We start from the raw sequence: 72,089 nt of genomic DNA on the forward strand, positions 1-72,089 counted from the left end.
CACTTGGGCTACATTAGCAATTATTTGAAAAATGTTTCGTCTTGAACATAATTGCAATACCTTACATCTTAAACAAATCAGAAGGATGATTAACTTTTCATCGTTTTCGAAAGAATCGTACTTTACATAATTATTCATAGGCTGAAAATATTTGAAAAAGGTCAAAATCTCTTCTTATTCTATATGTGACAAAACGAGCGCCGCCCTTTTTTGCTATTGTGTTATGATTTAACATACAAATTGATCTATGTATCATATGTAAATAATTCTAATCCGCAGGGGGTTTCTATTTGCGTTAGCCTACTTGATATCTATCAGTTACCAATCTTATATTTATGTTTATGACTGACTAATAACATTTGTAACTTCAAGTTTTATATTTATAGGCAATTGGCAGAATAGGTGGACAGCATATGAAACAGGAGTGTGATAATTTAAAAAGCAAAACCTTAGACCAAAGTAGCCAAGAGATCATGTTAGACATCAAGAATTCAAACGATGAAATAAAGGAGTTGAAAATGTCAGTTGAGAGCTTGAAAGAAGTCAGTGAAGATACACTACCTTGGAATGTTAGAGGTAAATCTGTTTATGCCGTTTATAGATAGGCATTTGGTCTTTTTTCATTTCATGTGTCTGTTCGTTCATTTATTGGGTAAATGTTGTAGTTCAAGATTAGTTGATACTTGAGTTATGAAAATTGTGTCGTTGCATTGAGTTTGAAACTTAGTACACATATATGAGTTTTGGTATGATTGTCCAGGGGGTAACTTTTTCCTAGGGTTAATAAGATGAATATATTGTATAAATATTACATAGCTGAAGAGTGATAGAGTAGATTGTTACTTCGGGAAAACGTTGTCGACCAAATCAGGAGCCAAAGTTGAACAAACAAATTTCAGGGATAACAATCTGCTCTATCAACTTTTCATTTGTGTTTCATCTTATTCATTATACAATATATTCTGTCATTATTATCTTCTAAATCTTTAAAAGTTATTAGCGTCTTATACGTTCTAGAAATTAACATACTTTATTTATCTTTTATCTGCTTGTATAGATACAGTAAAAAATACATTTCAAAGGCATTACAATTATCTTTAACTTGTCACCATAATATGTAACAATGAATATGTATTTAGTCTGTTTCTAAGCTAAGTTTTTATAATGTTTTGTCTACTGTACCCCCGTTCACACTCCACAGATGATATGGGAACAGTTAATAATTTCTCTGCTGCTTTGTTTACAAATGGGTAAACTTCTTTATGCTTAAGAGCTACAGTACCCTTCAAAAGGATCGATTCGATACGTTTTTCTCCGATTTCTGTGTTTCTCGGAATCACACCGAGTACCGCGGATTTCACTCGCAAAGTCGTCAAAAGATTCTCTCCCAACATCGCGTGGCTGTTAATTGGTCTATTGTCCATCGGATGTACTAAAAATTAACGACGCGTGACAACATAATGTTATCGAGATAATTTACCTATGAACATTTAATCGATCTTGATTGCACAGGTGTGGTTTAAAATCACGGTATTTAAAATTGAACAAATGTTTTCCTTTCTTTGATCAGGACCATATATATAGATATACTGTTCACAGCTATGACATATACATGATATAAAGATACGACAATATAATTAAAAATAAGATAATTATTATGATTTTGTCCTATGCCATTATATTCGAAATAAAACGTACATACCAAAAAATATGAAGAAAATACTTGTTATTTTGAGTTTCTAGTACAGTCCAGTCAGGTCATAATTGTGTGTTTTCAACAAAGACGATTTTGCCACAATTAGAATATGTTATGACTTACTCCATACGCAATATCCGGTGCATGAACTGTTCATTATCTAAAAATCAACTGGCTAATAAAATCATGTTGCTTTGACGGTAACACGATTCATCGGATCAACAAGTAGAATTATTTATTGAGCAATGTAAAATATTATGTTTCACCACCTCGGTATATTTATACAGACTTGAATAATTTAAATTACGAGCAGAAACTGTAAAGTGACAACTCTGTTGAACAAAGGAAATAACTTCAAGTGATATTGATAGCGCTCGTCATTTTCGTATTTTACGAAACGGTTTTCAAATTGACGAAAGTATTTTTATCAATTTCTTCAGTTACATTTGAAAAGTGTAAAAATATTTTCACATTAAATTACTATAATTCTAACTGTATTCATATTGTAGACAAGTTTATGACGCTCAATCATTTAACGTTTACAAAATATTTTAAAAGTTGTGATGTTAAATAATCCGCTTATCGCTATCCGATAGGTCACTAATCCTTTAATTAATATCAAACCTCATAATTGCCCATCAAACTATTCTATTCCAGTTAAGGTAGATAGGGTGTCTACCTCCATTTTGGATTTTGAAATACCAGAAAACAAAGTCTAGATGTTTGATAAAACGTGCAAATTTTGATATTAGTGGGTAATTCATGAGTAAGATTTTTCATTATGATTTAGAATATGCCATGTTTAATCATATTTATAGTTGTATTTTACCGAAAAACAAATACTTTTGTATGATAATTTTTTTTAAATTTTGACAGATAAGGAGAGACAACTCAAATGCAAGTGCAGATAATTCAGATAGTGTTACTTTTACAAAAGAATGTGTTAGGAATTTATCCATTTTATTAAGTAGCAAGAAAACGAGTCCGGTGACCCCATTTTTTCTTCTTATCATCTGGACGAATAATATTTGATCTATCTTCTCATATTTTATCTCAAAATTCCATGGTGTAGTTTTCGTTTTATGACCGAAATTTGGGTTTTCCATGCATAAACTATACAAAATTTGACAATTTTGCGCAACCTGTAGTGTGAAAAATAAGTCCGGTGACCCATTAGTTTATTAATGTTCGTAAACAAGCAGGATATAAACTACATTTTGGCAAATTATTATGAAATTCTATAGATTATAATTTAGAAACCCTATCTACCTTAAATCAGTCATCATTTTATTTTTAAAATTTCCCAACCGCCTACAATTGGCAGTTCTTTATCTCATTATTGTCATTTGAACATTTTTACAATTTACATTCATTGTGAGAAAATGAATATTATACAAGACAAAATTATTGCATCTGTGGAAGTACTCCTGTTGCTGAGTCCTATGGTAACCGAAATGTATTATTATCCTACAGTACTGCCAACAAATCGCAAAACGAAAATGCCGTAATTATTAAGCATACCGAATGATGAATGATATTTTCCTTTTAATTGAATATACTAGTACACAACTTTCAGACACGTAATTTTTATGATTTTCTTTAAACTTTTCACATTAATTTACCGAAGGTCTCCAGTTATTTTAACACAAGTATGTTCATTTCGTACCGTAAATAAAATATTTATTTACTGGTGAAGACATCGAGGTCGAAATTAAGTACTTTTTATTTTTTATAAAACTTAAATGCAATTGAAAGAATTAACAACAACATTTTGCTTTTAAATCTTTTATTCATTCCAGCAATTAAATAATCATAAACAGAAAATGCCGTAGACTTACACAATTATTACGGGGCCATTATTATGCTTAATGAATAGTGAATAAATTTTCGTTTTTACTTGCATATATATACAAAACTTTTAGACACATAATTTTCAAATAAAAACTTCAACTTTGAAGTAGACTATTTGGGTTTTCATATGGAACGCCACAGCTGTCTTATGTGGAACTCTGATATTACTTTATGATGTTTTGTCATTACTTAATAATAGTTTGTCTTTATTTGTTATGGTTATTTTGTCATTACTTAATAATAGTTTGTCTTTATTTGTTATGGTTTTGACATTACGCAATGATGTTTTAATATAACTTAATATGGAATAGTCATTACTAAATGATATTTCGATATTACACAATATGGTTTAGTATTGACTTGATATAGTTTTGTCATTACTCAATATGCTTTTGTCTTTACTCATTGTGGTTTTGTCAATACTCGATGTGGTTTCACCATTATTTAATATGGTTTTGTCATTAATCAATGTGGTTTTAACATTACTTGATGTGTATGGGACTTAACGTAATGTAGTTGTTTCATTACATGATGTGATTTTGTTATTTCGTAATGATGATTTGTCTATTCTTTATATGGTTTTATCATAACGTAATGATGTTTCAAAATTTGACCATTTTACACTACTTGATTTGTTTGTTTCATTATTTGATGTAGGTTTTTCATTCTTTGATGTGGTCCTGTCATTCTTTGATGTGGTTATCCCATTACTTGATGAGATAAAACCACGTGACCAATTCGGAAAAACCTGTTCTATTTTTAGATAGATTTCCATATTGTATGTGCCTCTAATGCGTTTGGCCATTCATCTAATTAGTGTTTAAATTAAAGTACGGGTTACTGTTTAAGATAAACGTTGAGTTAGTTTTCGAAAGAAAGTCATATTTATAATCAAAATTCTATTTAGAATTGATTTTCGAGTTTGACTTCGAGTTTGAGTCACATTTAAAGGCAGAGTTTAGTTACAACTTTGAATTTGAGTCACTTCTTTAGGTAGAGTTTGAGCTAGATTCGAATTTTAGTCGTATTTAGATTTATTATGATTTCAAGTTGAAATTCGAGCTTTTTTATATGTCTTTTTGAGTTCGTAAAAAAAATTCTATCGCGGAACAAGGGCTTTTGCTCGGGCTTCAGAAAAGAGGGATCCAGGATATGCGTACCAAATAAACAATGTTGCAGTGTATACAAAACGGAACATAAGAGTTGACATAAAGTAAGATGTGATGTGATTGTCAATAAGACAACTATTCTCCAGAGTTTAAATGCCCCCTCCTCCGATTTTCCGGTGAATTAAGTGCGAGTTGATTTGAAGTGTCTCAGTTTTTAACAAAACAGCATTAGTTTTTAATTTGTGTCGAGCCTGCGACATAAATGTAGCGGCAAGTAGACACAATAACGTCATCGACAGTGGCGTCATTTCGGGACCTTTGATAGCTCAATATGGGGTATGGGTGTTGCTCATTGTTGAAAACCAAACAGTTTTGTGTCAGTTAAATAAAACCAAATTAAACTGTTTTGACATGATAAATTTATTACCTCCATGAAGTGTTTTAAAACTTGTATAGGAGTTTTCCCTCAATATCAAGAAAAATTATCTACATAAAAACTTTTTTTTGTTTGTTTTTTTTACCGATGAATGTACAGCCGAACAACACTACGATTTTACACTGAAAGCAACAATATCAGATGAGACACATGGTTCCGTGTCCTTTTTTTTACAAATTTATTATAATACTGCTTCTATTTGAAAACGGATCAGATAACAGGACCAAGTGGTTTGGGGATATCCCAGTTATGTCCGACATACTGTAACTTTTTAAGGATTTTATCTTTTTTATTAATGTCTGCCATTCCCCTTTTTTATACCAAAGAACTCTGAACAACCACTCGAACTTTATAATTTGATTTTTAACTTTGGCGTTACCCATCTATGCACATTAAACAAACGACAAATTGAAATAGTGCATGGTGGCCTTTTGTAGCGGACTACAGTCTTAGATGCATGTTTTTTTTTATTAGTTTTAAGTGGCCTTGAACTAGCTGTCAGATAGCTGTCAGATAACTGCGCGTACTCTCAGATCTGTTTATTGTGTCTTTTTGTGTCGGGATGTATACTGACCGACTTTAGAAACGCAACACTAGATTATTTTTGTGTTCCTTTTGAATAAATGTGTCCCCGTCAAAAGCAATGACTGCATGTGGCAAACGCCTAAATAATTGTCCGAAAGGTCAGCGAATTTTGTCTGACATGTTTTGGGTTCTGTTTTACACCTTCTGGTTTTGCATTTGTTTAACCCATTAATTGGTTTTGGCAATTATGCGGTTGGAACTTGAGGGCTTTTAAGGGTATCATTCAGTCAATTCTTTGGCAATTCAGTGGATGGGAAACATTTATGGCATTAATCTGTACTAAATGGCACTCGGCAATTTGATAAGCAGTTGACGTTGCGGCCGTAAACATGTCTTGCAAATGATGTTGCGTAATCAAATTCTGTTGACGTTTCATTGTCACTAAACGTTTATCTGTTTATTGATGGCCAGCAACAAATCTTGTCCACTTGTATCGTTGTCGGAAGGACAGAAAGATGAGTTTCTGAAGTCATACAGTATGGTTGCAGCACGTTTATATTTTAATGTTTGCAGGGTTCTTAAGGGTTAATTCAGTTTCTTGTTTCTCTGTCTTGGCAAAATGGAGATGCAACAATTTCAAACTGGTTAAAGTGAGGCAAATGATTGAAAGAACTGTTTCACAAAGCAAAACAAGTGAAACAATCTTTCATGGGTCCAAAATTTTGCTTTAAGAAATTCGTGCGAAAAAAATCGGTATGTTCAATAACCACAGGTAAGTCAGATTTTGATTTTTTGTACGGAGAAAGAAGAATGATAAACATGCAAAGTAGTTGTAGGAAAATCAAACAAGATTTGGTAAAAAAAAAATCACCAAAACAAGTGTTGCGTTTCGAAAGTCGTTCAGTATATAAGTCCCCGGTCACGTTCACTTGTATTTTTGTCCATCTGATGAGTTAAGCATTTTCAACTGATGTTAATAGTTCGTTCTTTTGTTGTACTGTTATACCACTGTTCCAGGTTAGGGAGAGGGTTGGGATCCCGCTAACATGTTTAATCCCGCCACATTATTTATGAATGTCCCTGTGCCAAGTCAGGAGCCTGTAATTCAGTGTTTGTCGTTAGTTTATGTGTTACTTATTTGTTTTTCGTTCATTTTTTACTAAGGCCTTTAGTTTTCTCGTTTGAATTGTTTTACATTGTCATATCGGGGCCTTTTATAGCCGACTTTGCGATATGGGCTTTGTTCATTGTTGAAGGCCGTACGGTGACCTGTAGTTGTTAATGTTTGTGTCATTTTGGTCTTTTGTGGATAGTTGTTTCATTGGCAATCATACCACATCTCCTTTTTTTTATATACGGAAGGCTGTACGGTTGCTTTTATATGATTTCTTACATCCACTGCATTTAAAATCTGGTAGATATTTGTCTCATTGGCAATCACACCACATCTTACTTTATTCCAACTCCTATGTTCCGTTTTGTATACTTCAACGTTGTTTATTAAGTACGCATATCCTGGATCTTTCGGAAGCCCGAGCAAAAGCCCTAGTTCCACGATAGAAAAACTTAGTTACGACTCAAAAAAACATATAAAATAACTCGAATTTCAACTTGAAATCTTAATAAATCTAAATACGACTAAAATTCGAATCTAACTCAAACTCTACCTCAAGAGGTGACTCAAATTCAAAGTTGTAACTAGTACTATGTCTTTAAATGTGACTCAAACTCGAAGTCCAACTCGAAAATCAATTCTAACTAGAACTTTAATTGTAAGTATGACTTTCATTCGAAAACTAACTCAAAGTTTAACTTAAACAGTAACCCGGACTTTAATTTGAACACTGATAAGATGGATGGCCAAACGCATTAGAGGCACATACAATATGGAAATCTATCTAAAAATAGAACAGGTTTTTCCGAATTGGTCACGTGGTTTTACCTCATCAAGTAATGGGATAACCACATCAAAGAATGACAGGACCACATCAAAGAATTACAAGCCACATCAAATAATGAAACAAACACATCAAGTAGTGTAAAATTTTCAAATTTTGAATTATCTTTACGCAATGTTAAAACCATATAAAGAATAGACAAATCATCATTACGAAATAACAAAATCACATCAAGTAATGTTAAAACCACATTGACTAATGACACAACCATATTGAATAATGATGAAACCACATCGAGTAATGACAAAAGCACATTGAGTAATGACAAAACTATATCAAGTCAATATGAAACCATATCGTGTAATATCGAAATATCATCAAGTAATGACTATTCCATATTGAGTTATATTAAAACATCATTGCGTAATGTCAAAACCATATCAAATAAAGACACACTATTGTAAAGTTATGATAAAAAATCATAAAGTAATATCAGAGTTTCAAATAAGACAGCTGTGGCGTTCCATATTTTCACATATTCAACTATATTTTATAATCCTTTTTTTTTTAAAGCAAGTTCATTAAGGTAAAGATATTTTTAGATGAACTAACAAAAAATACGAAAATATTTTGACTTATTATTAACACAAATTAAACTTAATTAATTTAAAAGACATTTAAAATTATACACCTGCTTGACACTAAAACTAATACAGTAGACCGGAAATATAACTTTTACTTCAACCTTTACCTGTCAGATAATCCAATGACCCTATCAGTCGTGTGCCAGTAGAGATTAAAGTAGAATAAGGGCAATTAATTCCTCGGTGTGGAGAGCGAGCTCGCTATCACAATAAATATTTACCTGATTTTAGGAGAGATTACTCCCAAATTCCTCCCAACATCTTGACAGGAATATCGGAGTTTTTCGGAGTGACTCCGACATTTTCCTTGGTGTAGGGTGTAGGAGAGTTGAGCCTTCTGAAATGTACTGTATTTGACATACATCTTTAATACTGTGTGACACTATCCCTTCTATCAGGCCCTTTAAATGAAACTTTTCATAGTCAAAAACACTTGGTACATCATATAAAAACTTTGTAAACATAAAACCATCTTCATTCTCAAAATGTCCGTTATATTTTGTCAACAGTAACAGACAATTAAGGATGAACAACTGTATATACTAAAGTTGAAGACTAAAAGCTTTACATAATATACTTTCCAAAATATCAGACATAAAAAATCAACAATGTTAAAATTTATAATTTGACACACGTTTCAAGATACATTTTTGATATTGTGAAAAAATCTGAATTTGAAACATATGCTACAAGATTTAAACAGGTGTTCCATACATGATGGTTGAAGTTTGATGGAAGTATCTCTGCTATTTGTGAGAATTATTCATCTCTATTTTGTATTGTGTCTCAATATAAAAAATGTTATCTTACCTGCTCATATTTTAAGGAGAATAAGAAACATATTTATCAATAGAAGTAAAATTTCTTGGAGCTTGACCAAGTAATGGACATAATCTTCAGATGCAGCTAAAGACAGTATTCCTGGAACAGTTTATGCTATTCTAGTAACTACACCACTGTGCCTCCCTACCATAACTGCAGCTTCTTCTTTTGCTATTCCACACATATTTGACACATTTATATTGAAATCATTTAAGGAATCAAATATGTCTTGTGTTATTTTGACAGCAGTGGCTCCATCTTGTAAATTTTTTACACCAAGTAAGCGCGACTTTGGTTAAATTTACCTAAATGTTGATTTAGGAATCGCATATAAATTAACAAGTTGTGATCAACACTAATATCCGTTGATCCATCAATCATGATGCTATAATATTTATTGTTTAAACTTTTAATAATGTCTTTAATAACGACTGTGGATATGGTCTGTTGGAAGTCATGAATACTGTTGCTGTGTTCATTAGTTGTGTTTGTCCACCTTCAAGACTATGAGGTCACTACAGCCCTACAAATAACTTAACATTTTAGTTAATTTGTTTCAAATGATTTTATTGTTAGTTAACATTGTTGAAAGATAAAAATTATTATTTCTGTGTAATTCTGATTTCCGGTGCATTTTTTATAATTCATCTGAATATTTACAAATATTGAAAAATTGAACTAGCAATGTTAACTACGTTAATGATAAATACAATGTTTATTGAAATCAGCAAATATGTGGTTGCATAAGTTGAATTGTGCAATGCAGTAATTATTACACATAGCTGCTGTTACTGATGCCTCATACTTTTCTAAGAGCTTTCTCTGTGAAGTCTTGAATTGTTGACCTGTATTTAGAATTTTCCTGAAGCAGCAAGGCTGTTTTTACCTGAAATAAAATAAAATATCACAGTCTTTGTATAGCTATCTCTAAGGTATAAGATTTAGTCATTGTTGAAGACCGAACAGTGACCAATAACTATATCCACACTATTTTATCTCTGGAGGATAGTTGTCTCATTAGCAATCATTCCTGATTACCACATCTATTTTGGTATGTTTATAAATCATGTCCCAAAGGAGGAAAAACACATATTTGGACAAGTTAATTCAGATCATCTTAATTAAAATAAATATTGAACATGTACCTTTTCCTGCTTCGTGCTTGGTAATATTTTCCAATTTGAAGACAGTACATCCTGGTGCGACAGACAACAGATTTTTGACCTGGGCACGTTGGCAAATAGTACAGTACATGCTCTTCTTTTCCGGATGGTCTGTTATGTCACCACTGTTCCTTAAAACCTCTAACTTCAACCTTTTGTGATGATTTCGGGTCCTAATAATTTCGTCTTTCAACAGTTGTACATGTTCTGGTATAGAATTTCGTTTAGACAAACTGGAAGGGATCTGAATGAATCCGAAATTTTAGTTATATTTATAGATGTTTCTTCAAAACAAAAGTCTCCTGTTTCGGACCACCGCTAAAATGTAAAGATAAAACGTAAGAATTATCTTAAAACAGGAATGTTTGAACGATAGTGAAATCACAAAAATACTGAATTAGAGAAAAATCAGTTCGGAAAGTCCATACTTACTTGGCAAAATCAAATAACAAAACGCATCAAAAACGGATGTAACACACACAGTAACGCACTGTAATATAGCCATGGCCATTTTCCTGACTTGGTACTGGACATTTTAAGAAAACAATGGTGGCTTGAACCTGTACTAATATAACATACAGATCATCAATCAATCTCTTTACAAATAAGACCTAACATTTACCATTTCTTACCCAATGGTGCAAAATGCATCTACCTTTTCGTATCATATTTTTGTATAGTTTTTCATTATTTTAAAGTTATTTTTCAATATAACATATTGAATCAAATTATGCATTTAGACTTAACAATTTTATAAAGACCGATGATTGGTTTGATTTAGCAGCATTGTTTGCAGGATTTGATTTTAATTAATTGTTAAACCCTTTAAGTATGGGAGTTAATGACCAATAAAGACATAATTATCAGCAAAAGTGTGGTACATGGATTTAACTTTCAACATCATTAGGAAAACAATATATCTTCCTCATATTTTTCAATATTAGTTACATAATCGTTGATACAAAAGGTTCAAATGGTATTACATATAAATCTTCTATGAGGTACGAAATGATATTACGTATAAATCTTCTATGAGGTACGAAATGGTATTACATATAAATCGTCTATGAGGTACGAAATGGTATTACGTATAAATCTTCTATGAGATACGAAATGGCATACATATTAATCTTTCATGAGGTACGAAATTGTATTTCATATAAATCTTCTATGAGGTAAAAAATGGTATTACATATAAATCTTCTATGAGGTACGTAAAGGCATACATATAAATCCTCCATGGGGTACGAAATGGTATTACATATAAATCTTCCATGAGGTATGAAATGGTATTATATATAAATCTTCTATGAGGTGCGAAATGGCATACATATTAATCTTCCATGAGATATAAAATCGTATTACATATTAACCTTCCATGAGGTACGAAACTGCATACATGTTAATCATATATGGTATGAAATGTAAAAAAGACGATGTGGTATGATTGCCAATGAGACAACTATCCACAAAAGATCAAAATGACACAAACATTAACAATTATAGGTCAACGTACGGCCTTCAACGATGAGCAAAGTCCATACCGCATAAAGTCAGCTACAAAAGGCCCCAATAAGACAATGTAAAACAATCCAAGCGAGAAAACTAACGGCCTTATTTATGTAAAAAAATGAACGAAAAAAAATATGTAACACATAAACAAACGACAACCACTGAATTACAGGCTCCTGAGTTGGGACACGCACATACATAAATAATGTGACGGAGTTAAACATGTTAGCGGGATCCCCCTAACCTGGGACAGTGGTATAACAGTACAACATAAGAACAAAATGGCATACATATAGAATAATAGGTAGTTTCGTAAACTGACTATATCATGTGGAAGATCTAGACGAGCTCGTTAGGGTTGGTTAAGATATCCCTCATGATATAGTCAGTATCAAAAACGAAACTACCTATTATTCTGTTTATCAGTAATGTATTGCCTAATATTTTCAGTGATACAGCCAGTACGTTGATATTCAAAAATATTAGGTAGTAAGATCAAAGGTAAAATATACGAATAACCGATAAATATTAATCTTCCATGAGGTACGATAAAAAAAAAGTAATATCACAAAAATGCTGAACTCAGAGGAAAATTAAATCGGAAAGTCCATATTCACATATGATTTAAATTACTTTAGAATGGCCCTTCATATATACTAAAAATAACTCCCTATTTACATTTGGAGTACCACATTCATTCTTGAAATGGGTACACACTTTGTATAATGATTATAAAGGATGCCGATATAATTACGGCTGTATCTCAGGAATAAAACTAAGGATGTCTATGATTTTTGTCGAGTCTGCAACTTTTGTTGCAGAAGGCTCGACATAGGGATAGTGATCCGGCACTTCTTTTTTTTCAAACTAATGATACAATATAGGTCTGTGCGGCATATTTTCAACGTTAATATGCAAGAAACTTCTAAGAGTTTTAACTAACACTAAATTTCTAAACTACCCCTATCTCGACTGAAGGGTTACCACAGATTTCTATATAAACAATTTTAACATGTTTATTTACTTGTATAATTACACCTTATGTAAGAATCTTGGATTTTGATTTGTTGATAACCAGTGTATTTTTCACCAATTTACTGTTATCAAATGAATATCGTTCATATTTTAACGCCGCCGGCGTATTTGCCAAAAGAATACGTCTTGTTTACCCTCTCTCCCTTGGTATTTGCCCAAAACGACTCTATCCGACTGGACGCTTGTAACGTCACGATCATCAATTCGTTGAAAAATGATATATCTGTTTAATTTCCCCAAGTTATGTCTCAATGAGTTGCAACTTACATTGGGAACCAGTATGTAAACAAAATTAATTATCTATGAATATTATATATCTACCACAAAGAGGGGTGGTTTGAGAAATAGACGATTTACAAAGTGTTACCGAGACACACATTTGTTCAAATAGAAAAAAAAAATTCTCACATAAATACTCACTCACACTCACTTCATATACTCTGAGGTTTGTTTTACTGTAAATTTTATAACACCTCCTCTCTTTTAATGTTTTCGAGAAATTGAAAACAAGTCTTTAATTATTGTCCGATTACCATATTTTCATGTTTTCTGACATAAAATGCCTACACAGGTACTTTTGAATAGGTGCTATTTCTGTACTAAAAATATGTAGTACTGGAAATTTACTTTTAATAATTAGCACTATTTTTTTACTTTAAAATTTTGTAATATATAGGTACTTATATAATTGAGAATATAAATTGGGAATATGTCAAAGAGACAACAACCCAACCATATTTTTGTATTTTACAGTACTTAAATTGTACTGAATATTTTGGTACAGAAATAATACAATATTCCATGTTTGAAAATCATAATTTTAAGAGATTTGAAATAGAAAAACTTTCAAAATGTTGAAAATATAATGGTTGTAACCAAAATTCTGTAGTACCTAAATTTCAAGTACAAATTAAGTACTGTAAAATACAGGTACCTAAATACTACAATAATTTTAATGTAACAAAATAGTACTGAATATTAAAAGTAAATTTTCAGTAATTCAGATTTTTAGTACAGAAATACTACCGATGCAAAAGTAGCTGTGTAAAACCAGTTTAATACTGTTCTGATATCATTGAAAGATTTTAGAATAAGAAAAAAGAAAAAAATAAGTAAAAGAGGAGCGAAAGATACCAGAGGGACAGTCAAACTAAAAAATCGAAAATAAACTGATAACACCAAGCTAAAATGAAAAGACAAACAGACAAACATTAGTACACATGACAAAAAAATAAATAATTAAAAGCAACGCAAACCCCATCAAAAACTAGGGTGAGACCAGGTGCTCCGGAAGGGAAGAAGATTCTGCTCCAAATGCGGCACAAGTTATCTTATTCATGTTATAAGGAATCCGCTAAATCTCACTTCACCATTTGAAACTCTTGGTTTCACAGCTTCCTTTAAGCAGCAATCGTCTATCAAGGAAATCTATGTAATGTGTAGCAATCAATCATTCGAACATTTAAGGTTGTATAAATTATCCAATCCCGCCTCAGTCTCCAGTCCCAATCTTACTTTGCCGCGGTGAAAGGAATACAGATTTAGGTGGAACGGCTTACGTTTAGGATATCGCCAGGACAAAAACACCCTTCTAATAATTTTCAGGATGTATCTATGAGTTTCAATGACTGCGAAGAGTAAATATAAGCACTTCTTCACAATTTAAATTACAAATATTCATACATTAATAATTTATTTTGCATTCAGGCCTCTAAGTAAATTATGCATACTTAAAACTCAAAATGTTTGCTGCGACATCATATTTAAGGCCAAGGATTTTATCAATCTTCATGAAATATTTATAAACCTTAAAATAAAAGTATATATTCATTAGAATCTGTGAGATAATGTTCTGTATGTTCTCATGTTTCACCCAATATAATTATCGAACAAGTATGTTAACACAATTAATTACCTATGAATATTCAAAATCTCCGCACCAGAGACGTGGTTTACGTCGTTTGTTTTCTCTTATTTTTTTAGAGTTGATTCGCATTGCGTTAAGACGTGTCACGGTACTTGTCTATCCCAAATTCATGTGTTTGGTTTTGATGTTATATTTGTTGTTCTCGTGGGATTTTGTCTGATGCTTGGTCCGTTTCTGTGTGTGTTACTTTTCAGTGTTGTGTCGTTGTTCTCCTCTTATATTTAATGCGTTTCCCTCGGCTTAGGTTTGTTACGCCGATTTTGTTTTTTGTCCATGGATTTATGAGTTTTGAACAGCGGTATACTACTGTTGCCTTTATTTGAGCTACACTCGTATTTACAAAGTGAAATCTAAAAGAATGAAAAAAAATACAAACTCAATAAATCCTATATTAAAAAGGACTTTGACAAGGAACTTTCAAGAGTTTATTCCTAGATTTTCCTAAGTTATTGTATATGAATAACAATATATCCAAACGCACTGACTTTATAATTCAAACTTCTGTTCTAAAACGAGGGAGAAGTAGTATATTTAATTTGGTTAAATTGGTTTCTGCTGCAGGTAATAGACATGTCAATCATTATGTTCCACATAGCATACATCTAATAATCATTTTAGTTTTTACAGTTGTAGCCTTAGATAAATTACGCTTTTGGTTTTCGGTCCCTTTTGGTAATTGATCTCCTAAAATTTTACATATTCATACATTCGTGGCTTTAATTTGTTAGGCTTGGTCGTTGTTAATAATGTAACCCATAAAAGCGCTTCTGACACACGCAATTTATAAAATGTTTTCCTAATCATGTGTCATTTAAAATTAAAAAAAAACAAATATTTAATTAGATATGTCAGAGATAATGCCCCAAAACACAAGGAAATATTTGATATGAGTTATACAAATGTCTGAACTTAATATTATATAATTATTTTATAAAAAAATTTCAGAACAAAACAACCAGATACTTGAAGACTGGAAAACCAATGATCATATGTTTATAAACACTAGAGCTGCAAAACATATTCTGCAATGTGTAAAAAAGAACAATTGTGTGACAATTACTGCTAGTTCTGGTGCGGGCAAGACGGCTACGCTCCGACATGTAGCTTTACAAATGGCATGTGAAGGATATGATGTTCTGATGGTAACAGATCCGAGTGACGTTTTCAGGTTTTACAATCCAAAGAAAAAAACATTGTTTGTTATTGATGATTTATGTGGGAACTATTCTTTAAACCATACTGACACTAGAGTTTGGGAAACTGTAATAAAACGATTAAAAGGAATACTTCATAAACAAATGACAAAAGTTATTGTAGCATGTCGGTTACAGGTATACCAGGATGCAAAATTTGAATCTTTATCTGTTTTTAAGTCGTGTGTCTGTAACATGTTATTTGATAGTTTGCGTTTGTCAAAACCTGAAAAACAATTAATAGCTGAGTTATATCTTAAAACAAAAGCCAATGAAATAGCTGATTTCCACGATTTATACGATTGTTTCCCACTTATATGCAAACTTTACTGTGATAATCCAAGCAGTTGCATCACAGATTTTTTTCAGAATCCATTTTCAGTTTATGAAGCAGAGATAAACAAACTGCGTTCAAAAGGATATTATGCCAAGTACGTTGCGTTGGCTTTATGTGTCATTTTTAACAACAGACTGAAAGAAGAATATTTGACAGATGAAGTTGATGACGACACACGGACTATCATTGCAAACACTTGTGAGGCATGTAGGCTGGACAGCGGAACATCCAGACTCATTCTAAAAGATGAACTAGATTCACTTTTATATACATTCATAAAGAAGGAACAACAAGTATATAAAATTATACACGATAAAATATTTGACTTTCTCACCTTTCATTTTGGACAGGAGATAATCCAGTGCTTAATTAAAAATGCACATAGCAGTTTGATAATGGAACGATTTTTATTAGAAAGTCAGATAAATGCAGACCAGTTTATAACAACTGTGCCTCGTAAGTATCATCAAATGTATATTAAAAGAATGATTGATGACTGGTTCAAAGGTAATGTAAAGGACGTATTTTCAAATATTAATATGAAAATTCCACAGTTCAGGCAAAGATTTTTATGGTGCTTAGAGGAACTTGACATACCTTACCAGAAACAGTTAGCTCACACGAATGACATAAACAACAATGATACTATACTGTTAATATGTTGCTTAGTTGGTGATATTGCCATGGTTAAGTGGTGTTTGAATCACGATGTTGATGTTAATCAATCAAGGGATGATGAAACAACTCCAGCCCATGTAGCTGCCACGGAAGGTCAAACAGAAATAATACGATTGTTGTTAGACAGAGGAGTAGATTATAATAAATGTAACAATGAAGGTTGGTCACCTGTTATTTGTGCATGTAACAGAGGTCATACTGAAATTTTAAAGATGTTCGTGGATAAGGGAGTAGAATACAATAAATGTGAGAATGATGGTAGGTCGCCTATCATATTTGCTTGCATCGGCGGTCATACAGAAACAGCAAATATATTGCTGGACGTTGGGGCAGATTATAGGACATGTGATAATTTTGGTAACTCACCGTTGATGTATGCTTGTAAGAAAGGATCTACAAAAATAGTTAAAGATTTGTTAGACAGAGAAGTAAATTATGATATATGCAACAACGAAGGTTGGTCTCCTGTTATGTTTGCTTGTTCTGAAGGACATACAGAAATAGTAAGGATTTTGTTAGAGAGAGGAGCAAATTGTAACAACTTTATAAACACCGGTTTCTCACCTCTTATGGATGCCAGTAAGAATGGACGTAAAGAAATAGTTAGAATGTTGTTAAACAAAGGGGCAGATCACAATAAATGTAACAATAAGGGTTGGTCCCCTGTAATGTTTGCTTGTTCTGAGGGGTATATAGAAATAGTTCGAATTTTATTAGAGAAAGGGGCAGATTATGATAAATGTAACACTAACGGTTGGTCACCTGTGATGTTAACTTGTTCTAAAGGGTACACAGAACTAACAAAAATGTTGTTAAAAAGAGGGGTAGATTATAATAATTGTAACATCGATGGTTTGTCAGTTATAATGTGTGCTTGTAAAAATGGAGGTATAGAAATAGTCAGAATGCTTTTAGATATAAATGCAAGTTTCGATAATTATGACATAGATGGTTGGTCACCTGTAATAGTTGCTTGTACCAGTGGACATACAGATATAGTTTCTATACTATTAGACAGAGGAGCAGATTTTAATAGATGTGACAACGATGGTAGGTCACTTTTTATGTTTGCATGCTCTCATGGGCACACAGAATTAGTACGTGGTCTATTAGACAGAGAAGTAGATTATAATGCATGTGACAATGATGGTTGGTCTCCTGTTATGTTTGCTTGTTCTACAGGGCACAAAGACATAGTGCGGATGCTATTAGAGAAAGGTGCAATAATTAATAATATTGTAAATAAAGGGTTATCACCTTTGATATCTGCTAGTAAGAACGGACATACAGAAATAGTAAGAATGTTATTAGAAAACGGAGTAGATTATAATAAATGTAATAATAAGGGTATGTCACCTATTATGGTTGCATCTTTTGAAGGACGAATTGAAACAGTACAGCTATTAATAGAGAGAGGGGCAGAATATAATAGACGTGACAATGACGGTAGGTCACCTGTAATGTTTGCAAGTAGCATGGGACATATTGAAATATTGAAAATATTATTAGACAAGGGAGGATATTATAATAATTGTAACAATGATGGTAAGACCCCATTACAATTAGCTTGTGTAAATGGACATACAGAAATAGTTCGGACATTATTAGCGATAGGCGCAGAAAATAAATGCGACTTCAATGGTTGGTCACCATTAATGTCTGCAAGTGAGAATGGTCACCTGGAAATAGTTAACATTTTAATAGAAAAGGGAAATAGTTGTAATGATGTTGACTGGGAAAACATATATCGTGCAAGGTTTTTTTATATGCACTCAAGAGATTCAATAGGTTTTAATCGTTTCATGCATAGAAGACAGAGGAATATATTTTCAATAACAAATCATTGGTCACCTTTATTACTTGCATGTGTCAATGGACATACCGAAATAGTAAATATATTGTTAAACAATGGAGCATCATGGGTTTATGAATGTACCCTTGATGGTTCATCACCTTTAATGTTTGCTTCTACTGCGGGACATACACAAATAGTTAGGATGTTGTTAGAAAAAGGAGCAGATTATAATATGTGCAAAAATGATGGTTGGTCACCTATAATGGCTGCGTGCAGATTTGGACATGCTGAAATAGTAAACATGTTGTTAGACAAAGGGGTTGATTATAACAAATGTGCCAGTGATGGTTGGTCTCCTATATTGTACGCATTTAGATATGGACATACACAAATTGTAAAATTCCTGATAGACAAAGGTGTTGATTATGAGAAAATTGACAGTTATGGTTGGCTTCCTGTGAAGTATGCTTATAAATATGGACATGTAGAAATAGTAAGAATGTTGTTAGACAAAGAAATATATTATAATGAATGTGATAATGATGGTTGGTTACCGGTAACGTTTGCAAGTAGACATGGACATACAGAAATAGTCAGGATGTTGGTATCCAAAGGAATTGATGTTAATAGATGCGACAAGAATGGGGTTTCACCGTTAATTGCTGCTAGCAGATATGGACATACTGTTGTCGTAAGAATGTTGATAAACAACGGAGTTAACTATAACCAACTTGACCATGAAGGCTGGTCGTCTTTAATGCATGCTTGTAGATTTGGGCATGCACAAATAGTAAGGATGTTGTTAAACTACGTAGTAGATTATAATCAATTTGAACATGAAGGTTGGTCGTCTTTAATGAACGCTTGTAGATATGGTCATGTCAAAATAGTAAGGATGTTATTGGACATAGGAACAGATTATAATAAATGTAACAATGATGGTTGGTCACCATTAATTCATGCTTGTAAAAAGGGATATATAGATATAGTGAGAATGTTGTTAGACAAAGGAGCTAATTATGATAAATGTGACAATGATGGTATGTCTCCCTTAATGTTTGCTTGTAGCAATGGATACATAGATATAGCAACGGTGTTGGTAAACAGAGGAGCTGATTATAATCATGTTGACAATGATGGATGGTCACCTTTATTATGTGGTTGTGACAATGGACATTTAGAAATAGTAAAAATGTTGCTAGAAAGAGAAATAGATGATTTGGATTATTCTTTATTGTTTGCATGTGAGAAAGGGTATACGGAAATAGCAAGGATGTTGGTCGACAAAGGCGTTGATTATGATAACTATGACGATGATGGCTGGTCACCTTTAACGTATGCATGCGACAACGGACAGACAGAAATAGTGAGGATGTTATTAGACAGAGGAGTAAATTGCAACACTCATGAATCTGAGGAAGCGTCACCTTTGATATGTGCATGTAAGTTAGGTCAAACAGATATTGTAGAGATGTTGTTAGACAAAGGAGTCGATCTCAAAGTGTGCAGCGTTGATATTTGTTCATCCATAATGATTGCTTGTTTCTTTGGACATACAGATATTGTAAGGAAATTTCTAGAAAAGGGAGTAGATTTTGAAATATGTGACAGTGATGGTTACTCACCATTTATGTTTGCTTGTAGAAATGGACATACAGAAATAGTAAGAATGTTAATTTTACAAACAGATATTAATAAATGTAATGATAATGATGGGTGGTCACCTTTAATGTATGCTTGTGACAATGATCATACAGATATAGTCGTGATATTGATTAACAATGGAGTTGATTGTAATGCATGTGACAAGAGTGGGTGGACACCAATTATGTCAGCTAGTATTTATGGATATGCAGATCTAGTAATTATGTTGTTACACAAAGGAGCGCAATGTGATAAACGTACCAATGATGGTTGGTCACCTTTAATGTATGCTTGTGTGTATGGATACAAAAACGTAGTAGAGGTATTGCTAGACAGCGGAGCTGATTGTCATAAATGTAACCCTGATGGTGAATCACCAATTGTGTTTGTATGTATGTATGGTTATATGGACCTAGCAATGATGTTAATAGACAGAAAAGTAGATTATAATAAATGTGACAATGATGGTTGGTCACCTTTGCTTTATGCCTGTAAAAACGGACATTATTATATCGTAATGATATTGCTATTGAAAGGAGCAAATTATTATAAATGCAATAATGACGGTGAGTCACCAATTATGTGTGCCTGTGAGTATGGACATACAGAAATAATAAAGATGCTGATTGATAAAGGAGCAGATTATACTAAATTTGATAATAATGGTCGGTCACCAATAATGGTTGCTTGTCAAAATAGACATTCAACAATAGTAAAGATGTTTATATTAAAAGGAGTAAATTATAAAATATGTGACAATGATGGTATGTCACTGGAACAAATTGCCTATGAAATGGGTCTCATGGACGTAGTTGAGCTTATAAATGACATGCCGGGAAGAAAAAAAGAAGAAGACAGAATGATAAAAAAAAAGGGGAAAAAAAGAAAAACATGATCTTACACAGAATTGCTTTCAAGTTAAGCGTTTGGTTAACCCTTGATTACATTTTAACATATCAAAACCAAATAATTTGTTACGTCGCATTCCATTGCCCGAAAGATTAAAAAACAGCAACAATCGTAGCATGCATGTGAATTGACACCGGTGACCGACAATGACATGTACGAACGTTAAAGTAATTGGATAATTATTTTTGATGTTGCATCGCCTAATTTACAAATAGAGGGTTAGAAATATCATAGTAATCAGTCTGTGATTGTTTTTGTCTAGTAATGTTTTTTTTTAAAAAACAGTGAAATAATCATGTACCAGATAATGTAAACTACCATGATAAAGCATGTATCACTGTTTTACGGATTACACATGATTCCCATATTTCATTCAACATGCTTATGAAAAAAGAAGTACACGCGTTGTATGCTAACATTGTCTGTGTTAATTTTTGAATTGTTTGTATTCACATTGAACGACAAATCTATGTGACGTATACAAATTTTCTGACGTCAGGCACACAAATAAATGAGTGTGTTTGAAGATAAATGATTTGTGTTCTGTTAAATTGTTCCTTTTAAAATTGTTATACGATGATGACTGCTGTATCCATATTTTTACTATCTTATGTATTGTGTCTGTTTAGTTAACGCATCAATGTAAACATAACGGAATTTGATGAGACTGTCATCAAAGTGAGAGGGTTAGTGCTACAAAACCAGGTTTAATCCACCATTTTCTACATTTGAAATATGACAGTTCTTGTCGATTTGTTTTTGATGCGTTTTGTTATTTGATTTTGTCATAAGATTATGAACTTTCCGAATTGTTTTTCTTCTAATTTCAGTATTTTTGTGATTTTACTTTTTACATATATTGTTAACTGTTAAACAAAATATGAAGAAATTATGGATGAGAAAATACATGTACAAGTTTAGACTCACTTTTATTAATACACTTAGTTAAAATAAGCACACTTCTTGAACTGGTTGGTGTTTTTAAATACAGTGAGTCAATGGACATATTATTCGTTCTTTTGTGTACATATGTACAATATAGCCTTGAGGTAGGTATAGTTGTTTATCATCCTAATTGCGTGGTGTAGTGTTCTTTTTATGTTTTGTAAATTGTTTACCTTACTTTTTTCCAGATATTTGGTAATATCCTTTTGGCGTGGCTCGGTACTGTTTTATTGTGATTAAGATTATAATACAAAGTAGACTGCTGTTCCCTAATTTATGACATTTTTAATTAAATGTGTCTGTTTGTTTTTGTTCACACATTGTTGTATATATGTAACACTCCCAAACGTGTCCTCCCCTCAAACGTGTCCGATTCTCCCAAACGTGTCTTTTTCCCCTAAACTCGTCCGAAATGTACAATATTCCCCAAATGTGTCCGACTTCATAACCCTCAAACGTGTCCGATAATTGTTATTCGCCAAAACGTGTCCAATATTTAACGCCAAAACGTCACACGTTTTTTAGCGCTAATACATGTATCTCCAAAATAAACTCGCTGATAACGTGTACGGCAATTCTATTATGGGAGACACAAGTGATGAAGTTGTCATTTATCACATTAAGTTAGTTCAATGTCGGTTTTTCATGATTATAGTAATTGCAAAATTAATCTTTTATTATTAAGTAACTTTGACTGCAGTTGCTCATTGTCCAGTTGCAAGTATTTCATATTTATTTAGAGCGAACATAAATATAGTTCTGGAGTTGAATTAATCGATAACTTTGTAAATTATTTTGTACTGATAAACTCCGATGATGCCTTTTATATTTATCCGAATATTGCATGGCGGGCTTTTAACAGCGTTTTTTCCACACTTTTGTCGATAGTTTGTGTGTATTTCAAAAGCTCAACAAATCATGAAATGGTTATCCTGTATTTTAATTAATTTTAGGTTTCCACCATGACTAAAGACACACGATAAGAAACATAACGTGCAGTGGCAAATATTTCATGCATAAGTTTTAGAGATTCTTTTTTTATGAATATGACTGTTATGTGATCAGCACCGGTTTAATTGCAAATGTATTTTGTAGTGTATAAATAATCTTTAGACTGTTGATAACGTATTGTTCAGTTGCAAGTACTTTATGCATATTTAGAGCGCAAAATAGTTATGCAAGTTTTAATATTTTTACAGTTATACTGAACAATTTTTTTTTATTTTTTTTTAAATATAAAACATATTTTATTAACAATCCCCTGTTACATCAACCCTCAGTTGCCCAGGGGAGCAACTAAGGGGGCCCCAATTGTTACAGTCTCATTTGTCGGTGAAAAATCAAATGAGAAAAAAAAACTCCCACCATAAACAATTAACATCAACCTTTAAAAATATTATCTGTCCTTGTACAAATGTACATGTACATGCAATCATTATCGATCTATATATCTTTACCTCTCACCATATATATATTTTTTTTAAATAAAATATGTTTTGTATCTTTATTTATTTCTCACAAAAGCTACCTGTATTTATTAAGCAGTTTCAAAGTTACCGTACATCAAATCTTTTGTTATGTTAATTTCAATTACATTTAAATTCTGGTCATGTGATCATTTACCACGTGCGATTTGTTAAAGGGATGTGTTACCGTAGTTCATTCATAAAAAAAAATGGATTATTTAATGATTTTTGATTTCCAAGAAGATTTTATTTCAAAGATATGGTTAGTAAATATTTGTTTATAAAATTAACCTGTTGATACAACATGTCTTGTTACGATTAGACGGTAAACCTGAATTACATACACAATAGAAATTACATGTAGGGAGCTGAGAGCAGTATACAACATATTATTATTCAAGTAGTATCAAAGAGGTCATTGCACTGACCTGACCACACAAAATGTATATTTATATACAAAAAATGTCATACATAATAGAAAAGGCTTCGTTTTTTGTATTCGGTTTAAAATATTTGAGCAAAAACTGCATTTCTTGTTTTATCATATTTAAAATCAACGATTTACTTATCCCTTTATTTTGATATTTTGCGATATTTCTAGTTTTCCAGATAACCCATTTTGTGATTAGAAGTACCGTATCTAAAATTTGGGTATAAGATGCATCTGCATTAATGACCCCAAATATTATACTTGTTTCCGATTTTTGTAATTTTTCGATATTTAATTGTGAACAAAATTCCCATATTTTCTCAAAAATTCCCGCCAAACGTCTTCCACCAGTTTACAATAAATAAAAAGATGAAAAAGTGATTCTTTTTCATTGCAAAAGTGACACTTCCCGTTTGAGCGATTCATTTTTTGTAATTTTTCTTCAGTGTAAATTATATTATGTAGTAACTTACATTGAAGTTGTTTAGTTTTCCTATTAGCTAAATTCTTATTCAAGGTTTCCCAAATGTATTCCCATGGTAGCTCATTCCCAAAATGTAAATTCCACTTTTTCCCCAAACCCAAATTTTAATAAACAAAAATCGATCCATTCCCATTCCACCCTATCAAATGCTTTTTGTTGATCCAAAAATAATATTGCACCCTCCTCATCTTCTAATTCACAAAAATCTATAACATCTTGTAGTAATCTATTGCCTTGAAAAATGCTGCACCCTTTGACAAACCCTTTTTGATCGAAATCAATTATTTGCGGTAATACATTTTTTAAATTTTCCGCGAGTACTTTGGAAATAATTTTATAGTCCGTGTTCAAGAGCGTTATAGGACGCCAATTTTTTATGTCTTCTCTCTCCCCAAACTGACGTGGAAAGGTAAACATAAGCGTAATCATACCTCTATATTGAGATTCACAGAGCAAATTGTTGTCAAAGATATCCTTAATAACCGCCACGAAGTCTTCCTTTATCAAATACCAATATATTTTGTAAAATTCATTTACAATTCCGTCTTCCCCAGGGGATTTTATCAGGTTTCAAGATTGTAATGGCCTTACTTATTTCATCCAAAGTTATTTCCATTTCACACATTTTTTTATTTTCTTCGGTTAGTTTATGATCTATATTCTGTAATAGATTTTCTGCCGCCTCCCTATCCCACCCCTCAGACGTAAATAAATTTTTGCAGAAAGATACTTGTTCTTCTAAAATAGATTCTATATAATCTTTATACTTTCCGTCTGCACCTTTTATTCTAGACCATAATTTTTCCGCGCCCCTCTTTTTTTCTAGATTAAAGAAGTACCCTGTAGATTTTTCGCCTTTCTCGTACCAATTAACCTTCGACCTAATTCTGACTGCCTCTTTTTTGTCATAATAGTCTTTTATTTTAACTTTTAAATCATTCAATTCGTTTTCATTATTTGTAAGATCGGATCCCGTAATTTTATCCAATTTTTTCCCCCACTCCCTTATTTGTTTTTCTGTAACGTTTAATTGTTTTGCCACTTCTATAGTAAGACTTTTGATTTTTATCTTAGTGTCCTCCCACCATTCAAGACTATTTGCGAACTTATTTTTTTTTTTAATTTCCAGTTTTCCAAAAAGCTTTCGAAAGTATTTCTAAATAAGTCTGATTGAATAACTGATGAGTTCATTTTCCACGTTCCGGGACCGCGTTCTGGTTCATTTGTTTTTAATTCCATGAATACACCGTCGTGGTCACTGAACGGGAAATAAACTATTTTTGCCTGTTGCGATTTATATTGAAGCTCACTACTTATAAAGATGTAGTCAATTCGTGACCTTGAGTTACCTCGACAAAAAGTATATTGTTTTTCTTTAGGAAATCGTTTTCTCCACACGTCTATTAATTCGTTATGCTCGACAAATGTTTTTAATTCCATCGATCCAATGTCTTCTCGAAAAGGCTCCGGTTTTCGATCTAAGTTTTTTTATAAGAGCACAGTTAAAATCCCCAAGAACAATATTTCTATTACCGTTATCAATGAGAATATTTTTTTCAAAAAATAATTTTCTGTCACCAGCCAAATTGGGAGCATAAATATTGTAAATAAAAAACCTGTTATTCCCTGGTGTTTTATCATGTACAGAAATTGTTCTTCCATTATTATCTTGGCCGTTTTTTGAAATTTGAAATTTATTTTTTTCTGAAAAAAGAATTGCTACCCCTTTTGAATTACTTGATCCATGATTCCAAAAACTGCCCCCCTTCCATTCCTTTTTCCATTTTGTTTCGACCTCACTAGAGCTATGTGTTTCTTGCAAGTATATTACGTCAATATTTTTCTTTTTACACCAGTAAAAAACGGCATTTCGTTTTTTGTTATCTACCATACCATTGACATTCAAACTAACAATCGAAATTGACATAATACAAAGTTATGGCAAAATAATGCTTTGTTTTGTTCATAATCATAAGTGCTACAGATATGTAACAAGAATTTACACACAATGTATAGATAGTTTCTCACAATAACAAACGTATCATTTTCCTCGTGCATACTTATGACATCGTCACAGTTCGCTGGGATGAGCATACACCCGTAATTGCCTTTTAAATTTTATTAAATAAACACCTTCATTCATTTTATGAATTTGTGATCTAGGCCGAAACTCACATTGGTAACTACAAATAAAGATGGAAACTTGTTTTCGTTGGTCAACATAATAATTAAACATATTATATATTTTACTATCTGATAATGTATTGGTAATTTCATAGTGTACGTTGGTGAACACACTTAAGTTACAACAACTCTTTAAAATATTTGTCAATTTTACAATGATTATAGGGTCACAATTCAGGACATAGTCCACGTGTTTATATGTAAATAAAAATAAACAAAAAATTTTTACAAGCTGTTTAAAAAATGCATTGATTTTAAATATTGTTGACAAAGTTGAATTAAACAGATGCATTATAGCAATTTAGATTTCGACTACAATAAAAAATCATGTATTATATATATTGTAAATAATTAGTTAGTATGGTTTGGGCATCTTGGTTGCTTGTTTCTCGCTTGAGCCAGGAGTGGAACCTGAACTTCGATTACGTTTTTTACTCGGGGTTTGATATTCACATTCACACTCTGAATTGATAAAGTCCTCAAATATATTTTCTACCAGTTCTGTACCGGACATGCTGATATGTACTCCACTCGGGTCGTTCAAATCGAACAGTGCTCGGTATGGTGTTTTGTTGGGAGCGAATTCGTCCCATAGGTCAATGTATTTCAGCACTTGACTTTTTGCACAGAGTTTTTGTGTAAAACTATTGACAGATCTTGCTGCTGTATTCAATGCTTGTATAGAGGCACTCTTACCTCTTCTGGGTAGAAAACTGCTTATGCAATTCGTGCCTTTGGATATTTGGTTTTAACTGTATCTATGCATGTCGTAAGATTTGCCGTTATTTGCTCGGTGTCACTCCTATGCTTACTGATGTCATTTGTCCCTAATGATAAAATCACATTAGTTACAAGTTCAGAATTAAATATATAGTCAGATTGACAAACAAGTTTGTCAATTTGATCAAGAGTGGTGCCTGATACCGCTATAACATTTACACTTGTGTCCTCAATTCTAAGGCGACTGCAATTGGATGCGCCAAATATAATTGATTGAGCAATTGGGAATGTAGCGTTCTTTTTTTCAAACACACTTTCAGTGGTTTTATTCAGATCAATCACATTTTCGGTGGTTTTGTTTAGCTCGATAATAACTTCCTCTGTGTTATTATCCTCGGTACACGAGTCATCTTTATTTGCGTCTCTGCCTTCCTGAATATCATGTACATAGTCACCATACATTTCTTGGTCATCAGTCTGACAATCTCTTTGTATGTGACCTTCTTTTCCGCACCGATAGCATAACTTTTCGGAGTGGGGACAATCTTTTATTGTATGTGAAGAACTGTTGCATCGATAACATTTGCGTGCCGCTTGATTTTGACGGGTGGGTTTGTTTGTGCATCGATAGGATGAATGGTCTGTTTTCGTACAGTACGGACACTCTGTCCTATTATTGTCTGCGAATACCCTGACACTGAACCTCCCGAATTTGGTTGCGGTCGGAATTATTGGGACACAGTTTGTTAGTTGCACATAACGTGTACCGGTCTCAATGTTGGTATCTTTAATTAGACCCTTGCGTAGGGACCCATTCACAACACTACCAAATTTTGAAATATGGCCACATATTGTAATGTCACTCATTTCACACGGGGCATCTTTTATAGTCACATTTGTAACTTGTTGTTCTACATCTACCATTTTGATGAAACGGTTTTTCAAGTTTATTCCTCGTGTGAGTAAAGTATGTTTTGTGTTCTGGTCGTTTACTGTAACTATACAATCTTTCTCTGTAATTTGTATGGTTTTTATTTCGTTTTGATCAACTAGAGTTTTTAGTTCATTTAATACATCAGTATGTGTAATACCCTTGGTGAAACTAATACCGATACTGAACAAATTAACTTTAACTAAACTTTAAACTAATGATCGCGTATTGTCTAGTTGCAAGTATGTAATGCATATTTAGAGAGAACATACAAGTTTTAATGTTTTTGCAGTTCGTTTTAGAGAGAACATTGGCTACCTGTTTTTATTTATTTTTTTACATTTGAACATACATGTTTTAGTGTTTTTACTTTTCAATTGTTAAGATAAACTTTAGGTTGCATATTGTCCAGTCGCAAGTATTTTATGCAAATAGGAGAAAACATACAAGTTTATTTCAGTTCTACTGAATGAATTAACTTTAGGCTGTTGATTGCGAATTGTCAAGTTGTCAGTATTTTGTGCATAAATAGAGAGAATTTTAAAGTTTTAACGCACAAAGAAAAGGACACTTTGACCCGTTAACTGTACAGTTTAACTCAACATTTTTGCTTACAATTTACGTACGATATAGCCGAAATAACGCCCCCACTTTAATTAAGGTCAAGGAACAGTAAATGGGCTATGTCGCAGATTTTGCTAAAAATTTGCATACAACCTTGGCTTGTTGAACTACAACTGAAAATCGAAAAATAATACATTTATCTCTTTTATTATCTGAAAAAAAAACGGATAATTAATGAAAGGAAATGAAAAATCATCCCTTTTATCATAAATTTTAGTATTCAGCTTTCCGTTAGTGATATAGATATCAAGATGTTGTTTTGATGGGTCTTTGCTTATTTTTGTCATCAATTGTAACTCATTACAATACAAAAAGAGGTCCGCAATAAGTGGTGCACAGTTAGTCCCCATTGGAATTCCGATAATCTGACGATATACGGAATCCCCAAAGCGAACAAAAATGTTATCTAGTAAAAATTCAAGGGCATATATAGTATCAAAGCATGTCCAATTAACATAGTTTTTTTGTTTATTGCTACTAAAAAATGACCTAAAAGAGTTTGAACATATATATTCACATTCTGATTTTTTGAATGCCCATTTGATTACTAGGTGTGTGGATTTTTTCTTAATGAGAATGTGAGGCAATTGTGGTATACAGGGTAGAAAAATCAAAACTTTGAACAGATTCAAAATCACCAATATAAGCATGCAATTTATCAAGTACTTCCAACGAGTTCTTGACACTCCAAAAGTAATTTATTCCACTATTTTCGAAGCCTTATTTGAACAATTTATTATAAGGTTTTTAATTGTACCAAGTGTGCTGGTAAGAAGAATAGACAATTTAGTAGTTGAACAATGGCTTGAAGACGAAATAAATCTATATTTGTAAGGGATTTTGTGTAGCTTCGGAAGCCAATACATAGTTGGGACTTTCATTGTATTTAGCTCTGCTTGTAAAGCGGTGGCTAAAAGTTTATGTTTGTCACAGATTTCGTTTTCTGAAAATGGAGTCAGTTGGAATGTTGGTGAATTGGTGATTTCCTTTTTCAGAACTGCAATGTAAAATTTACGTCAAACAATAATAATATTATTAGCAGCTTTATCGGCCGGGGCAAAAACAAATTTCTAGGCTAGTTCTTTTAGTTTATGTTTGATACGAGAAATAGGTTTATTGTGGTTATTGTTAGTAGTAAAATGTTCTTTAACATGTTGAATAGGTCACCGACTTCGTTTTTTGTCTAATAATTAATTTGTTACCTTGTTGGTAGTGAAAAACGTCAAATATCAACGTTTTACGGCATGCAACGCGATATCGCTACGATTATTTCGACGTTTTGTCGGTGACCCTTTCTTTATTTTGCATCATTATAACGGAAATTTATGTATCAACAACATATATTTTTTTCCTAAAAATATATGGAGTAGAATTAGAGATTTAGCGATTTTAAGACAAATTTTAGAAGGGTTTTCGCCGATTTTATGTGCTTTCTATACAAATGATTACCCATTTTGTAAGAATTCAATCAGTAATATTTCAAATGATAAATGAGATAAATGCAATATATTTTCGATTTTCAGTTGAAGTTCATCGAGCCAGAGTTGTATGCCAAATTTTACTGAAATCTGTGACATAGCCCATTTACTGTAACTTGACCTTAACCCAGTTTAATTCTTCAGGTTTGAAAAAGTACTTACGTGCCTTATGTATATTTCTAATGTAATTGTAAAATTGATATACGTTAACGAAACAGCAATAACCAAAACACGCTTGATATGGACACTTTTGTGGGTTAGTTGAGAAATGAACGAGTTTGGGCGTTTATACAAATGACACGCTTTGGTGCAGTTTTCAACTAGACATGTTTGGGGAATCGGACACGTTTTAGGGGAAGGACACGTTTCTGAGTGTTACATATATAATGGAATTTCGTGCGACTTTCCAATTCGAATTTTCCTCTGAATTCGGTAATTTTTTATTTTACTTTTTAATATAAAAAAGAAGATTTGGTATGATTGCCAATGAGACAACTCTCCGATAAATACCAAATGACACAAATATAAACAACTAGCGGTTACAGTACGATCTTTAACAAAGATCAAAGCCCATACAGCACAGTCAGCTATAAGAGCCCCGAAATGACAAATGGAAAACAATACAAACGACAAAATCTAATACATACTAATTAAATGAAAAACCATTATATAACACATCAGTAAACGACATCCACTAAAATACAGGCGCTTGAACTGGCAAAGACACGTGCATACTAAATGTTGCGACGTTAAACATCAGAGCGGGATTTAAACCCTCCCCTAACCCTGGGACAGTTGTGCTACAGTACAATGTCAGAAATAAGTGATTAAAATCAGTTGAAAAGGGCGTTACTTGTCAGATTGATACAAATAGAATTGCATGTACATCTAACAAAAACACTAGCATATTTGTATATTCCAACTTTTAATAGACACTAATTACTGATCTGAGAGTATTTGCAGTTACTGGCAGCTAAGTCAAAACCACTAAATAGTCAATCAGTACACATCCAACATCAAATGTATTTAGTGTATAGACGTCAGAGAAAAACATGACCTTGTGCAATGCCAAGATATTGTATGCAGGTATTGACAGATTGTAGATCTATAAATGTGTATATGTATAAAACAATAATATTTAGTGTGCTTTTAATTTACTGAGGATAACGAAATCAATAATTATAGTAATTAATGCAATATTCTATTATATAATTACAGTGTTGAATTTGTAACCTTTTAGAACAGGTTTATTCAAAGGATCGATAAGATTACCAGGTACGTTTATAAATTTCCGGGCACGGTAAACAACATTTCCGTAAAAATTTTGATGTGCTATTCCGTTTGAAAAAAGTTTACAGGTACAACCAAACATCAAACCAAATTTTTATATTTATGGAAGAATTAAATAAAGGTTTTAAGTAATTTGTGTAAAACAGAAATATCTAAATCAAAGAACGGACAGTTATCACCGTTTACATTTGATTTATTCAAAGTTAATTCCTTTTAGGAAATTTCGGAAGTATATTTAGATAATTCTTGATTATTTAACGAAAAATATCATCAAGATAACAGTAAGTGTTGTTGAATTTATCAATTAAATGCAATTTGACGGGTGTTTACTGAGTTTGGTCATAAACTGTAATTTATTGTTCAAAAATATATCTGCTATAAAAAGGGCGCAATTAGTGTCCATTGGAATACCAACAAACTCTCGATAAACTTTGTTGCAGAAAAGTTCATAAATAACATCAAGGAGAATAAGCAGCTCATCACAGCACCAGTAAGTAATTTCAGCATACCTTTCTCATTTGAAAAGAAGGCTTTCAATGAATTACATTTATATTTAATAAACGATCATTTAATTGAATAGGATAACTTGCGTTTGATAATATTGTGTGGATGTGTAGTGATATATAGTAGAAAGGTCAAACCAGTCAACAGAATCAAAAGGACCATTAAAAGCACTTAATTTATCTAAAACATCCAAAAAATCATTTACACCCATTGTCATAGCTATTTACACTATTGGGAAGATACCACTGCTGACGGATGTTTCGTCCTCGCGGGTATCACCAGCCAAGTAGTCAGCACTTCGGTGTTGACATGAAAATCAATTATATGGTTATTTTAGCAAATTTTGGTTCATATGGTTTCGAAAACTAGACATTTTCTTATCCTAGGAATAGAACATCTTAGTCGTTTTTGCACATTTTGTTTTAAATCGGTCCAGAGTAATATTTAACTTTGTACATGTTTGGCTTTATAACTATTTTTATTTGACGTCACTGTTGAGTCTTATGTAGACAAAACGCACATCTGGCGTATTCAATTTTAATCCTGGTACCTTTCATCCATTCACAATACTGGGTCGATCCACTGCTGGTGGACATTTCGTCTCCGAGGGTACCAAAAAGCCCAGTATTCAGCACTTCGGTGTTGACATGAATATCAATAGACAACCTTCGAGTTTATCTGATCCATCAATAATTCTTTGGATCGTTTGATATGAACCTGTTGATACAACATGTCTTGTTGCAATTAGATGATAAACATGAATACATACACAATAGAAATTACATGTAGGGAGTTGAAGCAGTGTACATATTATTATTCAATCATTTTCAGAGGTCAGTGCACTGACCTGACCACGCAAAATATATATTTATATAAAAAAATGTCACACATAGTAGAAAGGCTTCGATTTTCGTATTGGATTTGAGATATTTGAGCAAAAATTGCATTTCATGTTTTATTATATTTAAAATCACCGATTTACTTATCCCTTTCTTTTGATATTTTGCGCTATTTCTAGTTTTCCAGATAACCAATTTCATGATTAAAAGCACCATATCTAAAATTTTGGCATAAGATGCATCTGCATTTATGACCCCCAAAATTATAATTGTTTCCGATTTTTGTAGGTTTTGGGTATTTAATTTTGAGCAAAATTCCCTTATTTTCTCAAAAATGTCCCGCCAAACGTCTTCCACCAGTTTACAATTAATAACAAGATGAAATAGTGATTCTTTTTCATTGCAAAAGTGACACTTCCCGTTAGAGCGATTCACTTTTTGTAATTTTTCTTCAGAGTAAATTATATTATATAGTAATTTCCATTGAAATTGTTTAAATTTCCTGTTAGCTAAATTCTTATTCAAAGTTTCTCAAATGTAATCTCATTGTAGTTCATTCCCAAAATGTAAATTCCACTTCAACTGACTAATTGGAGCTGTTTTATTTTCATAAAAGTATCTAATATCTTTAAGGTATAATTTTTTTGCATCAACGACAACTCCATTTTTTTATAAATTGAGAAGAATTTATTATTTTTATAGGTCTATCAGAATGACTTTGTATGCTACAGTCTGTTTTTAAAACGTCAATTTGTTGGGGTGTTAACGAAGATTTAATGCGGCTATATTGTGCAATCCAAGTCCTTTTATCTTTAAGATGGTAAAAAATATCAAAGGGAGTTTTGAAGGATTTATTGTTTAAGTACCATATATCGTTAATTTTTTTTATTCCACTGGAGGCAAAATTTGTATAATATAATGCATGTCCCTTGAACATAAAATTTACAATTCCCGAAAATATTTTCTTCTAAAAGGTCCTCTTTTGTGACCGATTTTTGAATTTGCTGTAAGTCAGACCAGGAAATTAAAAGTTAATATTTGGACATTTGTATTTGCCTAAAACATGTATTGTCCGAACTAGAACATATAAAAAAATGTGTATCATATTTTTCGTCTAGTGACGTTAACCAGTATTTTCCTATTGCATTCCATTTTTTGTGTGTTTGAGTTGACACAACAGTACATACTTTTCGCTTGTTTTGATTTTATAAAGTCTCTTAAGTTTATCATTCCTATCCCCACTTTTTCTCTCGATAAACAGCACACTGTTCTTGTGATTTGGTTTGTTTTCCAATCCCATGTAAAGGACCATATGATATTATTTATTTGTTTTACGTATATATCCGGGATACCTCTCATTTCAATTTCGTATCCAATGACGGACAGTTCAAAGGATTTAATAAAAGAGGGACGAAAGATACCAGAGGGACAGTAAAAGTCATAAATCTAAAACAAACTGACAACGCCATGGCTAAAAATGAAAAAGACAAACTGAAAAACAATAATACACATGACACAACATAGAAAAAATAAACAACACGAACCCCACCAAAATCTAGGGGTGATCTCAGGTGCTCCAGAAGGGTAAGCAGATCCTGCTCCACATGTGGCACCCGTCGTGTTGCTTGTGTGGTTACAAATCCGGCAAATCGTCTAATTCGAGAGGTCACATTCATGAAAGGGAAGGGGATTGTAGTAACGACGTGAGGGACATATCCGATATCATTTGTGATTAGTTATCAAAAGTACCAGGATTATAATTTTATACGCCAGACGCGCGTTTCGTCTACATAAGACTCATCAGTGACGCTCAGATCAAAATAGTTAAAAAGCCAAATAAATACAAAGTTGAAGAGCATTGAGGATCCAAAACTCCAAAAAGTTGTGCCAAATACGGCTAAGGTAATCTACTCCTGGGGTAAGAAAATCCTTAGTATTTCGAAAAATTCAAAGTTTTGTAGACAGAAAATTTATAAAAATGACCATATAATTGATATTCATGTCAACACCGAAATGCTGACTACTGGGCTGGTGATACCCTCGGGGACGAAACGTCCACCAGCAGTGGCATCGACCCAGTGGTGTAAATAGTTATCAAAAGTACCAGGATTATAATTTTATACGCCAGACGCGCGTTTCGTCTACATAAGACTTATCAGTGACGCTCAGATCAAAATAGTTCAAAAGCCAAATAAATACAAAGTTGAAGAGCATTGAGGATCCAAAACTCCAAAAAGTTGTGCCAAATACGGCTAAGGTAATCTACTCCTGGGGTAAGAAAATCCTTAGTATTTCGAAAAATTCAATGTTTTGTAAACAGAAAATTTATAAAAATGACCATATAATTGATATTCATGTCAACACCGAAATGCGGACTACTGGGCTGGTGATACCCTCGGGGACGAAACGTCCACCAGCAGTGGCATCGACCCAGTGGTGTAAATAGTTATCAAAAGTACCAGGATTATAATTTTATACGCCAGACGCGCGTTTCGTCTACATAAGACTTATCAGTGACGCTCAGATCAAAATAGTTAAAAAGCCAAATAAATACAAAGTTGAAGAGCATTGAGGATCCAAAACTCCAAAAAGTTGTGCCAAATACGGCTAAGGTAATCTACTCCTGGGGTAAGATACCGAAACGGTTATTCCATAACGGTCAACCAACTCGTGATGGCGTCCGTAAAACTTACGAAGGGATCGACTAGCTGCTGTAATGTACTTTGCCATAACGTTATAGTCCAAGTGTTCTGTAAAAACTAAGCCCAAATATGTGTAACGTTCTACTGTCTGTAAAATGTGGTTTTCGCAATGACAGGTTGTTTGACTTCTCGGGAACGAATTTGGACGAAAGTGAACTATATTTGACTTGTTGTCGTTTATTGTCATCTTGTTATCGGTACACCATAAATCTAATGCACCAAGTTATGTTTGTAGCTCTGTTTCTGTGTTTGATAACAACACTTAATCATCGGCATAAAGTAACATGGACACCTTTTCCCCATCGATGTCAATTCCAATATCTAGTGAATCGATATATGTAGCTAATCCGTTTATATATAAGTTGAAAAGTAATGGCGACAACCAACAGCCTTGTTTAAGACCACATTGAACGTTGAATCAGTCTGTCTGATGTCCATTTATGCGAACACAGCATTCCACGGACTTATACAGAGACAAAATAACGTTATAAATATTCCCACAGATACCAAGGTCGAATAGTTTCTGGAATAACATCGCTCGATATATCCCGTCATATGCCTTACGAAAATCAATAAATGCAACGAAAGTCGATAAACGTTTCAATTTCCTAGTCTCTCTTATTGATATTAACGATTTGATGTGATCAATTGTACTGCGCCCTTTTCGGAATCCGTTTGACTGTCATGAAGAATGTCATTTTCGTTCTCCCATTTTACTTACCTGTTATTAAGTATATGACAGTATAGTTTATAGCACACTGGTACCAACGTTATACCTAGGTAGCTCATTTGGGTCTTTCGGATTTGATGCTGACGATTTCGGGATTGGGTTTATATTTCCCTTTGTCCACGTTGCAGGGATAACTCCACGCGAAAAACTCTTGTTGAACAGTTTGTGTAAAAAGTTCAGTAAACTTGGGACTTAGGATTTCTGCCGGTATTTCGTCCACGCCAACGGCTTTGTTACGCTTTAGGCTACGCATAGCGTTCACTTCTTCAAAACTTGTGATTCCATTATTCATTTCAATCTCGGTATCAAGTCTTTGGTCCATTACGTATTCTGAATTGACAGTTTCTGGGTTCAGTAAACTACAATACGAACGTTTCCATTCAGTAACCACTGCTTCACGACCATGGGCTATGCTTCCGTCTGGCAATTGAACCGACATAGGTATAAGTTTTCTTCGTTCTGTACCAACACCAATACGTCCGATTTTTTTCCAAAATTCGCTATGATTAGTGGTTTCGATGTCGTCTATTTCAACCATCTGTTTTCTCCAATGTGTTCGTTTTGCCCTCTTTGCTTCACGGTTGAATGTTTTCCTTTTATCAATGAATTCAATGCGACACTGACGCTTTCTTGAATCAGATTTACTTCCAAGCATGGCTTTCTCAGCAACACAGACATTATTCCATAGTTGTGTGAGTTTATCTGTCCACCACGGTTTTTTTAATTCGTCGTCTTTTGTTGTTTAATAACCCGGATGACATTTTAATCACTTTATAGCTTAAATTTTCCGTCATTTCGACTTCCAATAAATTCACAAAATCACTATAAATTTGATCAATTTCAGAACAATTTGCACTTTGCACTTCCAATGATGAAAATATATCTTCTATTTTATGTAAATGTGTTGCTAAGAATGAGCTGGGAATGTTATTAAGATCGTGCTTTTTATATTCACAAGTGTTAATTTCTTCATTCATATTTCCTCTCACAATTTTATCTTTATTTATATTCCATATCAACATTGAGTGGTCAGGTTTCGACACGCGTGGATCGGCATATTCTAATAATTTGTGCTTTTCTAATAATTCTGACATAGTAATAACTTCAAAATTTTCAAACAGATTAAGAAGTTCGTAAGGAACGATGCAGTAATCCACCACAGATTAACCAAGCTGAGAGACATATGTTTAGTTATTTTTAACACAATTTCGTCCATTTAATATACAACAACTTGAATTAATCAAATATTCACATAATAGTTCTCCGTATAAATTACTCTGAAAATCGACTATATTTCTTTCCGGGATTTTGTCAACACCAGGTATATAATCCTCAAAGTTTGAACAACGACTGTTGAAATCCCCACATAAGAAAAATAAGGAATATTTCCCGTACATATGAACTTGACTCAGTAAAGCATCATGAAACTCATTTGCATCAACATGTCTTGTCGAATTTACCGGTGGCAGATAAAATGCACACGCTTTAAAGCAAGCTTTTCTATCCTTGTGTTCTAAGTTTATCCATAAAATTCCCTCTTTCGATGAATCAATCACTTCTATATTGTATTGCGTTGCTAAAATGCTCCGCACTAGATACCAGACCCCTCCGGAACCTTTTTTCGCTCTAACATGTATCTCAGATCGGTTATGTCCTATCCACTTATATCCAATCATTTCAATTCCGTTGTTTTCTGTCAAATGCGTCTCCGCGATTCCTATTAAGTCTAATTGTTCTTGTTCTATACAAGTTTGTCGTAAAATGTGATTTTCGGACCTAGCTATTTCAAAAATGTTCCATCCTTTTACATTCCAAAACAAGCAACGCCACTAACGATAACTCCTGTTGCTATTACTGACATTTCGCTCATTTGAGTGACGTTGGTCTCTATTCCAGTCATTTTTGCGACGATTATAGTCTCTGCGACCGTTTGCACGATTATCGCGATGATCGTTATCGTATCTATTGTTCATGTATCCATTATTCCTTTAATTAGTATTGCTGTTATCGAGAATATTGACGCTGAATTTTTTCAATTGAATTCGTGATCCCCGGATTTTAAGCTTGTCATTTCCGATCGTTTTCACAATGTGCCGTAGGTTTGCGTTTAACATACGTTGTGATTTTGGCAGGTCATGGTCAATAAAGACATCCCTGAAATTTCTTGTGTCTTTTAGATTCCTCTTCACTTCCGTGACTTTGTGCTTGTCCTCCGTACTTTCCAATTTTACTATAATGACACCCGGTTTGTTTTCGCGCATACTTTTCTTACGGTCAACTGACTGAATACGTATGTCTTTTAGTCGTAGTCCGTCCTTTAAAAATCCGTTGACTTTGTTAATGTTTTCATTATTGCTTTCCGGTAAGTTACGGATGATGATGGTATTTCGTTGATCATCAATGTTTAGTCTCTCATTCGGCTGTTTTTTGTACTCCTGCATAGGATTTTTTCATTGAAGAAAGTTCTTTCTGTACACATTCTATATACTTCTTAACTTCTTTTTTAAACTTTGACATTTCATCATCAACTTTTTTCTCTAATTTCTGTAGGTCTTTTTTCATATTTTTGCGCTCTTCATCTATCACCTTTTTAATCTTTTTATCTACCACTTGTTCGATTGTTTTTGAAATATTACTTTCTATGTTATCTATTCTTGACGATAATTGATCACAAAATGTGTTCATCGTCTCCGTTAAGGTAATCATCATGGCCTTTTTATCATTGATATCGCTGCCTGAACACTGTTTATTTTCTTTTTCAATACACTGTGCGACAACTGATTCGTGTCCAATTTCGTTATCTGTTACGGTAGTCTCGCTTCGTTGTTGTTTAAGGTTTCGCTTGTTAAGGTCGCCTGATCGTCGACGTTTTGATCTAGTTTTAGGTTTATCTTGTGAAATTGAGATATTAAAGTTACTCACTGGTCTCTCTGCATGAATTTCAACTGGGACAGCAATCTGATTCGGCGTTTCGGGTGCCATTACTGCTTGAACATAATTGTCCGCGGACTGCTAGCTCAGAGGATTCATCTCAGAATCGGTCATTTTCCACTTAATCCACTATATTTTGATTAATAGTATATTCTGAATACCATACACATAAATCCAAACGTTCAATACAGCAATTATATCCCCAAAAATACGACAAATCATATAATTTTATCCACAAAAATTTGCACCACTTGTTTACTTGCACATGCGCAAAACAGTACTACAATAAAGAAATAGAGAACAATCTAGGTCGTTTAATAAACATTTAATATATCTTGCCCCAGTGTTTGTTTTGGAAATTATGCGCATGCGTATAGTTTTCTTGACTTTAAGGGGCTTTAGATTGAATGGTTGCTCTGGGTTCTCCACTCACTTAATTAATTTATAACTCATGGGATCTTGTCTATGTATGTCTGCTATAAAGGGTTATTGTTGTTGCATTTTTAAATCATATGCAGCATTTAGATTGAAATAATTGTATTCCACATCGTAGAACACCCCTTCAGGCGAAATGGAGTCTTCCATATTATCGTTTCGAGTTGTCTCCCTTCGAGATAACTTCCGTGAATTCTGAATCAAACAAGACGTCGAGTATTAGCTCGTTCTGACAATAAACGTCGTATTAATTAAATAGTTAAAGAGTTGGGAATGGGGTTCCTCCTAGAATTAACGTAGGATAAAAGGTGATAAGATACGAAGTGAAATACCCTCTCTCACCTGCTCACTCTGAGTCTCAGTGACCGCTGTGGAAAGTAAACTTGGAGTTGATAGTACAAAAATAAAACACAATAGGCCTATTACATTGTTCATACACTTTTATCCAGGTTTTGCTATTTTGTTACTATTTTACATGTGCAGTTTTGAAAATAATATTATCCAGCTAGATGTATTCATGTGTCAATGAAACAACGGCAATCGTATCCCTCAGAGCAATTTGCTCTTTGGTTATATACAAAGTAGTCATAAACTATGCGAATAATTGAACTGAAAGTCGTATACTTTTACGTGCGCCTCTAATCTAAATCGTACATTTTTAGTTGACAACTAACTCATTGACCGCTCTTATTTGGATCAACTTTAAATATAATGTAGAATATTGTAGGACTACTAAGCGAGGGGGAGGCTTCAGAATATAAATGAATCTGGTCATGCAATGTCATTATTTTTGTGACTTGTCATTTATTTCGTATCCTATCACTATTCATTATATTGAAGTTGTTCGGTAGTGTAAATTAAGGCCTACATGTTGTTTTCGGATTTTGTAAGTGTGACTGTGGGAATTGTGAACCCATGACAACCTCTGGAGAATGTACATGTTGTTTGAATGTATTAGTTTCCACATGCAACCAGAAGACCTGCAGTGTATCACAAAGCACGAAGTGTTTGTTGCTAACTGCTTCAACAGACACGTTTTACAGGTTAGCATGTATGCTTACCTGGAAAATGTGGGACCTTTTGATGACAACGAGCCAACAAATGAGTAAATTTTTTTTCTTCTTTCTACTGCATTCATCTTGACCTTGCATATTCATTTTCTGCCTTTGTGATAACTTGCATATTTGTTTACAACTTCATAATAGCTTGCACATTGCTAGTGTCGTGATGCTGCTGTCTCTTTTAAACTGTTCATCGCTAGCTCCATAATTTCCAAACAAGCGATCTGTCATGATGCAGAAAAAATGTTACCCACGCCTTGACCGAATCAAAGACACCAAATATTCTCACCAGTCTGGCCTTTTAATCATGCAAACTCCAAATTATTAAACAAGTAACAAGACAAAAAACTCCAAGCTCTCACATAATTTGATATAACGTAGCACCACAAACATGAGTGGCCATATGAACTCGGGTAGATGTTTGTCTCATTGGCATTCTTACCACATCTCATTTTCAATTAGATTAGATGTCATTTTGCATAAATCTCCGTAAATTATTCATTCACCTGACAGAATCCAAGAACACAAATTCCATCAGACTATAGAAGTACAACTCTTTAACAGTCAATTAGAAAACAATGGTATTTTTGACAAAGTTATTAACATGCGTCTTAATAAAAGTTATATACAATTGATACAAATAATTTTCGTATTTATGGTACAATTTATATTTACAATGACAATAATGTTTTATTAATGCAACATTCATATATACAAATACAATCATAATTATATTTATGCAACAATTTTATATTTACAATTATCATGATTGCTTGAAATAAAGATTATAACAATCGTTTGTTTTAACATGAAACTTCTATCTACAGGAGGTACCGCTTCATGTCATACAGACGTTTTGTTCAATGGATTTGGCATAGACTAGGACGACACAACAGAAGGATATTACCAGCATATGTGGTGTAAAAATAAGAGATACTTTCCCATCAGAGACATATTCTGGTTTAAAATATGCAGTTGTATTCAACTATTAAATTTTAAAATTTGAATACAAATTGTTTTTTTACTTTTCTTGTTTGGAAAAGAGGATTGGTCATTATTTACTGTCTTTGAAACCGTGATCTGTGTCTTTGAATAAGGTCATTCTTCCTGAACGGGGTGAATGTTGATGTCATGTGATCTGGATGGTGATTGTTGTAAACATGCACATCATCAGAAGCAGATGTATATGATTTGAACTCTTCTCGTCTTCTCTCTACCAAAGCCTGTTTGATGAGGGTCACATAAAATGAAAAAAAACCACTACTATGAATAAACAATCGTCAAATAATAAAGAGTGACTTCTAAGCTACAACCTTTTTTTTTGTCAAAGAAGAGTTTTGTGATATACTTATATATATATATACATGTATAACCAAATTACTGAATTCCATATCAAACTTACTTCCTTTATCAACAGCTTGGATTAACTGTCCTGGTTTAAAATTGTTCTTAAAATCTCATCAAACAGTGTACTTCTGAAGGTACTTTAAATTTACAAATGGATATCTGGTGCAGTAAAGTTTCCAATAATGTTATTTAAATACTTACCAAATGTTGGTGCAGCCTTCTTTGGCTTGACCACTGCCTCAGTGCCCTTTTTGGTCTTTGGGTAACACATACTGAAACTCTGTTCCCCAGTCTTGGTTGTTGCTTGCTGTCTCCCACGGTTCTCGTTATAATGAAGAGCAGCAATACTCAATCTGTAAATATCAATACATAAATTAGTCTGACAATACTTCTGAAATTTACACAACTAGTATATTGTGTGTATAATATTTAGTAAGGAAGTACATTTGTACAACATTTGTTTTAAAAATTTATCATAGATGTCGCAGTTGTTTTTATCAACTTCTTATCCAGTCACTGCTTATTGTATTGAACACGTACAGTGTCGCATGCATTGGTAATACAATACAAATTTAAAGCTTACTATACGGTACAGGTTTTGCTAATTGTTGACGGCTGCACAGTGACATATATATATATATATATATATATACATCCTGTCCACAAGTTAACAATATTTTTTTTTCTGTGACGTATTAAATTTATAATAAGATCCATTTTGTTACAACCTGTGATCAATTTTATTTGGCAATCGCCAATGGCAGTCAGCAGGGTTAAAGAACATCAGTTGTTCGACCTGTTAGTCAAATGCGTTTTGTTTAAATATACTTTTTCACTCTTTTGGTCTTTTGGAAAATGTTGTTTGTGCTGTTTTTAGACCCTTCTACAACGAAATTTGTTTGACATGCACACGTATAAAAATTGCGGTTTTTATCCAACGCAGTCATAGGTTTGAACGTAGTTTTCAATTTAGACTCGTTTATATATATATATATATATACAACTCGTCTAAACATCAACCCAACAATGTTAGATCTGTAAAGTTGCTTTCGCAAATTTTTGGTTCTTCCCTCGCTGGATTCGAACCCATGCTACTGTGATATCGTGACACCAAATCGCCTGCACTGCAGCCGTCCCGCTAGACCACACGACCACCTGGGCTCTCAAAAAAAGAGCTTTCGGTGGCCATATGTGACGCACTTTTTCGCATGCTATCAAGAGTTAGTATGACAATATGAGGTGTATAGTATAAATGCGATCATGATAATAAAAACGGTCAAATATTTAGCCTGTGCACTCTTGTGTTTACTGCTCACTGAACAATAGTCGTACTGTGAAAGACAAGGGGTAATTGTGAAGCCCTATTAATATTTGGATGTCGATACATAGAAACAACTTTGAATACTTATGTGCACCTTTTCAGTGTTACTCAGATTAACTGGGAGGTCATGATTTATACTTCTATACGAAAGAGATTAGAACAATGAATTTGTTGTTGATTCCATGAAATGTTAGATAACAACAATTACTTGGAAGATATCTAGTCTTCAATTATTGTTGATACTGTTGACTTTAAACAATCATAATAACTGGGGGTATAGTGTTATATTTATATATATATAACGATTGATACCTTTAAATGCCAGAAATAAGCAACATTAGTTCATAGATTAAACTTTTAAATATTAGAAATTAACAAATTGTAGGTCATCATTGATTCCTATGTATGATAGATGTAAGGCTTAGCATGCTCTTCAACTTTGTAATAGTTTAGTTTTATAACTATTTTAATGCGAGGCGTATTAAATTATAGGAACGGACCCTTTGATTGTTATTAGAAGTTTTTAAATGGCAAAATTCGCACGGTGATTTGTGTTGTTATCATGGCAAGTTTGAAAGGATTTTTCAAAACATGTAAAGTTAAATGTTAAGACTTTGAGGGTATTTTTTAAACAACAACACTACTTACAATCAACATTAGATGCTTCTATCAATAACTTGCTATTCAAAAATTGATTGAAATTGAACAATATTTTATAATACACATAAATCATCAATTTAATACGAACAAGCACAGCACATTACAGCAAAACAATTTATCAAAAACAAATCATACATAGAGGGCACCATATGGTATTTTATAAAGGATAAGCTAATAAACATGGTCAAGACCACATCTATTTCGTAGTGCATGTCTTTTAGAACATAAATGAAAATTTTAAAAATCCGACCTGCAGTTTCTCAATAAAATGTTTCAGTGTGTTGTACTACATATTGGACAAATTACTGTAAACCAACTTATTTTCGTGAGCGATTTATTTTCGCGAGTTTCGCGAGTAGAAAAATAACGCAAATATGTAAACCTTGGATATTTCCTTATTTAACTTCATCAAGTTAATCAGAAAATCGCGAAATTAAATATCCGCGAAGTGGTCAAGAAAGGGTAAAACGCGAAATAAAGTAGCCGCAAAAATAAGTAACTATAGAAAACGTCATCGGCTCTAACTCAAAATATGGACAAATTTATGTTTAGGGGGTCTTGAAATCATTTGACAGCTTCCAAAGTGCTTATTTTTCACCTTTTTTAGCTGGACCAAATAACTACTTTCCTTTAAAATTCGGGACACAAATTTTTTTCAAAGTGTAATTTCATCCCCCTCCTTGCAATTTGAGGCATAAAACATGGAGAAATAAATTTAGAAAGGCTATACAAAAAATTAGTAAGTAACCCACTGTCAACACTAGGGACTATGTTCGTAGACAAAGAAAATCAATGGACGACAATTGTGGTCTAGGACCTAACAACATAAGAAGTTTCTAATAAATTAACTCATAATAGATACCAGGACAAATATTTTGTACACCAGACGAGTGTTTCTTCTACAAAAAAAAATCATCAGTGGTGCGATTGTTTCTAGTGTAACAAGTTATCATATTTCCTTATGAATAATAAACACTTAAGTGCAACTTGATCAATGATGGGATCAAATTGTAAAGGTAGATGAAGAGAAATGGAAATTAATTTTTAAATTACTTTCAAAAGTCACAAAAAATACCAAACTGCAGTGGTTACAATATAGAATAAATCAGCATCTTTTAGGTACAAATAATTTTTTGAATAAAATTAAGGTTACTGACAACCCAAATTGTACTTTTTGCCAAGAAGTAGAAATTATTGTACATTTATTTAGGAATTGTGAGATTGTTCAAACGTTCATTGATAAAATTGATTCATGTTTTTTTGTCAAATGGTTTAAGTGTTCCATTCACCATTAAAAATTTTCTATTTGGGGATATTACAAAATCATTTAGGGGGAATGTTGCAAATTTAATTTATATGCAGATAAAACAATATATTTTCAACTGCAAATATTTTAAGAAAGCTTTAACACTGCAGGCTGTGCAAAGTAAAATAAAATCTTTATACAACACTGAAAAATTAATTGCTGTTTAAATAAAAGAGTTGATATTTATAACAAAAGTGGGAATGCTTTTGCCATCCTTCTCGATGAATGATCAGATATTTTGTTTTACATTATATATGTGTACATAAATTAGTAGAAATAGAATTGTCATATGATATATTGTCTCTTACATGAGAAAGAACTACATAATTCATCTCTGCAAATAAATAACCAACAACAAATAAAAAACTTTTAATTTCTTTGAAATTGAATATTTAGCTGTCAATTATATATATTCAATTTTGTTTCTTTTTTGTTTCTTTTTTATTTATTTTTTAATTTGTTTTTTTTCCCTTTCTTTTCATAAATAATTTTGAATTCAAAATAATCTACGGACATACTTAAAATATATATCTTATATATATTTATTTTTTATTACTTCAACTACTCACATTATATATTTTTCATAACCTGTGCAGTTGTTATATTAGATAATTTAGTTTGATTATCTTAATGGTAAACTTCTTTTTTTTATATTCCTGCTATGGTTTATAATATATTTTTTTCAAATATGGAAAATTGTATGTATACTATTAACAAAAACTAACAGCTGTATATATGTTCCGGACCATATGAGTATTTGGACCATACGCGTATGGTCATGACCATATGGGTATATACTCATATGGTTTGACCGTACGCGTATGGGCGGGGTAGTTACCACTCTGTTACATTTTACTTTTAATACCTCTAAACTCGTCATATAATATGACCGTTCATTAAAAAGAGGCTATCTTATAAGTAAATTTATTGATTTATAGTATGATGAACAGATTAGTTAATTTTATATATAACAATTAAAAGTTTCACATAGTTAATTTTACTTACTTGTCAAAACAAATAATAAACACATTTTATACCGATGATATTACCGATTTGTTAAAGTTTACGAGTGAATGGCAACTTAAAAAAATAATTCAAAAAAAATCTTAATCAACTGTTACACAAGAAGTCGCTGGAAAGAAACATAGTTTACATAGTTGTCTTGTGAATATGGTGTTTTGCAATCATTTTATGATATTTGAGATCTAGAGCTCCTTAAAAACACCGTAGAAATATGAAAAGGATCATGCACAACCAAGACTTGAAAACGCCAAAAAAATATGAGACCATGTGAAAGTAAATATCACCCCAAGCCTACATGCAAGAATGTAATTAGCGAGGAAAACTGTAGCATCAAAATTAATTTTTTACGAAGTATTTGAATTAAAAAAATAATACATTGTCATGTAACCATCATTGTTTTTTTTAGATAAAGTTTATGAGTTATAGACAATTCACTTGGAAACCCAACATATACCATCACGACACTTACCAAAGAGGAAATCCTGGATAATCATAGGTCTGTTCTTTGTTCCTTTGGTATTTCAACCAAAGATGAAGAACTGGATCTTCCATCACTGTATTGGATACCTAAACTACATAAGTGTCCTTACAAACAACGGTATATTGCTGGGTCTTCCAAGTGCTCCACGAAACCCCTTTCTAAATTATTAACATCTATTTTATCAGCAATCAAAGACGGGCTTCAAAGTTATTGTGAAACTGCCTATTCTAGAGGTGGCGTGAATCAGATGTGGATACTTAAAAATTCCAAAGATCTTTTAGAGTACATACAATCTAACTCTCTTTCATCTTGTAACAGTATTAAAACATTTGACTTTTCTACTCTTTACACAAGTATTCCACATTCCAAACTAAAAGACAAATTAAAAGAGTTGGTATTACTTTGCTTCATAAAAAAGAATGGCCAAAGTAGATACAAGTATCTTGTCTTAGGGAGGGATAAATCCTACTTTGTAAAGAATCATTCTGATTCAAACAAAAAATTCTCTGAAACCGATATTATCAAGATGCTTGATTTCTTGATTGACAACATATTTGTTACGTTCGGAGGACGTGTTTTTTCAACAGACTGTCGGCATCACAATGGGAACAAACTGTGCCCCACTACTTGCTGACTTGTTTCTTTATTATTATGGGACTGACTTCATGCAGGAACTTCTTAGGAAGAAAGATAAGAAGTTAGCAATATCCTTTAACTCTACTTTCCGCTATATAGATGACGTTCTTTCACTAAACAATTCAAAATTTGGTGACTATGTGGATCGCATCTATCCCATCGAATTGGAGATAAAGGATACTACAGATACAGTTAAGGCTGCTTCATATCTTGACTTACATCTAGAAATTGACAATGAGGGTCGGTTGAAGACAAAACTTTACGACAAAAGAGATGATTTCAGTTTTCCAATTGTGAACTTTCCATTTCTAAGTAGCAACATTCCAGCAGCACCTGCATACGGGGTATATATCTCCCAATTGATACGATATTCCCGTGCTTGCATTTCCTATCATGATTTTCTCGATAGAGGGTTACTGCTTACAAGGAAGCTATTTAACCAAGAGTTCCAAATGGTGAAGTTGAAATCATCCCTTCGTAAATTTTACGGACGCCATCACGAGTTGGTTGACCGTTATGGAATAACCGTTTCACAAATGATATCGGATATGTTCCTTACGTCGTAACTACAATCCCCTTTCCTTTCATGAATTTGACCTACCGAATTTTACTTTTAACCGGATTTGTAATCACATAAGCAACACGACGGGTGCCGCATGTGGAGCAAGATCTGCTTAACCTTCCGGAGCACCTGAGATCACCCCTAGTTTTTGGTGGGGTTCGTGTTGTGTATTCTTTAGTTTTCTATGTTGCGTCATGTGTACTATTGTTTTTCTGTTTGTCTTTTTTCATTTTTAGCCATGGCGTTGTCAGTTTGTTTTAGATTTACGAGTGTGACTGTCCTTTTGGTATCTTTCGTCCCTCTTTTATGTACTTTTTATCATGTAATTTAAAAAAATACTTATACGGTCCAAATACTCATATGGTCCGGCCCGTTAATAACCAAACGAGTATTATACTCATATGGTCCGACCATACGCGTACGGTCGGACCATACGCGTATGGTCGGACCATATGAGTATTCGCATATGGTCATGACCATACGCGTATGGTCCAAATACTCATATGGTCCGGAACATATATATGTTATTTACTAATGTTAACGAGGCCGGGATAAGGTACCGGTACTTGATGTTTTCAAACTAACAAATGTACAGATTTCAATAAAATATGATAAATTAAAAAAAAAGTGTAACTTGAGACCCAATTTAACGGTTAGGTACAAGACTTAAATCTACGACTGATAACATTGCAATGTTTTGTTTATATGACGCCTTTTCCTCATTTCTTATAAATCTGCACCAAAAATATAATTTTCAAATGTGCGACCTAGATATGACTAAGACAGATATTGAATATTATGGTAAATTCCAAATAGGGTTGAGATTAATTTAGATTAGCATGGATCAAGTGTTATACTGTTTACACTAATTTGCTCGACGTTGTAGTTTCTACGTACTTTAATAACTTTAAAATCATTTTCTGCTTTTTGTATAAGCGATGAAATAGGTTAAGTTAAAGGTGCACATATCATACACTAACTTTGCATAGAGAGTGTGGTACTGGACAAGAACAAACTTCTCTAAACATAGTCACATTTACAGGTAAAAACATTCAAACACATTCACTCATAAACCTGTATAAAAACAATTATCAGGTTTGATAAAGGACTAAGTTCACTTATGGCACAAAATGACCTGAAATATCAACTTTGCCATACAACACCAAAGAGGTCACAATAGGTTCGTAAATGGGTCTATTTTAAAAGCCTTAATGCTAAATAAATCAGTTCTTTACATAAAAGTACATGATATTCTCAAAAAAAGCCCATTTTGAACATTTGTCAAAACATGATGATTTTGTACAATTTGTATACCTCAAAAGTTAAAAACCCTTTGGCCGCCACCTACGATCCAAAATATTTTGTCACCAAAAGATTCCAATTTTGACATAGAATTTATCAATAAAACTTTTTGGATTGTGGATGGCGGACAAATATAATTATTACAAAAAAGCAATAACAAAAATGGTAAAAATTTACTAAATTTACCCCAAAATACAAATCATGTTTATTTAAGGGGTCATAGCTTCAAAAAAAATTTCAGGAAGGTGCTAATTAAAGCATGTTTGTCTTAAATATAATCACAAGTATTTCTACGTGAAATTTGTAATTTTTGTGCCCGATTTAAAAAATATAAAAATATTAGGTCCAATTTCGTGAAACTTCTCCTTTATTCTCTTTATTTTTTATCTATCAACTACTCAATAAGGAAGTTGAAAAGGGAATTGAACCGACCTTGGCATTAGCAGAGATGGGTCTGATTACTTCCAATGTAATTGATTAAATTACAATTACTTTGTCATTTGTACGATTAAATTAGATTAACGATTACATCATTCTGAAAGTATCTGATTAAATTAATGATGACATTGGCAAAGTACTCATGATTACATCTGATTACAATGAATTTAAAAAAAAACCAATGATGTGAATAAATCATAACGTTTAATATAATACCATAGTATTTTTGAAAAAGGATATTTTTTTATATATTATGAAATGATAACTTCAAGCTTCATCTATTTAATAAACCACAAAAGTTCACTACATATTAGATTATAATGACCCATTAAACTTGATTATCATTGATCTCTGAATTGTTTTGAATACAATTGAATAATGGTTAATAAATAATTAAATATTTGTCTTCTGACCTCTTCCAGACTTTATATGTATTTCAAGGTTCAGTTTAAACAACATATTTGTCAAACTTTTAATTTAATTTGTGCTACATGTAATTAGATAAATTTTAATTTCACATGTCTGATTTATTTGTTATCATATAATTGCCCTACAGCTATACTCAATTGAAAACTGCAATACTAGCAAACATTAATTAGTCTCCTACCTGTTAATTCAAAGGGAAAAATCAAAAAATTAACAAAAGAATATACATTGTAAATCAGGGTTTATAAAGAAAAGTATTAATTGATTGTAACAGTTATTATCATATACTTAGACTAAATAACATATGATTTTTACTGTATGATAATAGCATTAATCCACCATTTTCTACATTTGAAAATGCCTGTACCAAGTCAGGAATATGACAGTTCTTGTCCATTCGTTTTTGATGCGTTTTGTTTTTTGATTTTGCCATGTGATTATGGACTTTCCAAATTGATTTTCCTCTGAGTTCAGTATTTTTGTGATTTTACTTTTTAACGTAAATTCCATATTTTTCGAATTGGTGCTTATCGGGCTAATATGAAAAGTTTATCACATGCTTCAAGTGTTAGCACATGTCTTGCCGTAACGTTATCGCATGGCATTCCGGTGATACTCGGAAAATTCCGAAAAATACACCTCAATGCTATGTTTTCACTGAAAAACCTGGGCTCACACCGAACAACAAGCTATAAAGGGCCCCAAAATTACTAGTGTAAAACCATTCAAACGGGAAAACCAACGGTCTAATCTATATAAACAAAACGAGAAACGAGAAACACGTATATATTACATTAACAAACGACAACTACTGTAGATCAGATTCCTGACTTAGGACAGGTGCAAACATTTGCAGCGGGATTAAACGTTTTAATGGATCCTGCATGCTTCTGTTTCAAGACAAAAATACGTGTTTACTTTTGTCATGACACTTTTTGTCAGTAAATTTAGAGGGTGTGTAATCATACACATTCACATGATATGTAATTTTGATTCTTTTTCATATTGCCAATGATTCCCATTTAATAATAAGTTTCGTGTCAGGATATTTCTTTGATGAAAAGTGGTTAACATGTATCTAACATTATACATAAAAGGTGTAAAGCAAAATATTTAAGTGAAAGTATATGTTATTTTATTACAGAGGGAAACATTGAGTCATTAAAACAAAGTCCAAACTTGATAATGTAAACATTTTATTGTATTTATAGCACAAATCAACCATATACTTGAAGACTGGAAGGAAAAGGATCAAATGTATATAAACACCAATGGAGCTGACTATGCACTGAAATGTATGAAGGAGAAGAGTTGTGTAACTATAACTGCAAGTTCTGGTGTAGGGAAGACAGCAACTCTCCGACATGTGGCATTACAGATGGCAGATGAGGGATACGATATTCTTTTGGTGAATGATCCAGGTGACATTGTCAAGTTTTACAATCCAAAGCAGAAAATATTGTTTGTGATAGATGATTTATGCGGTAACTATTCTTTCAACCAAATTGACATGAAAATTTGGGAACCTGTAATGGCACGTTTAAAGGAAATTCTTCAAACACAAGTGGCAAAGATCATTGTCGCATGTCGATTGCAAGTGTTTTAGGATAAAAAGTTTGAAACTTTATCTTTATTTAAGTCATGTGTCTGTAACCTGTTATCAGAGACATTATGTTTGTAGAAGATTGAAAAAATATTAATTGCTGAGTTATATCTCAAAGCAAAAGCTCCTAAAGTTACTAAATATTATGATGTATATGATTGTTTTCCACTGATTTGTAAACTGTACCATGACAAATCAGATATGGATATTACAAACTTTTTTCAAAATCCCTTTTCAGTTTACGAAGCAGATATTGAGAAGCTGTCAAAGAAAGGATGTAACGCAAAATATGGTGCTTTGGCTTTGTGTGTAATGTTTAACAACAACATAAAGGAAGAATTATTGACAGACGATTTAGACAAAGAAACATTAGCTATCATTGAACACACATGTGAGGCATGTAGACTCGACAAAGGGACATCGAGACTTATCTTGAAAGATGAACTAGATGCATTAAAGCAAACATATATAAAGAAGGAACAAAATATTTATAAAAGTATACATGACAAAGTGTTTGACTTTCTAACTTTTTATTTCGGACAGAAAATAATCCAGTGTTTAATTAAGTATGCACATAAGAGATTGATATGTGAAAGATTTCTTTTAGAACAACAAGAAGAATCTGACCAGTTCATAATAGTTGTGCCTCCTAAGTTCCATCAAATATACATGGAAAGGTTGGTTAACGACTGGTCAAAGGGGATAGTAAATGAAGTATTTTGTAATACGAATATGAACATTCCTAAATTCAAGATAAGATTTTTACGGTTATTGAATAGATTGGACAAATGTAACCAAAGACGTTTAGCACATACCTGTGATTTCGAAAACCAAGATACTGCACTGTTGTTGTCTTGTTTTGATGGTGATATTCCTATGCTTAGATGGTGTTTTCAACACGAAGTTGATTGTAATGTATATAGAAATGATGAGACAACTCCTTTGGAGATAGCTGTTCAACAAGGACATACATAAATAGTAAGGATGTTGTTAGACAAAGGAGTAGATTACAATCAATGTAACAAAGATCGGTGGTCACCTATGATGACTGCTTGTAGCAATGGTAATGCAGATATAGTCAATGTTTTGTTAAATAAGGGAGCCGATTACAATACATGTCACAATAATGGTTGGTCTCCTGTAATGATGGCTTGTGAAAATGGGCATTCAGAAATATTAAAAATGTTTATAGACAAGAATGTTGATTATAATAAATGTAACAAAGATGGGTGGTCTCCTATGATGACTGCTTGTAGCAATGGTAATGCAGATGTAGTAAATGTATTGTTAAACGCAGGAGCCGATTACAACAAATGTCACAATAACGGTTGGTCTTCTGTCATGATGGCTTGTGTATATGGGCATTCAAAAATAGTAAAAATCTTTTTAGAAAACGGCGTTGATTTCGATAAACTTGACAGGAACAAGATTTCACCCTTAATGACTGCTTGTTACCATGGACACACAGATATTGTTAGGATGTTGTTAGTCGCAGAAGTGGAGTATGACGAGTTAAACAATTATAAGTGGTCACCTTTGTTGTCTGCTTGTACAAAAGGACATACAGAAATAGTTGGGATGTTGTTAGACAAAGGAGCAGTTTGCAAAAACTATTCACAGATTGGACAGTCAGCTATACAAATGGCAATAAGACATGGGCATACGGGTATATTGATAATGTTGTTAGACCAGGGAGCCATTTATGATAATTGGTCATCTTTGACGTATGCTTGTGCATATGGAAATATTAAGATAGTGATAAAGTTGTTAAACAAAGGAACAGAAATTGATGAATTTAATGATGATGGTCAATCACCTTTAACTGTAGCCTGTACATTTGGACGAATAGATATAGTAAGGATATTGCTGGAAAGGGGAGCAAATTGTAATAGATGTAATAATGATGCATGTTCACCTTTAATGTATGCCTGTGCTAAAAGATACAAAGAAATTGTAAGGCTGTTGTTAGATAGTGGAGCAGATTGTAATATATGGAATAGAGATCTGTGGTCACCTTTAATGCTTGCATGTACAAATGGATTCACAGATATAGTAATGATGTTGTTAGATAAAGGGGCAGATTGTAATGATTGTTATAACTATTGGTGGTTACCTCTCATTACGTCCTGTTATCACCGATACAATGATGTAGTAAGAAGGGTGTTGGATATTGGGGCAGATTATAATACATGTGATCAAGATGTAGTGTCACCTTTAATGCTTGCCTGTGATAACGGGTACACAGATATAGTAAGGATGTTGTTAGATAGTGGAGCAGGTTGTAATAAATGTAACAACAAAGGGAGGTCACCTTTAATGTTTGCATGTGGTAGAGAAATCCCAGAACTAATAAAGATGATGTTAGATTTTGGAGCAGATTATTATAAATGTAACAAAGATGAGAAGTCACCTTTAATGATTGCCTTTAATAATGAATGCACAGAGATAGTAAGGATGTTATTAAAAGGGGGGCAGATTGTAATAAATGTGATAAAGATGGGTGGTCACCTTTAATGTTTGCATGTGGTAAAGGATGCACAGAAATAGTGCAAATATTGTTAGAAAGAGGAGCAGATTATAATAAATGGAATAGAGATGAGAAGTCACCTTTAATACTTACCTGTTTTAATGGATGCACAGAGATAGTAAAAATGTTATTAGATAAAGGGGCAGAATGTAATACATTGGATCAAGTTGGCTGGTCACCTCTTATATATGCCTCTTTTGAAGGATACACAGAGATAGTAAAGATGTTGTTATATAGTGGAGCAGATTGTGATAAATGTGATAAAGATGAGTGGTCACCTTTAATGTTTGCCTGCAGTAGAGAATTCACAGAAATAGTGATGATGTTGTTAGAAAGAGGGGCAGATTGTAATAAATGTGATAAAGATGAGAAGTCAGCTTTAATATTTGCCTGTGGTAAAGGATACACGGAAATAGTTAGGATGCTGTTAGAAAGTGGAGCAGATTGTAATAAATGAGATCAAGTTGGATGGTCACCTCTAATCTTTGCAACTTTTAAAGGATACACAGAAATAGTAACAATGCTTTTAGATAGAGGAGCAGATTGTAACAGATGTGATAAAGATGAGAAGCCACCTTTAATGTTTGCCTGTTCTAAAGAATACACAGAGATAGTAAAGATTTTGTTAGACAGAGGAGCAGATCCTAATAAATGTGATAAAGATATGTGGTCACCTTTAATGCTTGCCTGTGGTAATAGATACATTGAAATAGTAAAGATACTCCTAAACAGTGGGGCAGATTGTAATAAATGTGACAACAAAGGGTGGTCACCTTTAATTCTAGTCTGTGATAGAGGGTACACAGAAATAGTAGAGATATTATTAGATAAATTGGCAGATTATGATAAATGTGTTAAACAGATATGGTCACCTTTAATGCTTGCCTGTGGTAATGGATACAAAGAAATAGTCAGCATGTTGTTAGACAGTGGAGCAGGTTGTAATAAATGGGACATAGATATGTGGTCACCTTTAATGTTTGCCTGTAATAAAGGATACACAGAAATAGTAAGGATGTTGTTAGATAGAGGGACAGATTCTGATAAATGCGATAAAAAAGGGAAGTCACCTTTAATGATTGCCTGTTTTAACGGATGCACAGAGATTGTAAAGATATTATTAGATAAGAGGGTAGATTGTAATACATTGGATCAAGTTGGATGGTCACCTCTAATCTTTGCCTCTTTAAAAGGATACACAGAGATTGTAAAGATGTTATTAGATAGGGGCGCAGATTGTGATTCATGCGATGAGGATGAAAAGTCACCTTTAATGTTTGCCTGTTCTAAAGAATACACAGAGATAGTAAAAATTTTGTTAGAAAGAGGGGCTGATCCTGATAAATGTGATAAAGATATGTGGTCACCTTTAATGCCTGCTTGTGGTAATAGATACATTGAAATAGTGAGAATCCTGTTAGACAGTGGGGCAGATTGTAACAAATGCGACAAAGATGGGTGGTCATCTCTAATGTTTGCATGTGAAGAAGGAAGCACAGAAATTGTAAAAATGTTGTTGGATAGTGGAGCAGATTGTAATAAATGTGATCAAGATGGGTGGTCACCTTTAATGCGTGCATTTGGTAATAGATACACGGAAATAGTAAGGATGTTGATAGATAAAGATTCAGATAATGGTTAAATGTGAAAGTACTTTTATTAGTGAGTATCATAATTCATGGTTTTATCAAAAGTTAAATGTTTGTTTTTAAAATTAGTAAATTTTTATTTTTTGAATGAAAATTAAGAAACCTTGCAAAACTTAGATTTTTGAAAATAATTATGCAATTTCTGTCGAGCATGCGATTTCTGTTGCAGAAAGCTCGAAATGGGGATAGTGACCTGGCGAAGGAGGCGTTAGTAAACTTCGGAAAAAACTTCAAATTTTAGGTTGAAGATTTGTGTATGGATGCCTTGTGCTGCGACGTTTTCATCTGCCTTATGTCCATTTTCATTGACTTCATTTTCATGGTTCAGTGACGTCTTTAAAAAGATTTGTTGTAAGGTTAATTACTTTCCAATTATGTTTAATAGGGTATTTTACTATATTTAGTAAGGCGTAATTTGCAAGGTCCTCGTGTACGTCAGAAAGTTATTAATTGACCTCATCTTCAGTTCATGGATCAATTTTCAAGGTCGAGTTTTTATCCCCATTTATTCTTTTTAAAAGTTAATAAATCAATCTTTACTATATCATCTAATGGGTATTAAAATAAGGTATTACCTAATTTTAAAACTTTATAGATTTGTTATTATAAGGTATACCCTCTCATATTTTCAACCATAAGGTTCCCCATTTACCTCAAGTTCTCCGAATGTATCGTCAGCTTTGTAGTCAATATTTTGGTACTGACATTATTCATAGTGTAAAATCACAAAAAAATAAAATACAGAACTCCGAAGAAAATCTTTCTCAAACGGTCTTTTTTATAGATTAAGAAATTTTATAGAAACGTTACAATTTTCACGTGTAAAAAGTTAGCTATATTTAGATCTTTTGTTTTACTTAGGTTCTTTTACTGATACAGGAACTAAGGTTCCTCTTCATCAGTCTCTATATCTAAATCCACTTCCGGTGATTGGTGATTTATAGTCTTCGTACATCATTGTTTGGTTCTTCCAGTATTTGTCTAGTCTATTCTTAAATGTATTTGTGTTTGGTGATGTTTTGTCAGATACCAATCAATTGTTTCGGTAGTTAAGCAATCTCGACTTTCAAATATTTAAGAAGATGTTATATGACAATCATGGAAAGGAAGCTACACTAGATAAAATGAAATTAATTATCATAATCTTTATAATCGAACAACTGAATTGCCAGTTCTTTTTTGTATCTAGGAAATAAAACTGACAAAACTGTTAAGAACTATCACATTAAAATGTAAAACTGGGGTGGTTTTTTTTTTTATTAATTCAGACTGTTCATAATTATCTTGATTAAACTGATTATGATTGAGTACGTTCGTTTGAAAATATAAACAGTCATCCTATACAAAATAGCGTATTATTGATGTTCATACTACAACTAGTTTTGTTTATTCTAAATATAGTAACACAGCTATATTTTGTGCAAATTGAATATTTTCTCTACAATCAGGGTACATTAAAGGATGAAAATAAATAGGAAATTCGTGTTACATTTTAAAAAGATATCAAAACATTAAGTCATAAAAACAATATTAGGTCAATGATTAAAAAATAAACTTTTTTTGTATTTTTCACAAATCCTGGAAAGGGCTCGGTAAAACCTTGCCTTTTCCACAGTTTCTTATCCTCATACAAAAAGGTCTATATTGGTCTGACGTTGACTTAATATTGTGTATCTATGAATTTACAATTTTAAATATTAATTGTTTATAAGCTTACAAATTCAGCATGAAAAAATTAACACTAATTTAAGCAAAAAGGTTATGGACTGTAATTGCTTGATACAATACAATTTGCATTGTCAGGCGAGCCAAGTATTGTTATTTTCTATATTTTTTAAGATATTAAAAGAGGGTATTTGTTTTTATATGTTTGTATTAATAATGGCTTGTATATACAACAAATGTCATATATTCAATGATTTATCAGTAGACACATATATAGTTATATAAATAAACATTTATCTTATTAAACTGTGTAAAAATTTTCTTTTAATTTTGTTTTATTACCAAAAAAATGGTATAGTTCAAATGAATACATAATATATAAAAACAGAAATGAACCTTTTTACTGACTTTAATAGTTTGTTTTAATGTTGTGTTGTTACACTACTGTCTCAGGTTATGAGAGGGTTGAGCGCTCACAAATGTTTACCCCCGTTGCATTCTTTATGTTCCTGTCCTAAGTGAGGGGACTGTAGATCAATAGTTGTTGTTAGTTCATGGCTGTCATTGGTTCATGTATGTCATATTTGTTTTCGTGGTATATATTTCGACGTTAGTTTTCCCAAATAAATTGCTTCATATTTTTTTTTATGTCGGAGGCCATTCAAATACACCTATACGGTATGGGATTTTCCCATTGATGAAGGTCATAAGGTTGTCATTAATTACTGTCATTCATTTCACTCTAACTCTGGTGTAGAGCTGTCTGATTGACACTCATATCACATGTCCTTATTTTTATAATAAGTGTTTGAACCTCAATTGGTATTGGTAAAAACTGTCATAAATAGACGGAAATAACTACAGTAAAACGACTAGCAAACAATTACAACATTCAATTATTCACAATTTTAGTTCATCTGACCTTAAAATATATTTATACTTTCTCATTCTCTTGTCGCCCATTGTTTTAGTCCGTCCGTTATAACTTGTCCGTCGTCTATTGTTTTCAAATCTTCTCCACCGAGGAGGTAAAGTGTTACCAAATGTTAATAAAGTTTACTGGAATGCTTCTTACTGTATTGAGTTTCAAAGATATATCCTAGGATATTATCGATCATCAAACATAGTTGCCGTAACTATTGGTAAAGGATTTTTTTAAAAAGAGGCGAAAGATACCAGAGAGACATTCAAACTTACAGATCAAAAATAAACTGGCAACTCCATTGCTAAAACGGAAATATATAGTACACAAAACACAACATAGAAAAAAAAAGGCTTAGCCACACGAACCCCATTATAAACTGGGGGTTATAAACAACATGTGTTGAGTATGATAAAGTATATCTCCTGTGAAGACTTCAGAAGAATTGGACAACCCATTTTTGTTTTGCTTGTGGAATATCGAATTTTAGTAAAGTCAAAGTGTTAGGTTTGTATTTTTAAAACTAACTCATCACTGTATTGGATACCTAAACTACATAAGTGTCCTTACAAACAACGGTATATAGCTGGGTCTTCCAAGAGCTCCACGAAACCTCTTTCTAAATTATTAACATCTATTTTATCAGCAATCAGAGACGGGCTTCAAAGTTATTGTGAAACTGCCTATTCTAGAGGTGGCGTGAATAAGATATGGATACTTAAAAATTCCAAAGATCAATTAGAGTACATTCAATCTAACTCTCTTTCATCTTGTAATAGTATTTAAACATTTGACTTTTCTATTCTTTACACAAGTATTCCACATTCCAAACCAAAGGACAAATTGAAAGAGTTGGTATTGCTTTGCTTCATAAAAAAGAATGGCCAACGTATATACAAGTATCTTGTCTAAGGGAGGGATAAATCCTAGTTTGTAAAGGATCACTCTGATTCAAACAAAGAATTCTCTGAAACTGACATTATCAAGATGATTGATTTCGTGATTGACAACATATTTGTTACGTTCGGAGGACTTATTTTTCAACAAACTGTCGGCATTTCAATGGGAACAAATTGTGCCCCTCTACTTACCGACTTGTTTCTTTATTATTATAAGGCTGACTTCAAGCAGAAACTTCTTAGAAAGAAAGATAAGAAGTTAGCGATATCCTTTAACTCTACTTTCCGCTATATAGATGATGTTCTTTCACTAAATAATTCAAAGTTTGGTGACTATGTGGAACTCATCTATCCCATCGAACTAGAGATGAGGATACTACAGATACAGTTAAGTCGGCCTCATATCTAAACTTACATCTAGAAATTGACAATGAGGGTCGGTTGAAAACAAAACTTTACGACAAAAGAGATGATTTCAGCTTTCAAATTGTGAACTTTCCATTTCTAAGTAGCAACATTCCAGCAGCGCCTGCATACGAGGTATATATCTCCCAATTGATACGATATTCCCGTGCTTGCATTTCCTATCATGATTTTCTTGATAGAGGGTTGCTGCTCACAAGGAAGCTATAAAACCAAGAGTTCCAAATGGTGAAGTTGAAATCATCCCTTCGTAAATTTTAGGGACGCCATCACGAGTTGGTTGACCGTTATGGAATAACCGTTTCACAAATGATATCGGATATGTTCCTTACTTCGTAACTACAATCCCCTTTCCTTTCATGAATGTAACCTACCGAATTAGACAATTTACCGGATTTTTTATCACATAAGCAACACGACGAGTGCCACATGTGGAGTAGGATCTGCTTACCCTTCCAGAGCACCTGAGATCACCCCTAGTTTTTTTGTGGGGTTCATGTTGCTTATTATTTAGTTAACTATGTTGTGTCATGTGTACTATTGTTTGTCTGTTTGTCTTTTTTTTTATTTTTAGCCATTGCGTTGTCAGGTTATTTTCGATTTATGAGTTTGACTGTCCCTTTGGCATCTTTCGTCCCTCTAGTAAACATCCTTTTGGTTAATGTATTGCACAGTTAGTTGTTTTCTTGAAAACTATTAACAGATAGAGTGATTTTTTTACATAACGGGAATACAGAACAAATAAATGCAAAAACACTCGGGACAGAGAAACTAGAGGCTCTAAAGAGCCTGTGTCGCTCACCTTGGTCTATGTGCATATTGAACAAAGGGCACTGATGGATTCATGACAAAATTGTGTTTTGGTGATGGTGATGTGTTTGTAGATCTTACTTTTACTGATCATTCTAGCTACTTAGAATTTTCTCTATCTATATAGACTCAGCCCTTTAGATACAGAGGAAAATATTTTGTAAACATTTACAAAAATTTACCAAGTTAATGAAAATTGTTAAAAATTGCCTATAAAGGGCAATAACTCCTAAAAGGGTCAACTGACCATTGTGGTCATGTTGACTTATTATTAGATCTTACTTTGCTGAACATTATTGCTGTTTACAGTTTATCTCCATCTATAATAGTATTTAAGATAATAACCAAAAACCACAAAATTTCTTTAAAAATTACCAAGTGGGGGGCAGCAACCCAACAACCAGTTGTCCAATTCATTTTCAGGGCAGATAGATATTGACTTGATAAACAAATTAATCCCTTGTCAGATTTCCTCTAAATGCTTTGGTTTCAGAGCTATAAGCCAAAATTTCAATTATGATTGTGGCTAAGTTTGGTTAAATTTGACTCAGTAGTTTTAGAGAAGAAGATTTTTGTAAAAGATTACAAAAATTTACGAAAAATTGGTAAAAAATGACTATATAGGGCAATAACTCCCCAAGGGGTCAAATGACCATTTTGGTCTTACTTTGCTGAACATTATTGCTAATTACAGTTTATCTCTATCTACAAAAACAGCAAAATTTCCGGGCAGATAGATCTTGACCTGATAAACAATTTTACTCCACGTCAAATTTGTTCTAAATGCTTTGGTTTTAGAGTTATAAGCCAAAATCTACATTTTACCCCTATGTTCTATTTTAGCCATAACGGCCTTCATGGTTGGTTGGCCCGGTAACCGGACACACTTTTCAAACAAGGTACCCAAAGGATAATTGTGGCCAAGTTTGGTTAAATTTGTCCCAGTAGTTTCAGAGGAGAAGATTTTTATAAAAGTTAACGACGACGGACGCCAAGTGATGAGAAAAGCTCACTCGGCCCTGTGGGACAGGTGAGCTAAAACATTAATAAATAAATAAATAATACAACAGTTAATTTCGGCATATTAACCAAATAATAACAACGAATAACTAAAATCAATTTAGCGCAGTTAAAAAAAACCAGCATAATAGATTGCAAACCGTGTCTGTCAAACGAATGTATCAACTCCATAAAAAGTTACGTCAAATGGTTAAGTTTTAAAAAAAATGAATATAAGTCAAGATTATATTTTTAATTATGTTATTTGATGTATTTTTATAATAATTACGAGACTATTAATATAGAATGATGCTATTAATTGTGCAACTAACTGCACTTTTTAACTATGTCGGCCTTTCTTTCAAATAAAACTGTCTATAACAAAAAAATAAAATCTTACAAATGAACGGGGTTATTAATTAACTTTTATCGATAACACACAAAAAATTATCCGATTAGAACTACAAAAACAGCTTTGTAAATGAATACATGAACGCTATATAAACAATTACCAAGCGAGATACGTCTAAAGCAATACGAATGCACACTAAACAAAACAGTAATAATCGGGAATAGATCACGTTCGGTATTTAAAATATCAGACGACATAGAAGGTTAACAGTAAAGTACAATCTTAGAGTCTTATGTAGACACAACGCGCGTCTGGCGTATAAAATTATAATCCTGGTACTATTGATAACTATTTACACCACTGGGTCGTTGCCACTGCTGGTGGACGTTTCGTCCCCGAGGGTATCACCAGCCCAGTAGTCAGCACTTCGGTGTTGACATGAATATCAGTTATATGGTCATTTTTATAAATTTTCTGTTTACAAAACTTTGAATTTTTCGAAAAACTAAGGATTTTCTTACCCCAGGAGTAGATTACCTTAGCCGTATTTGGCACAACTTTTTGGAATTTTGGATCCTCAATGCTCTTCATCTTTGTATTTATTTGGCTTTTTAACTATTTTGGTTTGAGCGTCACTGATGAGTCTTATGTAGACGAAACGCGCGTCTGGCGTATTAAATTATAATCCTTGTACTTTTGATGACTATTTACACCACTGGGTCGATGCCACTGCTGGTGGACGTTTCGTCCCCGAGGGTATCACCAGCCCAGTAGTCAGTACTTTGGTGTTGACATGAATATCAATTATATGGTCGTTTTTATAAATTTTCTGTTTACAAAACTTTGAATTTTTCGAAAAACTAAGGATTTTCTTACCCCAGGAGTAGATTACCTTAGCCGTATTTGGCACAACTTTTTGGAATTTTGGATCCTCAATGCTCTTCATCTTTGTATTTATTTGGCTTTTTAACTATTTTGGTTTGAGCGTCACTGATGAGTCTTATGTAGACGAAACGCGCGTCTGGCGTATAAAATTATAATCCTGGTACTTTTGATGACTATTTACACTACTGGGTCGATGCCACTGCTGGTGGACGTTTCGTCCCCGAGGGTATCACCAGCCCAGTAGTCAGCACTTTGGTGTTGACATGAATATCAATTATATGGTCATTTTTATAAATTTTCTGTTTACAAAACTTTGAATTTTTCGAAAAACTAAGGATTTTCTTACCCCAGGAGTAGATTACCTTAGCCGTATTTGGCACAACTTTTTGGAATTTTGGATCCTCAATGCTCTTCATCTTTGTATTTATTTGGCTTTTTAACTATTTTGGTTTGAGCGTCACTGATGAGTCTTATGTAGACGAAACGCGCGTCTGGCGTATAAAATTATAATCCTGGTACTTTTGATAACTATTTACACCACTGGGTCGATGCCACTGCTGGTGGACGTTTCGTCCCCGAGGGTATCACCAGCCCAGTAGTCAGCACTTTGATGTTGACATGAATATCAATTATATGGTCATTTTTATAAATTTTCTGTTTACAAAACTTTGAATTTTTCGAAAAACTAAGGATTTTCTTACCCCAGGAGTAGATTACCTTAGCCGTATTTGGCACAACTTTTTGGAATTTTGGATCCTCAATGCTCTTCATCTTTGTATTTATTTGGCTTTTTAACTATTTTGGTTTGAGCGTCACTGATGAGTCTTATGTAGACGAAACGCGCGTCTGGCGTATAAAATTATAATCCTGGTACTTTTGATAACTATTTACACCACTGGGTCGATGCCACTGCTGGTGGACGTTTCGTCCCCGAGGGTATCACCAGCCCAGTAGTCAGCACTTTGATGTTGACATGAATATCAATTATATGGTCATTTTTATAAATTTTCTGTTTACAAAACTTTGAATTTTTCGAAAAACTAAGGATTTTCTTACCCCAGGAGTAGATTACCTTAGCCGTATTTGGCACAACTTTTTGGAATTTTGGACCCTCAATGCTCTTCATTTTTGTATTTATTTGGCTTTTTCACTATTTTGGTTTGAGCGTCACTGATGAGTCTTATGTAGACGAAACGCGCGTCTGGCGTATAAAATTATAATCCTGGTACTTTTGATAACTAATTAGACGTGGAAAACTTGTTCTTAGTAAGTTCAGACACAGACACATTGTATGGATCAAAAGAGGAACGAAAGATACCAAATGTACAGTCAAACTCATAAACCGAAAATAAACTGACAATGCCATGGCTAAAATGAAAAAGACAAACAGACAAACAATAGTACATATGACACAACATAGAAAACTAAAGAATAAACAACACGAACCCCACCAAAAACTAGGGGTGATCTCAGGTACTCCGGAAGGGTAAGAAGATCCTGCTCCACATGTGGCACCCGTCGTGTTGCTTATGTGAAAACAAATCCGGTAAATAATCTAATTTGATAGGTCAACCTATTTGTGATGGTGTCAATATAATTTACGGTGTGTCAATTTCAAGGAATGACGAACAACAATAATGCAAAACTGTACAGAAAACGAAATTGAGCAACAACAACCGGAGTGAACTTGAATTCTCTCAAAACTAGAGTCAGCAGATTTTGCACCTCGAGTAGCACTCGTTATGTTTCTTGATATAAGCAAACAAGCGCTGATAATACAAATTTTGAAATGTATTATCCTTTGATAAATCAAGAAATTATCATAAAAAACAGGGTTCCAACTACCTCGGTCAAAGTTTACCTCAAATGAATTGTCTCTACGCATTTACAAATGCCTGGATTGGAATAAAGTGTCTATATAAGACTCGCAAGTGACGCACGAATTAAAAAAGTTAAAAGAGCCAACTAAAGTACGAAGTTGAAGAGTATTGAAGACCAAAAATTCCCAAACGTTTTGCCAAATACAGCTAACGTAATATATTACTGAGGTAGGAAACAGCTGGTAGGAAACCCTAAGTATTTCAAAAATTGAAAATGTTGTAAAGTTAATTTATAAATATGACCATATCAATGATAATCCATGTTATGTTAACACAGAAGTTCGGACTTCTGGGCTGGTGACGAAACGCATGCCTTGGAATATAAATCGTGTTTTTTTGTGATTTTACTTTTCACATTTAGTTTGCATCACGTACTCTTCTTAATTTTGTCATATTATCTATGTTTATCTATCGTGGTTGAGGACACATGATCCTGACCTCATACTTGTTTATATCACAGTTTTGTAATATCTTAAATAAACAAACATATTTCATTCAATCTTGTTATTGACTCACTATCAGTTAGCCAGACGAAATATTTCCTTGTGATTATAATATAAAACAGAGACTTTAAATCTATTCTAATATTGTGTTTCTAGAATTATCCTTGCAATACCATACATAAAAACGAACATGAGATGCATTCCTGACGATTTTGAACTCTTGATGAAATGCATGAAAAATTCACAGCTAGAAAAAATTAAGACAGCAGAAACTTGATTGACATCATCTAAGACCAACAAGATGACATCAATTTCACCAGAGGAAGAAAATTTTGTCAGAATGAACTTGTTGTTAACAGGAATTTCTCCTCGAGCAGTACGAACACTATTTGATAATGAATTTGCTCCAATTTGTCTTGATTCTACACTAAAGAAAAAGTTCAACAAACTGAAAGATCTTCAAAAGAAGCGTGTAATTAACCAGTCGCAGTGGAATTTACTTACTCCGAGATTTCCTGGTAAGTACAGAGAAACTTGAGAAAGCCAATAACAGTGGCAGCAACTTACCCATAAATTTCCTCCTGGTAAGTACAGCCAAACCTTCCAGATGCCAGTCAAAGTGGAACTTATTGTTCCCTCTGATGTACATATAAACAAAACAGTGAAACTTACTAAGATTTCTATGTAAGTATGTAGAAACATGTTACATAAAAGTCATAGTGGAACTTGATGTTCAATCAATATTCTGGTTATTATCATGATACATCCATGAAACATTTTGCCAGGTTTTCTTGTAAATACAGAGTTACCTACTACATACTAGTCACAGTGCACTTTACAATTAATTAGGTTTCCTGAGATACAGATTAACCTACTACAGCCCAAAGTTACGTTGAAATCGGCGATTCCCAAAATTTTCCGTTAAGTATAGGAACATTTGATACCAACCATGAATAGTGGATCTCTCTTGCCATAACATTCAACGGAACACACTGTTCCCTAGATAGCCTGTTGAGTACATAGAAATAAGTTATATGTCAGTTTTCGTGCCATGTACTTATGTATTGATTTTCTTGTAAGTACCTAGAAACCTGCTATATGCCATTTACACTAGAACTGACTGCTTCCTAGATTTCTTATTGAGTAAAATAAAAACTGTCACAAATCAATTGCAGGGAAACTTATAAACCCCTAGATTTCCTGGTAGGTATAAGGAAGCCTTGTACATAACTGTGTGAGAGTGAAATTTGCTGTTTTATAGATTTCCCGTGAACAAAGTCTACTACATGTCAGTCACAGTGATAGTTACTGTTTACAGGCTTCCCTAATAAATACTGAGAAACTTTCTACACGTCCAAAAGCCTCATCATAGATACATGAATTGAAATTTCACTGATGAGTCTTTTGTTGACGAAAAGTCATCTGCCGCAAATACAAAATTGCAATCCTGGTATCTATTAGGGAATTCTCTTGGTAGGTAAAGCCTGTTGTAGTGAAACTAACAGTTCCTAAATTTTCTGTAGAGTACAAATAAACCAGCTTCTTGTCAGTCACATTGAAGACGCATCATATTCCTCTATCAGGTCAACATATGCTGATCTGCTGGTCAGACAGTTGGAAAGAACTACATAAGCTTTACCATGTGTTTTTTTCATCACGGTGGTGACGATGGTGGTCCCTCAATCGGCGACATTCCGATCAGCTGTCCTACTTTTTTTATCTCGCTTTCTACGGAAAATGCATTGGGTTTTTTCATGAGTTTAGTTATATAATGCTACAAAAGATCCAGAATCTGCTTCTAAGTCGGTCGATATCGCATCCACTCCTGAATGATCTTAGATGAAAAAAGCAACAAACAGTTTGATAAACGGCCTTTTATTGCAAGCTTACACATGGTTAAGCTTATGTAGTTCTTTCCAATTGTGCTTTACTTAATAAGTATAGGCCAAAATCTTCGTTGTACCCCTATGTTCTATTTTTAGTCATGACGGCCAGCTTGGTTGATGGGCCAATTCGTCGTACTCATTTTCTATACTAGATACCCCAATGATGATTGTGACTAAGTTTGGTTAACTTTGCTCAGTAGTTTCAGAGGAGAAGATTTTTTTAAAGTTAACGGACGACGACATCGTTTTATTGTGCCATGATACATGTTTGTACATCTTTTTTCATATTTTTCCCTAGATTATGTCTGTTTGTGTTGTTCACACATCGTTGTCAATATAATGGAATTCAAAGCGACTGACATCACTACAAAAGTCTAACAGTCTGAAAAGACCAATTTTTGTCTTGATTTGCATGAATTTTACTCGATATTCTCCAAGAGTATGAATTGTGTCTTAATTTTTCTTCACAAATTCTCATTTATATTAAATTTGTATGAAATTTACTCGACATGTTCTGACATTCTGAGTATGGTCTTAAAATTTCTTGACAAATTCTTGACATTTGAATACTGTCTTGAAACTCGACATATTCTCATCATTCTAATTTTTTCTCAGTGTGGCTTGACATGTTCTGAACATTTTGAATTGTTTCTTAAATTTACTTGACAATTCTGAATTTTAAAAATCATGTCCAATATTCAAGATATAACTTCAATCTGTATTTCTCCTTATATGATGTACTGTAGTTTCAAGTTACACTTGTTACAACAAAAATAGAAGGTGGGCATGTAAAATAATTGGGTATATAAATATTTTTACAAATACAGATATGGCTATGAAATATAAAGTTTTAACAATACAAATGTGGGTATGTTGATATAAAACAATTTAAATGTAGTTTTTTAAATAATTACAAATACATAAAATATTGATCCCTAAATCTTATAAATAATTACTAAATGATTAAAACCAATCATACTGTAGACATGATATTTCATTCTACATTCATAATATTCAATGTAAATAATTATTGAACCAAAATGTGGTTTTTATAAACAGCAAAGTTAATAATGGTGGTATCCTAATTCTTCCAAGGATTTGTATAGTCTTACTATACAAATCCTTGATTTAACAGAAGAAAATGTGTGTAATGTCATCTGTTGGAATATATATTGAGTATTACACGTGGACAGGATGTTTTCCATAAAATTAAGGTATTCCACACCAAGAATACACGCAAGTATCATATGGAAAATTACTGCTTGACCTGTAATCAGCCACACAACAATCAGTTGACCTACAATGCCAATACAATTTATAAAGTTAGTTGATAGATGAAAATAAAAATCATCATTTTAATTAAAAAAAAGATGAATTAAAATGGATTTTCTTCATAAAAATTATGAAGTTAATTATTTTAACATAAAAACAAATAATTTCCCAAAGATTAAAAGAAAACTATTATCTACTCCAGGAATAATATAAAAATGAAGTTTGTATAATGAGTCCTTTTTCTATAGAAATCATTGGTCTTATGAAATGGATCTCAAACAGACATGCATAATATAGATCTAAATAGTTTTAACTTTACAGGAGGGAGTGATCACAAATATTTATTTTTCGATAAAAATTTATGAAATTCAACACACAATTTTGAAAACAAATTGTTTTTTGTTGTTTTAAATTTTTTTTTTTTTTTAATTAACATTGGAACAAATCTTTGACCTAAACGAAAGCCCCCTCCCCTTTTTTTGACATACAAACTCAAAAGATAAATTGTGGGGTCCAAAGGAGAAACATGGTCACATTTTAAAACTGCCTCAAGTCACCTGTTTTAGTAAAGCAAATTAAACTGGCAGTTTTGCGAACGGCAAAAATCTAAATGCTGTTTGTCAGTAACTTTTTTTACATATATATTCCAAGTGAAAACAATTAATTAAACGTTTAATAAAAATAAATCAAAATTAAAATACATTGGGGTTATTCAGGGTATTCCAACTCTGTTGCACCAAAAGGGTATCTTACTATACAAAATTAATCCTGGATTCTTCAAAGTTTAGTTTAGCCATAATAACAGCAATAGAAAGTCATAAACAGTGCAGAATGAGTCTGTACACATTTCAGGCGAAATTTATACTGTTCATATAGTGTCAAGGCATATTTAAGACTTCAAGAACGTGTCGAGATATATTCAGACAGCTTTAAGACTGTCAAGTATGTGTCAAGACATATTCAGACATTATTAAGAATGCCAAGAATATGTCAAGACTTATCGAGACAAATTTAAGACAGTCATGAATTGTTCGAGACTAATCAAGACTCTTATCAGATGATACAGGAAGTGTCCAGAAATTTTAAGACAATGTTCATACTGTCAAGACACATGTTAAGAAAAATCAAGAACCTTATTAGACAAATTCATACTCTGTTAAGAATTTTTTTTTAAATTTCAGACAAATAAAGAATGTCGAGTAAAATTGATGCAAATTCAGACAAAAACTGGTCTTTTCAGACTTTTTGACTTTTGTAGTGCATATAAGTGAGAGGTTTAACAAGCTATACCCCAGGTTAAATCTACCATTTAGATTTTCTAATTATAAAAATGCCTGTACCAAGTCAGGAATATGATAAGTGTTTTCCATTCGTTAAAAGTGTTTGAGATTTTGGTTTTGTCATTTAGTTATAGAATTTCCGTTTAAAACTTTTCTCGGAGTACAGTTTTTATGTGATTTTACTTTTTCTTCAAAATTATTTTAGAAATAGATAATCTGTAAAAAGCAATTATGTACAACAAAGTAAGCTCTACAAATAAATCAATATTACTAAAATGGTCAATTGGAGATTATATTCCTATATAGTCATTTTTTATAAATTCTTTTAATCTTCTCCCTTGAACATACTAGGCCAAATAGAATCAAACTTTGCCACAAATATCAATGAGCTATCTTATGTCAAAATTGTGTAGGGTGATACCGCCAACCGACCAAAATGACAGACTTGGATTAAAATAAAACGAAGGGTGAAATGCAGTTTAAGGTTTATATCTCTAAACTAAAGCATGTCGAGCAAATCTGACAATTAGTACAAAATTTCTTCAAGTGAAGTTTTATGTGCCCTGATATTTTTAGACAAATCAGACGATCTGTTGTTGGGTTGCTGTCCCTGAATTGGTAATTTTAAGTAAATTTTGATAACTTTACCAACATTGTCAATTGACCTTCCAGTTATGTCCTTTATAGTCAATTTTTTACATTTTTTTTATAAAGTTTGGTAATCTTTATAAAAGTATTCTATAGGAGTTATTGGCCAATAACTGATAAATTTTACCACTTTTTTTTCGATTTTTTGCTTAATATCTTGAAACTTATAATCGATAGAGAGAAACTTTAAATTGCAAAAATGATTTGAAGGACAATTGCTACAAATATGTTTTATGAATGAAATCATCACTTGACCCCTTATTAAAGTTTTTCCCTTTGATGCCGATTTGTACCATTGGTTTGCTTTTTTGTCTTATATCTTCAAACTTATTATAGATAAATAGAAGCTTAAATTAACTAAAATGATTTTATCGCGTACTTGGCAATTGCTCGGTAAGTGCTATCCTATTGTTTGCTATAATCACATTTGCTTAATATGTCTCCGCACCTGTGTGTCATTGTTTGTATGCATTAGCTCCATATGCTTCCGCCTGAAAATATAATTAAAACTGGGTAATTGAGTGCAGTCGCTTGTTTAATACAGCGAGGCTTTTTTTTAATTCTAGTTCAATTACTTCCTTGAAGAATTCAACCCACTTCTGTCTCATTGCATCTGTCATTGGATCATCCCAAACCTCGTTTCCTTGATTGATCTTGCAAATTGATCTTCAGAGCATACGATACAGTTAAAAGGAGGTAATGACGTTGCTAACGTAAATAGTTTTTTTTCGCGAAGTCAAACTATGACTTATCGGGAAAAGATTCAGTTTGCAACTGATTTTTATAATTCAAACTTATCTTACTTGAAAACGAGTGCATGGACCCCTCTTTTTTAAAATGCTATTTTGCTTGATTACGTAAGAAGATTATGTGTGCCAATTTTCATGAAAACGTAAAAAGTGCATTTTTTTTTAATTTGATAAATATACAGGAAAAAATGACGTTTTTTGTTTTCTACATTCGTGAAAATTTGATAAACATGAGTAATTTGAAAAACAAATTGTACAAATTTTAAGGACATTTATATAAAACAGAATTTACAAATAATTTAACAAAAAACAGCTTGTGTTTATCTTTGAAAACAAAAAAGTAATGTATTTCTGTCGAAAGTAAAAATACGTCCAAAAATCTGAATTTTGAGCAAATATATAAAATTTGAACCTCATTTTACTCCAAAAGTAGCACATGAAGGTATTTTTTTTTTATATACTTGATTTATTCAGGCAAAAAATAGCATATATGCAAATTGTCAGCAAAATGTAAATCAAAACTGTATCGTATGCCCTTAAGGTGGATAGGATGTCTTCATTAATTAATATTTGATGTCACCGAACTTGGTTTTTTGCTACATATCAAAATAGGCAAATTCGCAACAACACTCGCACCACATCTTCCTATATCTATTTTTTTCTGAATTACCTGTCCTACTATCTGAGTTATCTCCCCTTATGTGGCAGAGTTTGGGGAAAAAAGAAATCAAACAAACATATTGCGTTTTTTTTTTTAAATACAACCG

The 72,089-nt window shown here is 32.8% G+C and overlaps 5 protein-coding genes and 1 pseudogene across 5 annotated transcripts in view; 5 read left to right on the plus strand and 1 right to left on the minus strand.

The window, feature by feature from the left end:
* The window catches only part of LOC134723075 (uncharacterized), a 48,131-nt gene extending 25,042 nt beyond the window's left edge, over positions 1–23,089 (plus strand). Inside the window, exons 3-5 of the mRNA XM_063586714.1 lie at positions 387–576; positions 15,564–21,029; positions 23,073–23,089. Coding sequence (XP_063442784.1) covers positions 387–576; positions 15,564–21,029; positions 23,073–23,089 — 5,673 coding nt within the window. The remainder of the gene's footprint in view (positions 1–386; positions 577–15,563; positions 21,030–23,072) is intronic.
* A 17,743-nt stretch (positions 23,090–40,832) lies between these two features.
* Positions 40,833–41,920, plus strand: LOC134723076 (uncharacterized; annotated as a pseudogene).
* On the minus strand, positions 41,911–44,405 carry LOC134723077 (uncharacterized). Its single transcript, XM_063586716.1, has 3 exons — positions 44,392–44,405; positions 42,425–42,628; positions 41,911–42,191 (listed from the first exon to the last, which is right to left on the minus strand). Exons 1-3 carry the CDS (start codon positions 44,403–44,405, stop codon positions 41,987–41,989), a joined length of 423 nt encoding a protein of 140 aa, XP_063442786.1. The 3' UTR covers positions 41,911–41,986.
* An 8,612-nt stretch (positions 44,406–53,017) lies between these two features.
* On the plus strand, positions 53,018–54,547 carry LOC134723078 (ankyrin repeat domain-containing protein 50-like). Its single transcript, XM_063586717.1, has one exon. It carries the CDS (start codon positions 53,018–53,020, stop codon positions 54,545–54,547), a length of 1,530 nt encoding a protein of 509 aa, XP_063442787.1.
* LOC134723079 (ankyrin repeat and SOCS box protein 3-like) lies at positions 54,547–55,017 on the plus strand. The gene has a single exon (XM_063586718.1). The coding sequence runs from the start codon at positions 54,547–54,549 to the stop codon at positions 55,015–55,017; it is 471 nt and encodes a 156-aa protein (XP_063442788.1).
* A 63-nt stretch (positions 55,018–55,080) lies between these two features.
* LOC134723080 (ankyrin repeat domain-containing protein 50-like) lies at positions 55,081–56,202 on the plus strand. The gene has a single exon (XM_063586719.1). The coding sequence runs from the start codon at positions 55,081–55,083 to the stop codon at positions 56,200–56,202; it is 1,122 nt and encodes a 373-aa protein (XP_063442789.1).
* Positions 56,203–72,089: the final 15,887 nt, after the last annotated feature.

Source organism: Mytilus trossulus, chromosome 6, assembly GCF_036588685.1.
Source record: "Mytilus trossulus isolate FHL-02 chromosome 6, PNRI_Mtr1.1.1.hap1, whole genome shotgun sequence".
NCBI lineage: Eukaryota > Metazoa > Mollusca > Bivalvia > Mytilida > Mytilidae > Mytilus > Mytilus trossulus.

Bases quoted from the DNA above. Each gene is read 5' to 3' on its own strand.
- LOC134723080 (XM_063586719.1), top strand. From the start codon at position 55,081: ATGCTTTTAGATAGAGGAGCAGATTGTAACAGATGTGATAAAGATGAG.
- LOC134723079 (XM_063586718.1), top strand. From the start codon at position 54,547: ATGTTTGCATGTGGTAAAGGATGCACAGAAATAGTGCAAATATTGTTA.
- LOC134723078 (XM_063586717.1), top strand. From the start codon at position 53,018: ATGTTGTTAGACAAAGGAGTAGATTACAATCAATGTAACAAAGATCGG.
- LOC134723077 (XM_063586716.1), bottom strand. The intron at 42,192-42,424 runs GTAAATTTAAAG...GTTTATTCATAG, and splicing joins ACTGCACCAGATATCCATTT to TAGTGGTTTTTTTTCATTTT.